The 62093-nt window shown below is 39.3% G+C and overlaps 1 long non-coding RNA gene across 1 annotated transcript; it reads right to left on the bottom strand.

Annotated features, from left to right (window-relative positions):
* Window positions 1-23845: 23845 nt before the first annotated feature.
* Window positions 23846-38556, bottom strand: LOC146768689 (uncharacterized). The gene is made up of 2 exons (XR_014954424.1): window positions 37873-38556; window positions 23846-27062 (listed from the first exon to the last, which is right to left on the bottom strand). It is a non-coding gene; the product is annotated as an uncharacterized LOC146768689 (long non-coding RNA).
* Window positions 38557-62093: the final 23537 nt, after the last annotated feature.

Genomic DNA, 62093 nt, shown 5'->3' with positions numbered 1-62093 from the left:
AAGTGCCAAGGCAGTAAGGGCAGATAATGTCTTCTTGTAAATAACACATATTCATTTAATAATGAACAAATAGTAAAAAAGGTTTATGGACACAACACTGTCTGTTTCAGGTTTTTCAGAACATTCGGTGGAGGTTAAATTTTTTTTTTTTTGGTTCCTTTATAGTAATGTGCACAGCTTAGCTCTTTAAAACAAATTGATCTAACCCGGATAGATGCATGTTTATTCTTCTTGCTTATGATTTTGGGAACAAACATGAAGTATAAGTAATAATAACAACAACTACAACACAATTACTGCACTAATTCCAACTCTTTCTTTTTTGCCTTCCTTCATTTCCTGGCTCTCTTAATACCAGAGTTTAACACAATTTGGCTTTTCTTTTCAAATCTCCTAGGCATAGCCTTCCTGGACCCCAAAGGGGAATAGCTTTGACTAGTTGCCCAGTCCTTGTCAGGTACTGTTGGAAGAAAGGTTTTTAAAGTAGACTAGCAAGTGCCAGAACACTGGCAATTTATCTGCAGAATGTAATAGATTGTAGATCTAGCATCACCTAAAGGGAACACACAGAGGTGACAGAATGACAGTGGAGTCTGCAGAAGCCAGAATCCCACATAGCAATGAAACATTTAATGTTCCCAAAAGCAGTGAACTCCAGCGAGATGAAAATTAACCTCAGACTTCTTGTAAATTTAGGTCACAAGCAAGAAAAACACAAAACTTATAAATAACTGGAGTGTTGCTGTTGGTTTGATGTTATGAATGGTGATGTTTCCCTATATATACCTGGCCACAGGCAGTTTGTTAGTCATGTAAGAACTCTAGGGCAGCTGTAGTAGTCCTCTCTTACCCCTGCCACAATGGAAGAACTTCTCTTTCCTTGACAAAAAAGTATCAGGTGGAATTCTCTGGTTTCCCCTCTGGTAGAGGTCAGCCTAAATATTTGACATATTTTTATTTGACCTGAATCTCAATGGAATCTATGAAAAGTAAGCAGACATCTTCTCTGATTAGTTTGTTCCATCTCTCCAAGATTAAATGCACACCTGCAGGTCATGGTGGGAACTATTATAGCATTGGGGCATTCATTACCCATTTAGTGACTTCCAATTTTTGCAGTTTAATAGTAAAGTAAGAAGAGGAAAGATAATTATGTTCTCCTCGTAGTTTGGTCATAAACTGAATCTTTCTTAGACAGTAGACACTGGAAATTATAGTGATCCAGCTACTTTTACCTCCAGGAATGATGGAATAATTTGCTTTATTAGTTAGTCTCAGCTGTGAGGTCAGCTGAGGTAAGTGACATGGTCATCACACAGGTGGAAAACTCAGTGCAATTGTTAGGACAATATTAACTACCAGTTCTGTATAGTGAGTGGGACATCAGTGTCTGTATCCACACCACTTTGACAGATGTGGTCTTGGAAGAATTTCATTCTGATTTTTCCCTTTTACAAGGACTATGCAGCTGTCCAAATATGCTGAGTGGTGTAGTGACCCAGAATTTCTCCTGCCATTCTGAACCAAGGCTTGCAGACTTGGTGTTAAAAAGGTAGATGAACTTGATCCTGTGTCTACTCTGACTGCATCTTTCTGATCAGTAAAATGGGATTCAGCTCCAGATAGAGATGCTTGAATGTAGGTGTCTAAATGAAGGTGTTTACTGTAATCTTTCTAAAGCCCTATTGCAGATTTTCATCATTACCTGAGTCACTTTCTAGGCCCTGCTGAAGGCACTGACTGGCAACTGAATTCTGATGCCCGCACATGGGCTCTGTGATGTTTTAGTTTCCCTGAGATACTGTCGCTGTCGAGGCAGGACGGGAATAAGGAGACTGATCGGAAGGCTGCTGAGAGTAAAACTCTGATTTATTCAAAATGCACTGCTCTTTTATACAGAGCTCCACAAGGACCAAATCCACTGGTTCTGAAGTGAAAACAACCCACTACCATTGGTGCAGAGTGCTTGACGCACAGTGATAAAACTTAACTATAAACAATGTGAAAAACAAGAGAGATGAAGAATTATTTACATTATTTCCCAGCACTTTCCCAGGCTTTTTGCCTGGCTAGAAACTCTCAGTTCTTTCTTTGACTGAATCTGAGACCCACAAGATACCCTCCCTGGTTTTCACTTACTGCTATGGAAAGTTTTACCTTGTTGTAGGCCTGCTGTCATATCCTCCTCACAGGAGTGTCTTCCACATTATAGCGTACCTTAAATTTAATTCCAAGTGTATCTGTGTAAATCAGACTTAAGTCAGGATCTGCATTGACTATAATGGGAATTGTACAGGTCACAGGTAAACATCTGAGCTAAACAAGAGAGTCTCCTGCTGTTATGAATGGATGTGGGGGTTTAGAAAAGTCCTTGCCTTTTGCCCAGGCCTCTGGCAGCAGGCAGTAGCTTTATTGAGGTGGCCACCCCAAAACCCATTCTCATTCACAAGTTCTTTGATAATGGCTGATTTGGTCTATTATAGAATGAATTATTTATTTAATAGACAGAAAACTAACAGACATAAGACTTGAAACAAACTAATACTACACAGGACAAAGGAGAAACTGCCAGCAGATATATACATTGTGAGGCTAAAGGTACCTTCTAATGTTACAGCTAGCAAAGAAATAATATAACCAAGAATATAACCCTGGATTCAAGGTATTTTACCATCCAATTGTTGGTGCAGCACACATTAAGATCCTTTCCCTCAACCCCAGAGAAGTGACCACAGAACCTGTGTCGAGGTCTCCCACTCTTTCAGGGTGTGTGTGGAGAAGGCTTCTGTGATAGTGCCTGTGCAGAGTGCCTCTGTGATAACTCAGGTGTCTTTTATAGTTTGTAAAACAGTGTCTCCTAGTAAAGAATATTTCCTTTATCTCTTTCCACATCAGCCTCCAGACTAAGATGTTGATTCTTGGCAGGGGTCTGAGCCCTTTTGGCACCAGAGATGACCTCTTGCTGAGCCTTTCAGCCTGGTTGTCTCTTTATGCACCAGCTATTCGTGGTAGAGAGGAGGGGGGTAGATGTCCTGCCACACCTGCCACCAAAAGTGCCTTGGGATGCTCTACCTGACTGTCCTAGATACTGAAGATTACTTGATATGGCACATCATGGTTTGGTTTAGTCAGCTGAATACTGCTCCTAAATTTAGAGTTCTTAGGCCGAGTATTTCCCCAGGGAAATCATACAGGTGCCTGAAACAGTTTTTTTTTGTTTGCTTGTTTGTTTTTGTTTTTCTCTGTATTAGATACATGAATGCACCTCTTACATCTGCAGAGGTATAAGAGATATACTGCTGGGTTTATAGGCTTGAGTGGTGTTGGAGTGGCAGCTGGAGAGGTACCCTCAAAGTTTCGTGGAGAATAAGGACAGTGTTGCCCTGCTGGGTACAGCCACGACAGCTTCCACACAGGCTGGGTAAGATGTTCACCCTGCACATAACCCAGGCAGGGCCAGGGTGGTTGGAGCAGCATGACCCTCTGCCAATGAAGACTGTGTAGGTACATGTGTCTGTGTGTGTACAGGTGTTTTATCTGCTCCTCTTCAAAGGGAATATTCTGCTTCTTAGACTCTGGAAGGTCAGATGTGTCTCATTCCCTTCAGAGACTTAGCTGCTCCACCAGGTGAGACTGTGAGCCATCAAGGATACCAGCACTGCTAATGGAAGTGCTGCTTTGGTTTTTATTTTTTTGAAGAATTTCATGTTTCCTGACCCCAGCTGACTAGGATTAACAGATTAGGCAAGAAATGGTTATGTAAGTATCAGGAAAGCTGGATAATGTTGGTGTCTAAATTGTCTGTTGGAGTAATTTTTTTCCTATTTACTAAGTGGTCATCAGTTAAATGCCATACTTGACTTGTCACTCTGTGTCCATTTCCAGACAAAACTTGTATCTCATTGTGAATTTTGAAATCTATTTGGACAGAGGACTGAAATACTTTTTTTCTTTGACAAGGAGCTTGTCACACTTACTCATGTCTTTGTCGTTCCAAGTAAGATTTCTGCAACATGTTCTGCTTTAAAAGGATTTATAAATATCTGCTAGAAATAGAAGTGGGCTGGTCACTAAATACCATTGCAATATTGCTCTCCCTGCATTCTACTATCGCTTCCAGTTTGCTGCCAGGTGAAACTCAGTCCGCTATGACCTTGAAAACCCCTTGGATACAACAGCTTGAGTGACAAGACTTTTTGTTGTAGAAAATCCTGATGGAATGGAAAGTTGTAACTGAGAACATGTTTATTTGTGAGGAGGAAAATTAAGGGTTTTGGTTTTGTTCTCCTGATGGAAACTTGTGTGTAAGACAGATGTTTTCCCATTGAGACAGTTTTTGTCCAGTGAAGACATCCTGCCTATGTACAAATGCTAGATCTGACTGATGATGGGAATTAGCCATGCAGCTAAAAAATACTTATTGGGGATATGGTTTTGTTCTCTGATATGCTTTTCTTCATCTAACAGACTGAAATCCATGGTTTGTAATAGGAAAAATTTTTGCATCTAGTGTATGAATATCAACAGAACTCCAGCAACCTCGAATGGCTGCCAGTAAAGGTAGAGTGTCATTGGACAAAGCAATGTTTCAATTTTGCACTTCTAGGAGAGTTAACCAAGTGATGGATTAATTTGTAGGAAGTGGTTTTAACCTGGTGAAATTTAGGGGGAAACTTCTCAACAAAGTTGAAGTCAGAAGGACTGACAGACAAAAAGAAAGCCTATGAATGGATAGAGGGAGTGGGGAGTAATACTTCATAGCAAAGGTGTCAAGGAAGAAGAAATTTCATTGTGGGAGTGGACGTGTGACTCTGAGAAACTCTACCTATGAGAGAGAAAAGCAATTATGAACAGATGAAGTTGAACAAAGACCAGGACTGGTCAGACAGGAAAATACATAGAGATAGGTGTTCTTCTGTTTATAACTATTTGACACACCTTTTTCCTTCAGAAAATCATGTTGATATGAAATTTTCAAGTAGCTCTGCCTGATTAACACAGAGGAACATTGACACCTTCTGTGCCTGTTATTATGCCCAGTCTCCAATCACTTTAGGTAGTGATGCCAGAGATGTCTGCTCAGAAATATGTGAACTGGTTTCCTCCCTACATCTTGACTATGACTGATGCATTTGGAGTGGCTTTCCCTGGGACATCTCTGGCAGAAATCACACAGACATTATCTGCCCTGTCCAGGGTGCTATGCAAAAGATGTGTGTATAGAAGTATTTGTTCTTTAATGAACTGTGCTGAAAATTGTCACTCTCCATAAAATATTTCATATGCTACTCCATTGCAGCAATATTTCATTCAGATACCATGGTGATGAGTGTCAAATTAAAACATACAAACAAACAAATTAATTATCCTGGGTTATTAGGAAATTCTGCCTTTAGTCTTCCACTGGGGGAAAAAAAGTTCACAGAATTCTGTCCAAAGTGAAAAAAATTACAGTTTAGGTACATTTTATTTGAAAACATGTTCCATCTTCAAAACACTTAAAAAAATCAACACTTGCATTAAACCTGACTTAAGGTTTATAGCATATGGCAGTCTTTAAAAGAGGAATATATCTGGAGGTTTTCATGACTTCATAAAACTACCTAAGCTACACATGCTGAAAGTGCTGCACATTAGATACTCTTGTCTTGGAATGTAATTGCCTTAGAGGTATAAAGGAGGCTGAGGCTAATAATTCCCGTAGCGTGACTATTCTCCATTTCTGTTCCATAGAGGAAGATAGAAGGATGTGGTATCATCAAAGAAGCATGTGTTGGGAGAAGGACGAACTAATCCTTATATAGTTGTGCCCTGCATCTCAACTAAGGAATGAAAACCTTGTGAAAGGATTTCCTGAAATCCTACACACAGTATATCCCTTAACCTATTAAATGCTATAATTTTTGCACTAAGATAAGAGATGCTTCCAAAGTAATCCATTTTGGGTGGCCCTAGGTAATAAACTATTTATTAATATCCCAGAGTTGTGCCATGCAGTGATAGTGATGGAAATTTGGCAAACCAACTCTGCTTCTGTCAGATGAGTGAAAGAACCACTTCACTCAAGGCTGGATGACAGATAGATGTAGAGATCATTTTATGAAGAAAATCTGAAGAGATGGCTTATGATTAGGGTGGTGACTGAGAGAGATGACAAGAAAAAGAGAGGAGGGTGGTGAGTACTTTCTCATCCAGACAGTTTTACAGACATAAGTTTGAACCCTTTCTCTCTCAAAATATGTATTGACAATATAAATTGGCTGCAAAATTCTGTTAATTTAGATTATTAACCTTTGGCACTTGTTTTGAGCTTGTGCAACTGATTTTGTGTGGTGGAATGGTTTTAAAGTATCTCTGTAATCTGTTTTACATGGACTGGTATGATTTTCCATAATTTAAGTAGAACAAGTAGAAAACTTACTATCAGAGGGTGAAAAACTACGGCTTAAACAGGAGAAGCCATATGTTATTAGAAATGAAGTGTTTGGTTCTCATTATGTGCTACACAGCCCCCAAGCAGACACACATACTCCCTCCTCTGTGTGTGAGGGAGGCAAAATTCCTTGGGCTGGAATCCAAACCTACCCATGGACTGACTGAGAAGGGGAACATCCAAACCCTACCCATGGACTGACTGAGAAGGGGAACACAGCAAGAAAGAGATGAATGAACCCCTGCCCTTCCCCATGCTCTTGCAGCAGTTCTGCAGATTCCAGGGGATTACCCTGTGCTCCCTTTGCAATGCACTGAGCTGGAATCCCTGCAGCTGTAAAAATGTTATTCTTGTGTTGGGAGAAAGAACCCTCAAACCCACAGTCAAAAGAGGCAATATCTCTGCCAGTTTTTGGCATAATAATGCAGTGGGTTAGAGCACTCACTTTGGAAAAAAGGTTTTTTTCAGGGTTCTCCTTAGCACAACAGAATCCTACTCACATCTTCCATCATTCTGAAGAGTGTAACCTGAGCTACCAATTGTGATGAATTGTTTTCAATAATGTTTATGAATTCACAGTTAGGGAATAAACACCATTTAGACACATCCTGAGTGTGAATGAAGAAGGACATAGTCCTGAGAGCCCAAGGCTCAGACTGAACACAGGTGAGCTATGTACTAGCTGGGTTACTAAGTTCATATCTCACCTTCTTCTCTCTTCCTCTCCTCAACCTTCCATGAAGATTTCATTCCTTTCTGAATGCAGCAGGGTGAAAAGGTTCCACTCCCTGGGATGCATACCCATCATTCTGACAAGCCTGTGTTCTGGAGCTTGGACATTTTAAGGATGATAGGAGATGTAGCCTTGACATTAATGAGTAAGGCTATGCTGAATTCTTTGCCTGTATGAAATTCCCAAAGTAAGTTGACTCCAAGCAGTTTGGAAGCAATGCCCACTCAGGTACTAGGGATAACACCAGAGTACCACGGAGAAGACAGCTGGAACATGCTACAGGATTCATCTGTTTCCTTGCCCTCCATCCCATTAAGTGTGGGTCTCACTAGAGAGATGAGGGGGGTGTGAGCAGATTACCAGCCTTGGAGGAGAAGGGGAGACAAATCCTCATTCACAGTTGCTTCTGTTGTGGCTGCCCACTAGCAAGAGAAGGTCTTTGTCTTTCCTCTCCCTTCCTGCAGGCTCACCTCTTACTCAGTGTTGGTGAGTGCACACCTGGCTGCCTCTGGGGCCAGGCAGGGTTCTGCTGTGGATGCTAGTGATAAAATGAGACTATGATAAGAGTGATGGCCCCCAGGAGCTGGATGCAGTTGTTATCTAACTCTAGGCCCTTGATACATATAAATGGACAATTTTGGTTATTATTCTCATTACAGTTTTCATATAGATAACCTGTATGTGCTTAAGAAATTATTTGCAACCAGCCCATAATGAAATATTTTCTGCTTTTCCAGAAAGTAGGAATGGAGCAGGGGAGGATTAATGTGAGTAACTTTGAACAAAGGCAAGGTTCTTGGTACTGCCATAGATGGGGAGAAAGAAAAATCCATTAGAGCTACTATTTGCTGTGCAGCTTCTGCTGTCATCTGCCTTTTTTTTTTTTTTTTTTTTCTTTTCTTTTCTACTGGCTCCTGCTGGTTCTTCTGTACTTTAGACACTTGGGGATCCCATGACAACCAAGGCTTTTTAGAGAAAAACCTGTTTGAAGCTTGATATTTCCTGCAGATACCATGAGGCCTCTGGCACAGCTTGGCTTAGTACTGAAAGGGTAAGACAGGTTCCTTTTTTTAGGGCACCTAGGAAGCATAGGTCTGTCTGCTCTTCATGGAGAAGCACACAGCACACATCCAAAGACTCAAGCATGACTCACCTTCCCATACAAATAATTGCTTCATTATATGTTGTGTCATGTGTTCTCCTCACAATCCTTTTCCCTGCTATTATTGTGTAATCTTGTTTATTCATTTAACCCTGTGCTCAGCTTGCACTAAAATGCCAATCATTACCAGCACCATGTGTTCAGTTCAAATTATATTTCCTGGAGCTCTTTATTTGTTTGTTTTCTGGTCCTTATACACTATTTGCACAGTGCCACATATGTTTTGTGGAGCCCTGAGATGAAACTTAGACATGCTGCTCATTAGGCTACTGTCTAGCTGCTAAATAGTACCAACTATCAGATGCCCTTTGGTGACAGAGTTACAATAATTGGACTTCAGGTGTGTATAGTCTAAGACTTCACCCTTCAATGACACTGGCCCATGGCCTGCTGAGGGAATCTGAACCACTGAATGATAAATACAGTGGGGTGGCAATAGGGTGTTTAAACTGTAGTCTTCAATAAAGGTCTTATGAATTGACTGGTATTTCCTGAGCACACAGTGTTCTAATGAATATAACCAAATATTTGGAGGAGACAAGTAATTAGATGTGAGTGAATTAAAGAGCCTATTAAACCATCTGGACAGTTCAAAGAATTGGTAATTTTCAGATAAAACATTGAGAAGTAAGGGCACCAGTTAAAATCTGACCTTGTTAATGGTGATTAGGCATTACTATCACCTGATGACCAGCTGGGAGACATAGTGAGATAAGTCAGGGATTGCTTTTGTGCTTATGACTAATTTTGGAGAAAAGATTTTCATATTCTTGTAATCTTTCCAATAGTTCCCCAGCAGGAAGATGAAATTTGAGATTATTTTTGTCTCCATCAGTGTTCATTTAAATTTAAATTGGGATGTTAGATGTGGGAAAGCTTGTGTTTCTATGACAAATTAAATGTGTGCTCTGACGATTAAAAAAGAAGCTGAAATTCCCAAATGGATGATTTTCAGGGAAAGGTGGAAAATTCTATGGAAAAAGAGACTGAAATCTACAAAAATCTTTTATTTGGAGCACAGGCAGACACAGAAGTTCGAAAAAAAGGACAGCTAGCTGAAACCTATATTTGTCAGCAAAAGAAAATCACTTGAAATATTTCAATCCTCCACATTAAGAAACTAAGCCCTCAAACGAGTAAGAAACTGTGAAGGAGGCATTACATAAATAAGTTTTATTTGAATTAGAAAGAAGTTAAATTAAAGTGGGTGGAGGTTGACTCTCACTTTGCATAACTGGTGTTTACCACTGTCATAGCTGAGAACAAATTTAAAAGGCAAAGACAGCTGCATTCATCTACAGCCAGTCTAACAAGCTGCTAATCTCTCCCAATTAAAAAGCTGCTTGTGTGACCCAGTACTATGCTTAGCAGGAAGTCACCTTAGTCAAGAGACTCTAAATGTTTTGGGGTGGTGTTATTCTCTCCTCCTTTTGATACTGCTATGATTAGGCAGGGTTGTGATTAAGCATGGGAGGAAAGAAGCACAGAGATGCTCAAACTATTTTGGTTCTTTGTCTAAAAAAAGTAGAGCTGTGTGTTTCAGCCTCAAGCTTCTGTCCACACTCCGAGGCTATTTAACTCACCAAGTGCTTGCTTGTTAAACACCTCATGGAGAAAGAGGTGAATGCTGATCTGTGAGTGCTGAGCTGCTTGGGGCAGATGTCTTTGTGCCTTATACAGTGCCGTAACACCATGGGAAGGATTGCCCTATTTTAAGGTCCTTATGAACTAAGCTAGGCTTAGGTCCTCCACTGGTACTTACTTTAGATTTAAAATTAAAGGCTTACAGTCTTATATGCTGGGCACTTGTAGGGGACATGCAGGGAACTGGATGTTCCAAAAGAGTCTGAAGAAGACAAGGAAGTCTGCTGAGGAGCTTCCTGAGCAGGCCACGGAGAGTTGCCTTCAGCTAAAGGAAAGACAGCTTTTAATTTCTTCACTTAGTGGTAAGCCACCTCCTGTAGTTAAGGGTGTTACCCACAGTAATCTTCTGTTGGAACAGCAAGCAGCAGTCTGATATGTGATCTTGAACCTTCTGAAGGCCTAGGGACAGTCTCTGCCCATTTGGGAAGGTCACAACCCTTCTGATGGCCGCTATAACCAGGAATTTGCAAGTACCAGATTAGCGTGTCATTTTGGAGTGTTCTGTTTGATACATGCTATTTAAGTATTCATAGGAGCACATACTGTGTTGGAGGTCTCTCCCAGGTGAGTCTTCCAAACATCAAGCATCTTTCTCTCTTTCTCTCTCTGGCCTAATGAATATTTAAGATATGATAGTGATGACAGCCATAGAAAAGCCCATGAGAAAATTCCATCTTCATAGCAGGGTTTCAAGAGTGTGCTGTAAGCAAAGCATTACTTTACTTACAGGGCCACACTGAATATGGAGGATAAAAGAAAAGGTTGAGCTGCTTACTCATTGAGCACTATCAAGCATGAGTACAGAATGAGGCAAGGGCTACGTGGAAAAAATAGTATGTCATCAAGTAATTAATGAGTGTGGCACAATGTGTATGTATAAGGGACTGAATTAATGTTTTCAGGAAATCTTATTTTTGGCATTTACTGACCCCGGAATGCTGACTTTACAATATGAGCAATATGCATTCAGAGTATCTTTTTGTGTAGATAAGCCTGACATAAAGAGAAAGTGAGGGAGCCTTACAAAGTCTTAAAAAACATACTTTTTTCCTCCACCCCAATCACCTCTGAATACAAAATTAAGGTAGCTGGTTGAGATTCATAATCAAACGGTAAAAACTTAGTGTACTTGATAATTATTGCCACTGCATTTCCTCTGTAGTAATCATTTTCCTATTTTAATTCCAAGCATTCTCTACCTCATCACTTTGCAAACTAACATGTAATGAATGCTATCAACAGGAGGTTTTTACAAAAGCCTCTACTGCTGCAGTTGGAGTTAAAGAGGGAGGGAGCAGGGGCATTATAAAGAGTGAGGTTTCGAAGAGACTTTAGAATAGATGGCTAAATAATAAAAAGTAATGAAGGTAGAATATTTTGCCTGCTGTTCTGCTGATGAATTTGCTCATGAGCAGATTGCAATATTTTAAAAACATATTCGTTTTTCAAAATCATTTTTCAAGGGTCAAATACTTTCCTGGTTACTCATATTGAAACAAGAAAAACCTGTCTGTGGAACAAGCTGCTTCTTTGTGGGAATAGACATGAGGAAATCTGTTCCAAATTAATTTATGGAAATAATTCTCCATTTCATAAGTGACTCTTTGTGTGTATTTGTTATTCAGAATGTGGATGGTTTTGACTGATCTTATAAGTAATGTGGCATGTTACAATGTGTCACAATACCCTGAACTCAGTTAATAGTAAAAATATTTAGTTATCTTTTGTTGTAAGTTAAGTGCTCTGTTTTCTGATATTCATAGATAGTTTCCCTTCTCAATAGTTCTCCCCCTTCCTCTAGGAACATTTTCCTAAAACAATGGAAGAAAATAAACACAATAGGGACTGAAGTGAATTAATTTTGCCATCTACAAAGATGTTTATGATTTTTATTTGGGAAGAGGTCAGTATTTGCCTAGCACTAATGATTAATGACTGATGAAAGGCTTATTTTTAGTAATACACATGAGAATAGTCAGACATGAAAATACACACATGATGTTTCTAAATTCTCTAGTGCTTTTATAGTGAAAATATAATGGACATAAAAAAGATTGTGTCTCGTGGATAGCTAAAGCAATTATTATTCTCTATAAAACACTTCTTATATTGATTTGTCAGAAGCCTTTTATGTTTCAGTAGCTTGCCAAAGAGTCATTATGGCATAATATCTCTCCTAGTCTGTAATACACATTTGTTTCCACTTAAGCAAAAGCACTTCTATATGTCACATTTGGGTGAATTGGGACGCACAAGCAAATATCATTAAGATTTTTTGCAGTCCTGGAGATGTTCTGAGAGTCTTTGGAGTATTTTTGAAGTGGAAAACAATAGAGGTTGAAACTGGGTACTTTTATCATCTCACTCACACTGAAATGACTAACTCTGGAAGAGCAGAGGTGTGCTCACAGCCTGCCCAAAGCATCCATACAAAGAACCCATAGAAGAATTTTGTTTATTAGCTGACTGCTAAGTTTCTCCTCCTTTCTTTCTAGACTGAGTTTTTAAATAGGGGATGTGACTCAGTCACAACTAGAAGAGAATTGTTGAAACCCAGTTTTTGCAGTTCCAGATCTACTTGGGGGTAGCACTTATGCTGGCTACATTAGGATGATTTCTTCATCGAAGAATAGGATGAGTTTTAGTTATTTTGGGACTTCAGGCTGTATGCTGTATGCTTGGGTTTACCACTAGTATGGTAAAAGGCAGGCCTTTGCTGCCAGACTCTCAGGACAGACTCAGAGGTGTGGACTTTGGATGCTTTTGATGTGCATATCAGGATGTAGCTGCCAACTGCAGCTACAGGTGGTTAATTTTGGGCTCTTCAGGGCAGCCTGTACTGCACTTAGGAACCAGTATACATTACTAAAACACAATGCAGTCACATTTAACCTCTCAAATGTCATATCCTGGGCATCTTACAGGGATTTATTTATGATAATTATGTCTTTTCAGTGGAAAGCTTTTTCTCTCTATATAGCTGGCAAATTAAGCTTGGCATGACTGAAGTGGAAGATTGATCCTCTGAAATTGGCATTTTGTTCAGTTTTGTTCAGTTGGATCCAACTGGTTTAATTTAGAATATTCTTTGCATCAAGTTGGTGACTGTCCTGTTTTAACTGGGAATACAGACACAGCTTTTTCACCCAAGGAGTTAATTTATGACTGTGACCTTCCTGTATTTCTATTTGTGTATATTGCCTTTTTTCTGTCACTGGGCATCATTGAGAACAATCTGGCTGCATCTTTTTTGCACTCTCAGTTCTTCATATTCCTTGATAGGATCTTCCCAAGATTTCTCTTCTCTGGGCTAAAGAGTTCCTCTCTCACCTTCTCCTTGTACATGAGGTTCCTTAATCATCCCCATGGCCCTTTGTTGGACTCTCCATCAGTATGCCCATGTCTCTCTGGTACAAAATAGTCCAGACTGGATAGAGTATTCCAAGTGTGGACACATCAGTGTTGGATAGGGGGTAAGGATTAGCTCTCTCCACCTGCTAACAGTCTTTTGTGTAATGCACCCTAGGATACCATTGGCCTTCGTTGCAAATGGCACACTGTTGGCCCATACTCAACCTGGTGTCCATTTGAATTTGCTTTCCAGCTGAATGGACCCCCAGGATGTGCTCCTGCCTGGGGTTTTTCCTCCCCAGATGTAAGATTTTGCATTTCTTGTGGAACTTCATGAGGCTCCTGTTAACTCATTTCTCCAGCTTGTTGAAGTTCCTTGGTATGTCAGCTTGACCCTCTGGTGTATCAGCCACTCCTCATGTTGTATTATTGGGAAGTATGCCGAGAGTACATCTTGCCCTGTCATCCTGATTATTGATGAAGATATTGAACAGGATTGGAACCTGTATCCCAGGGTGACAGGCTGGGGTACCTTGCTAATTAATGCCTGGACTGACTAGACTTTGTGCTGCTGATTGCCACCTCCGGGCCCAGCCATGCAACCAGTTTTCAATGCACTTCACAGTCTGCTCATCCAGCCTATACTTCATCAGCTTCTCTAGGAGGATCTTAAGTGAGACACTGTTAAAAGCCTTACTAAGATCCAGGTACACAATATCTGCTGCTCTTCCTGCATCTACCAGTTATTTCATCATAGAAGCCTATCAGGTTGGTCAAGCATGGCTTCCTTTTGATGGATCCATGCTGACTATTCCTGATGGTTTTCCTGTCCTCTCTGTGCCTGGATGTAGTTTCCAGGTTTAGCGGCTCCATCATCTTCCCAGGGATCAACGTGACTGGGCTATAGTTCCCTGGATCACCTCTCTTGCCCTTTTTGAAGACAAGAATTATATTTACTTTCCTTCCTTCCTCAGGTACCTGTTGCCATGATCATTTAAAGGTAATTAAAAGTACTGACACCGGACAGAACCCTCAACACCTGTAGGCACATCCCATCTGTGCTCTGGTCTAATTGATAAGATAGTGATCAGTCAAAGGCTGGACTTAATGTCAGAGGTCTTTTACAACCTGAATGATTCTGTGATTCTGTAATTGTTCCCATCCATGCAGCTAAAATTATCCCCAAACTCAGGCTCTCTGTGGTCAAGTATCTGTTGTGAATGGCCTCAGAGTGGTGCTAAATTTTTAATAGTGCTGTGAAAAGAAAGCTGCAGAGCAGCCAGAAGTGTGCCAGATAAACGATGTGCAAATTAATATACTTGGGCCCATGCCTTGGTGCTTTTTCTTTTATTTGTATTGATGCATCCATGTAGTCTGAGCAGTTGCTTTCTCCTGGGAAGAGTTTCACATGATTTACTGCTACTTGAATTTGTCTTTTTTGCCTCTGGCTTTCTAAAAGTACCTAGAACTTACAGCATGGAACAGGAGTTCACCAGCCCAGAAAGCCATAGTTTGAAATTTTCTTGTTCCACTGTCCTCAAGTCTGTAAAATCAGGAAGATTGTCTAGGAATGGAGATTGATGATATTTTTTTAATAGAACAAGAACAACTGTATTTAATTTTTAATTTATAAAAGAATTGAGTGTTTGTACAGGAAGGGATTTGAAGCCTTTTATGTGGTATTTTTTAAAATTTATTTTATTTTAGATAAAGGCAACCCAATCTGTTGTTCTTAAGCACAGTAGTTCTACAAGCACGTTCTCATAGGAGTGAAAAGTTACTCCCCAATGCTTAAGAATTATTCTGTATAATTATGGATATTTTTTCCTTCCAAAAATATTTTTTTTTTTGAGAAGCTGACATTTCAAAGGCTTTCAATTCTGTGTGTCACTATCAAATAATCTTTTTTGTACTTGGCTGTTTATTATTGGATTGCAACAACGATAAAGCTCTAGGGGTTTTGTCTCCTTTGGTATGTTAATTAGCTATTTTCCCTTTGATCTTTTTCCTTACTGAAAAGAGTGAAAAACTATCTCGGTAGGGAATCTTACTGATGTACATTCATCCCCTCATCTCCATAATCTGAGGATCAGAGGGAGACAACAAATTTCACTGCTGAGTGAGGTTGCTATAGGCCTTGGTTATAATGTACTTGGTTTCTAAATAATCCCACCACCATTTATATTTGGAATACTGAAGAGGAACCTTTGAGAAAAAGAAATGCAAAAATAATTAATTTTAAACTGTGAACTACCTTCATTAATTTAAATTTTTCTTGAAGTTTTTTGCTCATGCATATGCCACAAGCTCTTTCTTGTATGCCTCTACACATTTTTTTTCCTTTTTTTCTGCTTCTATTTTACTGCTGGCTTTTAATACATTTCCAGTTCTCACAGAAATAAAATATAGGCTAAGCCCAGAGTAACTATCAAGTGAACTTTTAAAGTAATAAATGTTAGAATAACTTTCCTATGGAAATTATGAAACTCCTGTAACTTTGGACTGTCGAAAAAGATTGGGCAAAACTGTGGAGTGATGGGGAAAAAGCTTATACATATCACATACAGATTATATGTATTTCTGTCTTTCAAAGTCCTTTCTCAAAAACTGTCAGCCTCATATTCTTGAAAAAATTGAAGTAAAAGCATTTCAGTGAGAGGCAGAGGCAGGCTCTGTTTCATAGGGCAGTCCAGCAGTGGACAAAATGTAGGCAAGATTCCAAACAGTTTCTTTGAACCAGTTTATCAATTTCCCCAGGAGATGGACAAAGCATGAGGTAACCTTGCTGCTGAGATTCTTGTATCCTGCAATAGGGGATGTTTCCAGATCTTGATATTCACAGTAGAGGCAATTATATCTGAAATGGTCATGTAGTCTGTCTTGGCAGTCAGGGAAGGGAAGCTGGCACTTGCAGAGCAAGAATGATGCTATGCCAAAGAAAATGTCAGGTGAACTCTTCCCTAATAGCATCTATTTCTCTCCAATGCCCAGTTCATATCTGTATCAAAGTGATAGAGGTGCTTTCTGAAACAAGATGGGACAAACCATCTTCCAGGTTACCTTGCATGTGGAAAGGTGAAGAGTCTTGCTGCTGTCCAACCATTGCTGCTGTTGCAGCTCATCATTATTGTCTCAGCTGTGTGCATGCATGGGAGGAGGTGCAGGACTGTTTTTGTAGTACAGATGTATCAACTGCTGAGGCATGTTTTGGTATTCTCCTGCTGTGAGCCCTTGAAATAGCTTGAAAACCATACAATTAGCTTGCAAGAAGTTCAATTCAGTCATTAAAATACAGTGTTTAAGTCAATCTAAGGCACCTGATGGAATCTTAGACACCCATATGGATCTGACTTATGAAAGAGACACCACTAACAAAAGTTGCAAGTTCTCCTGGAGGAGCTGGAAGTCTTATGGCATCTTTTATTACATTTAGACAACTCTAATGGTGGATGCATATTGAGGCACTGAAATTTTTGTGTGCAAGTGAAGTGTTTAAGCTTCCATCACAATGGATGGAGGCAGTCAATGCAGTAGAGTCTTGAGAGCTAATAATCTCAGTCTAAAAGAAATACCTTCATGTGACCAGCTGATTTCAAATATCTCATGTGTTTCTTTATTCTGGACCTGAATTCCATCCCTGCTATGTACAAATCCAGTTCAATGTGTCTACATTATTGTGGCACCTACTGCAGTTTAAGACACTCCCGCTTGGCTACTAACTCCTATGCCAGGAGGACATAGGTCCTTTGTATATTTGACAACCCCTTTGGATACTGCAGTCCATCTAGGATGCCTGAAATGACACTAGGTACCTAGATATGTGCAACGGACTTGAGCATCAGATGTCTGCTTTTCTGCAAGATCAGAAGTTCCCCAGAAAATATCTCCTTTTCTCCACTGAGTACAGAAGGTGCCTAGTTCAGATGTTGAGACATCTGTGGTAGATCTCTAGATGTGATCAAGTGAATTCCAAATCAAGTTTCTGGTTTTCTGGGCACGTGCATCTCAAAGACACCCAGGATTCCTACTTTTTCCAAGGTGGCAGTACATTTGTCATTTCTCTGGAGCATGATATAGTCTCTGCACAGGTGTTTCTGACCCAGAATCAAAAATGAATGAAAATCATGTTGAATTTGTTCATGAGTGATTTTAATAAATTTGCTTTCCTTTTGCCACTCAACAACCATGGGATGCAAGTTGTTGCTATGATAAAGAGAGCCAGGTATATTTTTTCTTGCCATAGTGAAATCTCTGGTGTTAATTTTTGAAATATGCTGCTTGCACAGCATCTTTCCTCAAGTTTTTCCCCACTATCTCTAAGACTTAATATATTAGAACAGTGTCTGTCAACCAAAGGTAATGAAATAAAGCAGACAAGAGAATTTAGGTCCTGTAATAGTCATGCAATAAAAACCCTTTTTCCCACAAGGATCAGCTGTTCTCAGCAAGACTCAGGTGGGATTCCCACTGATCTGTGTAATTACAGGTGGAAGGATTCTTGCTTTCTGCTCCCAGTTAGGCAACCAAGTTTGAGCTAGACACATGACCTTCCCTTCACTGAAATTGAAGAGAGAAATTGAAATCTCCAGAGAAGATTTGCATTTAAGACTGCTCTAATAAACCACTCTCTGGATGTGCTTATTTCTGTCTACTGACTATAAAAGGAGACTCAAATCATGAACTCACCCAAACACAGACATTTATAAAGTCAATGAAATAAAAATGTCTTATATGGACCTGATACCAGTGGAGGATTTTTCTCCTGATCCTCAAAATTAAATGTTCTGCCATGAGTGTGAATACAGGAAGTTGAATATACAAGACCATTGTTTTTATGAGACATTTACTATTATGCTACTTTGTAAATATTCAAAAAGTGACTTTCAGATGAAAGTCATCAGTGTTTTCAGGAAAATGTGATTAAGTCTGCTTGGTGATCGTGTCTATACTTAAGCCATCATGACAGACAAAATATGCACTGAGTTAATGCTACTGAATCAGGTGTGGTACAAAGCCCCCTGGGCATGGTCACAGGATTCTATTTGTTCTGTCTGACTATCTCTCTGAACACATGTTCTGTTTCTTTATTTCTGACCTCTTCATTCAAATGTTTGGCTGTTGTTCCCTCTCTTCTTTTTCTTTTTTCTGTCCTCCTTTTTTCCTGTTTTTCTTTTTTTTGCTTGTCATTTGATTGTCAGGCAGTTCCTCAGTTCTCCAAGCTGTGGATCATCTACAGGGGATGCTCAGCATTCCTTGAACTGTGTGGTCTTCCTTTGTACTACCACATCTTCAGTGAAGTTTATCAGTTCTGCTCTGTCCTAACCTGTCTAACATGTTTATGGGAAAGTTTCAAACTGGTGAACCAAAACCACTGCAATCAGTGCAGGTGATGAACTCATCAAGCTTGAATGGGAGGCACCTGCCAATACACTCAAGGGCAGAGCTGCCAGAGAGAGACACAGGGGCAGGCTGGTGGACTGGGCTGACAGAAGCCTTATGAAATGAGGACCTGACAGACAGCAGGCTGCACATGAGCCCTGTTGCACGGAAGGCAAAAGCCTCCTTGACTTATGACCAGGAGTGGGGACAGAAAACTGAGGGAAGTGATCTTCTACCCCTATTCAGCGCTCATTAGATCACATCTAGGTATAGCAACATCTTTTGGGGTCCCAGTACAGGCAAGTCTGGAGCAAGTTCAGCAGGGCTGCTATAATGGTCAGGGGTTGAAGCATGAGCCCTGTGAGGAGAGGCCAGGGGAGCCTGACTCGTTCAGTCTGGAGATGATGTGGATGTGGGGGGGATCTTGCAGAACCCTCAGCACCTATGAGAAGCACAGATAAGACAAATCCAAGCTCTTCATAGTGGTGTATGTGGATAGGATGAGAGAAAATAGACTTGTGGTGAAAAAATATGGATTCAGAATACACGTAAAGAGAATCTATAAGTACAGTCCAGTAGTGGAAGAGGTTTCCTGGGAGACTGTACAGTTTCCATCCCTGTACATTTTCAAGATCTGACTGGATGAAGTCCCAAGCAACTTTCTCTGACACCAGAGCTGGCAGTGCTTGGAGCAGGAGTTCAGACTGACAACCTCCTGAGGTTGCTCCCAGACAGAATTATCCTGTGATCCTGTGATTTAAACTCAGTCATTGTCCTATATCCTTGCTTTAGCTAAACTGCAGTCTCTAATTTTGCTGATGCTGACCTTACTTTGCTGACTTGACTTCCTGGCTTGACCTTCAAAATTATGGGCTTGATGTGCAGTGACCCACAAACTTATGGTGCAGTTGATTACTGAAGCCAGCTCACCTCTACCTGGCAATCCCAGCTAGTAGAAACCTCAGTCTTTCTAAGTCTGCAAAGACCCACTGTCATCATAAAAACTTCTGAAATTTCAGATTTCACACTTATATTTTACAATTTCTCCTTGCTCTTTCATCTTGTTGGGAATCGTATCTAAATCAGCCTGTCATCATTGTGGGCTGAAGAACAAGCGAGAGGCAGTAGCATAATGGCTGCAGTAGAAGTGTGCATTTTTATTATTAACATCCTGAAAATGACAGAGAAATTGCAGCATCACTTCTGTGTATAGTAAAGCCACCATTATATCTTCATCTGCTTTAAGGAAAAAAAATAGTCTACCTTGGGGCACTGTTGAAGAAATATGGGGAAAGAGACATTTCTGAGGAAACACACTGTGGGAAGAGAGAAGGCATATGGAATTTGCAAAGAAGGTGTAGTTATAAGTGCTAAGATAATTTTTTGGGTTTTGAGATAGAAAGGGAGAAAGATCTGGTTTATTTTCTCTTGTGATTTATGTAAACAGTGATGTACAGCTATTAAATTTTAACTCCATCGTAGTTTGAAGACATGTTGCAGGATTATCCATATTCTCAAAATACTGCTAGAGCCAGGAGGCATATAGTCTCAGTGTTCTTCTCACCTTAGCCAGGGAGGATCTGCCTATATAAATACTAAAATATGATTCTTTTTCTGTGGTTCAAGGTCAGCATCCTAACAAGAATGCTCATCCGTGAGTATGTTGTGCCAAATAAGACCAACATATCCACAGTTTGTTGATTGCAGAATTAGAAGTTACAGATTGTGGGTGGTGGTAGAAAAGAATTTATGAGGGAAATGGAGGCTTTATATGTGACAAAATATTTTGGTATGGCTGTGCTGGACTTGCTCCATGTGGTATTTGGGATGCTGCTCTGAAATTCTGTGGTGAAAGTTAACAGTGGATTTTGTAATCAGAAAAGCTATCCCAAACTCTCATACATACTCTCCCAGTGACTAGCTGACAAGCTGCAACTACTCCTCTGATTAACACTCCATTCTCTGAGCATTATGGGGAAGCTGTCCACGTATGTTGTTCTTCAAGTTTCTGACAGCACAGACTTCTCACAAATTGCATTGCTTAAAACTTATTTTGTTCCCTATTTTCTACCTTCTACTGTCTGCTTGTCCTTGTTAAACAGATATATCCATCTCATTTCCCTGCAGAACCATAGCTTCTCAGTTTTACGTGGGCTTGGCAGAAAAATGGGCTAGTGTTGTTTCTGACATCTTCCGAGGATTTGGAGACATTCATTAGGAATTTCTCCTCCTCACACTGATGCTGCGTAGGTGATAGATGCATTATTTTAGTGATGAGTTTGAATTGTGTGGAATTCTGTTTTTAAGTGTACTGTGGAACAAGGGGTGGGTAGTGTCACAAGTGAAACTTTCTGCTAAATTAATCAAGATCAGCTAAACAAAGCTTACAGGAAGATGACAAAATGTTAGAAACATCTGATTGCAAAGGTACTCAAAAATCACTTGCCACTATCTGCAGTAAGGCAGGATTAGGTGTACCTAAATCTTTGGTGACAGTGTTGTCCTCTCAACTGTTACAAACCCTCCATTGCCTGGGTATTATGAATCCTAGATTTCACAACTGCCCCTTATAGCAAACTCTGATGTGCAGTTACTTGGATGTGCAGCTACTTTTTCATTTGCAATGCCTTCTTAAATGTAAAATTAGTTTTTGCTACAAATGAAAGGTCTTTCTTTTTATATTCTCCTTGGTGAAGAAAGGAGTGAAGTTAGTTGCTATAATGAGCAGCAGAAAGACTGGACCATTGGAACAGGACAATCTGCTTACAGAGGCTTTGATTGTGTAGGGCATGCTACATCTTTTGCATCTTCCTGGCCTGAAAGACAACACTGTGCAGACCAAGATCTCTGCTGCCCATCTTCAGTGTCTGACAAAAAGCACCAGCAGAGTAAAGGGAATTTTCCCAGTGTTAAAATGAGCTCAAACCAAATTTTTTTTGAGGGTCAGAAATGGCAAAATTGTAAAATCAAATGTCTGGCATTGCAGACAGTGTCCAGAGCATGGTAGCATAGGAGCCTGGGTGCTGCTGAGAGGAGTGGATTATGACTGCTGTATTCACAGAGATTCCCGTGTCTGGTCCAGGGTCATCATAGGAGCTGAGCTGGTGGGGTGGAGAAAGGCAGCTTTGAACCTTTGTATGAAGGTGGGAATGCAGACACCTCCCCAGCTGCTCCCCGTCTGCTCCACTCACACCAAATGTCCTTCCATTTGCTCAGAGTCAAACAGGCAGGAGGAAGCCAAATGCTGCACAAGCTTCATGAGGTTGCTAATTATGATGGCTGCCCGGAGTTGATGTGCTAAATAGAAATACCACAGCTGAGTCCAAATGGACATGCTGGTGTTTGTTTTTACAGAAGCAAACTGAACGTGAGGGCTTGATAAGATCTGATCCAAGTCCTTGGAGCATACCTCAGCATATGGTACCCTGTGCGACAAGGGACATGTCAGATGGACCATTTGGACAAAGAAAGTGACCCAAACTATCGTGCAGGCCACATTTAGGAGACTTTGAATCTATACATTGATAAATAACACAGCTGAGCAGCTATATATCACATAGCTGCTGGTGACCTTGTATTTCCAGTCTGTCCCAAAAGGTACTTATTGCAGAAAAGTGGTGAATGCATTTATGTAAATATAGAAAGTGATCCTGTCTGTGTTCAACATACAGATTTAATGAACAATAAGATTGCAAAGTCAGTATTTAGGAATAAATAGAGTTGTTATTAAACTTATTTATGCAATATCACATATGACCATTTGCATATATATGGCATTTATAGCCATATTTACTCCTAGTTACAGCCATTATTGACATCTGAGAAAATATAGCATTTTCTGTGGCAATGGAAGACTGCTTCTTTAAAGTGCTAGAAGGTTACAGAAGGAATTTTAGAGCTGGCATTTTCTAAATTTACACAGTAATTTCTTCTTATACAGACTTATTTTCTACTCTTTTTTTCATGTATGTCTGCAAGATATATATGCACTTAATTCTGTATATATTAATGTCCACATCCACTTATTTTTTATTTCTTTCCATTATAAAAAAAACATAGTAAAGACTACATTTCATTTTTAGTATATCTGTGCTACAGTGCAAGAAAATCAATTAGCTTTAGCCATCTCAGTTTCTTTTCTGTAAAACTGGGATTAGGAATTCTTTGCAGTAATCCCATGGACAAGCTCTGCTGACTAGCACCTGGACGTTGTTACTATTGCCATGTACTCCCTGTGATCTGTTTAAGGGGTTAGAATGTTTTTTGCCCATCATTTTCAAGCTGGAACCATGGAAGCCAGCTTAAGTGCAGAGGCTTATTGCCTCTCGTATGGCACTGTGAATGTGTGGCAGCAAATACATGGAGGATCCACGTGGCCTTTGGCTTTTGACCTCCACTGGTAAACTTCGTGGAAACTGGAACCACTGCAGGCACATCAGCAGGGCACTAGCATCTAATCTGCCACATGGCACTGTGAGGTGCATTGCTGTCTTTGGGATGGAATCAGCTGAGATGGGGACTTTAGGCAGGAACAGAGATGCCTCTAACCCCTCTCATAGTGCTGCAGTACCCAACTGATATTCCCCAGTGGTGTCTGTACTGTGGCAGATGTACATTGCTGTTCTAAAATGGCAAACAGCAAAGCTGTAGCATTCTGCACTGTTTTCTTAATGAAATGGAGCTGTCTGCATGCTGGGCTCTGTCACTGGAGACTGCTTGTTCTGTGGTCAGTGCACAGAAACCATTTAATGTAGGTCACAATATGCTGCAATGCAAGTAAAGCAAAATCTGGAGTGACTGCACTCAAACATATGTACTCTTACATGCTGTCTTAAGCCATGGCTCAGAGACTGTTTATTTGAAGGAATAATTTCCTCTCTGAGTGTTTGCAAGGAAAATGGCTTCTGTGCTCGTTCAGTGCTGCAGAAGGCTCTAAAATGACAACCTCTCTTCCCTTTTGGGTTTCACAGACTCCATTTTTATTTGGTGCCTGACTGTGAAGTACACCCTACCTTTTTTTTTTTTCTTTTTAATTACCCCCTTCAGTATCCCCCCTCTGACTATCAAGGAAAAGCCTTTCATCAGTGCCTTGCTGAAGTCTAGGTGTGGTTTCTTTTCTCCTTTTCTAGTTTTTTTTTATTCCTGATGATGAGCATTTTGAAAAGAAGCATAGAATCTGAATCCATGAGCAAATCTATTTGGGCACCTGCTTCTTGAAAGAGAGGAAGACAGAGAAGTGGATAAATGGCAGAGGCACTGCATGATTGCTGGAAACAGCTCTTTTCACATCCATGTTTTTTCAGAGCATTCTTCTTCTTTTCTCGTAGTATCAATGGCTTTTTATTTTTCACTGCTCCTTCTTCAAAATTCCCCTTTACAAGTGGAAATGAGTTAAAACTTGTTGCAGTCTTGTGAGAGAAGTAATATGTTATGGTGCAATTTAGCACTGTAGATCTGTAGCTACAAATGTACCCACCAGTAAAATCTTTATATTTACATTCTGTGCCAGAAAATGGTATGTAAAGAAGGGTTTGGGGTCCAGCCAGGAGACTTATGGTGTACGTTGCATGAACTTAGATTTTTCTTCTTGCAGAACTTCCCCTTGGTGAGGTATCTTACGGCATTTTTACCTTTCTTAGTTTCTGTATTTTTTTCTCCTACCCGTGTCTGCGTGTCAGTGAAAGGTAAGGATACCATGAAGCTGCAGAGGAACCTAAACAAACCCACCTGTGAGATGACTCCAGTCTTTGGCAGATCTCCTGGAAGCCAAATGGCTGTGATGGCGGAGAGTGGATCATACTGATTCTTCAGAGATGGGGAGGCCAGTTCTGATGTATTCTCCCAAATGAATTTAAAGAAAAACATCATGTCTTCCCTCTCTCATCTGTTCTATGTTACTAGTTTTTCTGTGGGAATGGTTAAATTTATTCATGGCAGTAGTAGAACGTGGCTGCTACTTCAAATGTCCATTATTATCTTGTCTAGGCTGTCTTGAAGTTTAGGTAGAACAAATATGCTCCTAACTGTCCTGCTGCCTTGGTATTTAGTTCTAGCTCTGCACTGCCATGACAGCAGTTTTTACAAAGTCCTTTACAAAGGAATGATATTACCTACTTCCCTACGCAATATATTTAGACTTCTGTCACAAACAGCCACAACTAAAATAAAAGTGTTATTAAAAAATTGTAGCAGTCATAATAAATAAAAGCACTGTAACAAGCTGAAACTGTAAAAAGAATTTATGTAGTGCTGCAATTATCTTATTTGTGAATTGAACAGGATACTGCTGGTAGCAATTTTAATGTACAGTGTTGTAGGGTTTTTAAATGACCTTAAGTAGTCAGGGCATTTGCTCTGAGTATATTGTGCAAGTTGGAATAAATGGCGGAATGATTTGGGCTTTTAAAACTAGGCTGAATAAAATGCCACAAGATATCCTGCATGGGTGGGCTCCCTCTGACAGGCAGATGCATTCAGGAACATAACATGTCTTGTATGGCTCTGATTTATATGGCTCTGTGAAGGTGCCTAAGGGCTGGTTTACACACAAGCTCTCACTGTTTTAATTAAACCTGTTTTCAGTCAAAGATTTCAGTTCAGAATAAAAGTTACTGTCATCAAGGCAGCTAAAAATTGTCAAGCTCTGCTTTATGGATCCCACTGTAGGTGTCTAAGTGAAATGACACAGCTCTGCAGGTACTGTGCATATGGAAAACAGGTAGGCACTGCCAGAACTAATGCCCCTGTTCTCTTGGGAAGGGGTTTAATTCTGACTCCAGGGCATCAGGAGATAAACTCCATACCTTAGAAAACTGCAATGAGGCATCCAGAGATGATGTAGTATTTCCTCTCATTTCTGCAGTTTATACCAAAATTGTCATTGTTGGATGGAAATCAGAACCACAAATGCAAATATTCTAGAAAAGACATGAAGAATAGCCTGGATAAAAAATAAGGTCTAATAATAACTCATTAATATATATTTAGAGAAGTTGAAGAAAAAGTGGGAAAAAGAAATAAAAGAAAAATGTTCAGATGAAGACTTCAGAAAGATGAGACTGGAGTTTCTGTGAATGGAATATAGAGGGTTTTGTGACCATATTTGTTGGCTGAGCATGAGTTTTAAGAGAAGTGAGAGGGAATAAGTCAGAAAACTTAATGGGGTTTTGGCACTAATTTTCATTTAGAAATCTTGCCTTAAATAGCCAAATGAGAAAGTTTATTCTATTAAACCCACATGTGTATATGTGTACATATATACCTGTACATGTATATGTACCATATGTACATAAATATAAAATGTATATTTAATAGATTTATGTGCACAGTAAATGGGTACACATATATAGACAGACTACCTCCCTCCCTTTTATATAAGTACAAGCCTAAATTCATTAGAGTTTTTATTAAAAAAAATAAATGGTTGTCACTGCTTGCCACTTGTACTTTAAGCACTGAGCGCTTAACAAAGGGATTCAATCTCTGAGTTTGTTTAGATCTCTAAGAAGTTGCAAGCACCTGTTTTCCTCCATGGTTTAAATTCTGCTTGTACAGATGCCCAGAGGCTGTGGGTCTCAGTCTGTCTGTGACTTGTAAAGATAGTTGCATGCTCATGTCAGTCTGTCAGACATGATCTGAGACACCCAGCTGGCAGTATGGACTTTGCACAAAATACAGAGCTCAGAGAGGTAGAAATAACCTTGAGACTGGAGCACTAATCTGGGAGTCAATAGACTTGGATTCAGTCTTCTGTTTCAGAGACTCACATCTAGGTTGCCTCATAGGAAAAAAAAAAAAAACAAAACAGTAGCAGGTGCTCCTGGAAGGCCCTTTCTGCTCCTGATCTGATAACACAACAGCATTCTCATGCAGGAGTGCTTGCAGTCATGGCCAAAGTCAATGTCCTGCACTCATAGTGTTCAGTGCCAAGCCCTCTGTGCTGGCCTTCAGGCTCTTCTGGACTCATTGTAGCTCTAGTATTTTAAGCATCTGAAATAAAAAACTGGAGTTAGCTGGTACTAAAACACCAGAGGAGGACTGAACTTGATGCAGTTTCACCTGTGCCACTGCTGAGGTCTTAACCAGGAGAGTTAAGAGTAGGAAGAAAATTTAGTAGCAAGTAAGTTGCTTCACTCCAATGGAGGATCCCAAGCAAACTGTAAGTAAACAGACAGGGAAATGGAGAGAAGTGAAGAGGTAAATCTGTTGGCATTTAAACCATTTGTGTCTAACAGCTGGATGAGAAGTGAGAGCAGAAAGAGTACCTGAATTTGCAGCTGGATGAGCAGGGCTCTTGATTGTGAGGATTCAGTTACAGATCATTTACAGTTCTTCCTCATGCATAATGTTCATCATCACCCCTGGACAAAAAAGAAAAAAAAAAAAAAAAAGGTAGAAAATATACCCAGGCACAATCAGTAGTAATTCAAAGTCTGGCACAGCTATTTTGTAGAAGGAAATACTGCAGTCTGGGGAGGGACCTACTGGGGAAAAGGGCAGAGAAAAAAAGTGGAATCAATGGAAAAAGTGAATAGACAATAATAAATGTAACACACACTGAAGTTGCCTGGGAAACTTAAAACAAGCAAATTCTGTATTTTCACATTATTGTACTATGAAAATCATCCATAGAGATACTGGGAGATCCCAGAACTAAACACTAATGGGCAGAGGGCAGATCTGGGGGGGAAATATTTATATCAGCCTACTTGAGTTGTAATATAAAGTCAAACATGAGCCTCTGATATAATTTGTGGCTGAAGAAGACCCTAAGCTGTTGAACAGGGACAGTTTGCTATTGACTTGTTTTTTCTTTCTTTCCTAATGTCTTCTTGATGCCTTTGCTATTGGTTGCTGTCAAAACCAAGAACTGGGTTAAACATGCCTTTGGTCTAACTCAGTGATGCACTCCTTATGTTCTTGTAAAAGAAATTACAGATTATCCTGAGAACTGTTACTTTTAAAGCTGGAAAAGGAATATTTCACTTTTTTTTTTGTTGCCTCAATAGCTCAGCATACTGCTGCCATCCATGAAGTGTGCCAATAATCCCATTTTAACTCCCCTTATTCCACGGAGGATTCAAATTCAAGATAACAGCTCCAGCACTAAAAATATCATGTAGGAAGACCAAATAGAGGACAGTGATCACAGAAAACTCCCTCTAAGCTGCTTGGACTTGATTGAAAAGTTCCTGCTTATATGCCAGAATGTCACTGATATTTTGGAGCAGACTCCCTTGGTGTCTGCTTCTTAGGATGGAGTTCTGGTGGTTATAATTGCTCATTTGTATTAAATAATGCGACACAGGCAGTTTAAGCCAGTCTGTGTGCCACAAAGAGAAGCCTTTTCCTACTTGTTCCCCCTTCTATCATGCGCACATGGACCCATGAAATGTGAGTTTGAGCACAGGCACTTCTGTGGCTGCACACAGTCAGCTAGATCAGCAAGATGACAACCATATGGCCACCTGCATGCTAAAAAGCAGACATGTGGAGCACAGGTTGAAATCAGTCTTTTGGGAGAATAAGGCTTTATATTGGCTTAAAGCACTTGTGGAAGTATGTATATCCTCTGTCATAAGATCTAATTATTAAGTTTGCTGGGTCCAAGATTAAGTTATTTGGATGACGCTGACCTCAGTTAAGAACTTGTGGAATTTATTGTACAAATGATGATTAACTCCACCAAATGTGGGGCATATGGTCAGGAAGTAGATGACTAAGGATTTAAATTAATGTTCACATTGTTCAGATTAAGATGAGAGATTGTACAACTGAGAAGGATATCCTTGCTGTAAATCAGGTATAATCTTAAGAAAATCCCCTACATCCTTCCTCTCTAAAGCAGGTGTGAAAAATATAGAGAGTCAGAAAAGGTGAGACAGAGCATATATCCAGTTTAGATATTAGGTGCTTCATCAGGGGAAGAAAAAGCCTTTCTTTTCCTGGATGACCTTTTCCCTTCAGTACCAATGTAGGGTAGAATGAGCACACAGCATCCTGTAAGCACATCTGGGTACACAGTTGTTTTTATTCCCAGGTACAGAATTGAGCTCTTCTGCTGTTCTTCCTTTGAGTGCCATGAATTCTGCATGCCTGGCTGCAAAAATGCAGTTTAAACAGATGTGGAGGCATCTTTCTACCCAGGTGAGCCTGCAAATTCATGTACCCTCCAGTACTTCTGGGAGGTATAAATTCAAACCTTGTTAGCCTGAGGATGACACTGAACTCAGCTTTACCATTCCAGAATAAGATGTGCAGAAAAGAGCTGCTGTGGAGATCTCTGCAAGGCAAATCCAAAGTTTAAGCCAGGATCAAGTTTCTGTGTCTGAATTGCACGCTGGCAGCTGTCAGAGTGCTCTAGTCTTAGCCAAGTGAGCCAAGTTTCAGGCTCACTGTCCCCTTCGTCCTGGCAGGCTGCAGTGTAGGAGCCAAGCCGCCTGGCCGTACTCAAAGGGAAGCCCTGCAGCATCCAAAGGGAGGAGGCACCCGGTGAACGCCACAGCCTCGCCTTGCCCCGTGACAGCGCCAGAGCCCATGTGGGCTGCCCACATTGGCTCCATGCTCACACAGGAGCACGGAAAAGCCTTGAATCAACCACATTCCACTCACTGCAACACACAAATCCAGGCTGCAATTGGGTCTTGGGTGTGTCCCTTTGAGCGCTGAAGGCTACAGCCTGCTCAGTAAAGCCCTGTGACAGCCGCTCACATAGAAAGACCTTGACTGTATTAGTACATGGGGCAAGTTTTCCCATTAACTGAATGGGCCTGTGAGTAAACCTCCAAAGACATTTATTTGCATCTAGGGCTACCATTTACTCAGAAAATAGGCATAAAGGCAAAGAAATTTGAAAAGAGCAATGTATTTTTATGCTAGGAATAAAGCCAAATTCAGCGGTGTAGTGATGATATTCCTGTAACTCATTTAGAGGAATTAAAAAAAAAGGGGATGTTATTTTCTGAATATTTATATATATATTTTAAAATAATGATAATTAAAACAGTAAGAAAAGAGGTAGGAGGACATCATATATCTCCTCCTATTCCTTGGATGCAATTCACAAGCTTCAATTACTATCATCTAAGATAAAAGGCTTGTTGTGTTGGCAATTTTACAGTCACTTTTCAAGCCTGTCAGATAGTCATGCTATGGCATCAGCCATTGTTCTTCTGGAGGCTTCCTTCTTCATTGACTTGATGGGAAAAAATATGTCATCTTTTAAATTATATTCCCTTCCCAAAATTAAAAGGAGGGCAAGAATTGGCAGATCCCTCTTTAGGTGAGAGAAACCATCTATTATTTATATATCTCTTTTAACCCTGCCGCTGTTACATCTGATTGCAGAAAAAGCCAACAAGCTGCCACTCACCATAAAAAAATTACAAATAACATTGAAACCTTTGCTTTGATTGAATTCAAATATTGGAAATGCAAAGCTCTACCTTGATGTTGGGATCAAGGGAGATACATTTGTGTTGCTGCTGCAGTCATAAGACAGAACCCATTATTTTCAAAGTAATTGGCTGCCTGCTGTCAGAAGTCCTGAGGAATGTTTGGCATGTTTCTCAGAGCTGCATTGTCATGCTGTTTTTATTTAGAATAGGATACTGCCTATAGCTGGACCTCTTCAATCAGCAGTGAATGTCTACCTACAATGCAGGTGCTGAGTTTTGAGAATGTACAAGTGTGTTTGCTTGTACTGTGCAATATATTTTTTTGGTTTTGTTCCTTTAAACTGCTTTGGTAGGGAAGTCAACTCCTCTGTGAATCCAGAGCAAACTGAATTCTAAGAGATTTCCTCTTCAGCCTTTACAACAGAGACTTCTGGAATTCTTGTTTAGAAGAATTTAGAATTTAGAATATTTTTGGAGAAAAGACGTGGCCTCAGAACAGTTCAAATGCTTTGTCCCTGTCTAAAAGCTCAGAAATAATTCTCACACACCAACTGGCAGGGAGAAGTTGCAGACTCAGATGCAGAAATGAGACAATGACCAAGTGTTTCCCAGCCAAATACCAATGGATATTTGCCCCTTCACACCCTGAGAGCTCAGACTACTCAGTGAGACCCTTTGCCCCAGTACCAAAGTGTGGCTATCCAAGATGTAAGCTTTCAAGGAAAGCTACCACTAGCTGTACAAAACCCACCAAGCCCCACAGCAAACCAGTTGGCTAGTTCCAGTAAAACTTCATATGATGAACAATACAGACTAGAGCAGAATTTTGCATGAAATCACAAAGCAATTAGAATCAAAAGGAGCTTGAAGAGATATTATATGAGATCCTGGCATTCCCCTGGGATAAAATAATCCTGCAGGGCCCTTCCTGACTCATGAGTCTGTACTAAATTGAAGGAGGAAAGTAGGACATATCAGCTGATAGAACAGATAAAGAAGTAATAAATTCTTAGTATTATGGACCAACCCACCTCCAGTTGTAAATGTGTTCCATGTATTGAAGAGGCATATTCTGCCCTCATCTCCATCCTGAATCACTGTGGATTTTTGAAATTTAGCCTGAAAGTAAAATGAAAACCAAAGGCTATGTCTGAAATTGTTAGCATCCTACTAATATCCAGTGTTTCATGGTAAGACAAGGAGGATATCAGTATTTCTCTTGTTTTATATATATGCTTTTTTCTTGGATTTTTTTTTTTTCGTAGTAGGAAAATAATTTCTTATTTTTGAGGTCTAGAAATTCAGGAAAAAGCATTTATCCAACTTCTGTATATGACAAAATTTCCCTCATCAACCAGGTACTCTGTACCTTTCTCTAATTTAAGGTTTCTAATCTAGAAACAAATAGTCTAACTCTGGGCTAGTAATCTTGATACTTCCTCTGTTTAATGGAGACAAATAGGCAACTCCAAAATATGACATATCTACCTAATATGGCTGGGTGAGTAATTTTCTGTCATGCACATCCTGATATAGTTACTTTTTAGGAATTTGATGGAGATTACTAGGCACTGAAGGCTGCAAAGCAGACATAATAATTTTGGTTCCAAATTCACATCACCACTATGAAACTGGTCTAAATCCAATTAGTGACCTGCTATAGAGGTGAAAGCCTGAATAGCCCATTGGTAATTCTCTGAATTATTTGGTGTCCCAAAGCAATTTTATTTAGCTTGAAGCCTGTTCTTCCAAACTGCTGATTTATATTTTAGCTGAGTACAAGCAGGATTTTAATCATTAAATGTAATAACAGCATTTGTTCTTATAGGGTCAAATCTGCTCAATCCATATCCAGTAAAGTAGTTTGAGTAATTGAAATAGAAACACGCTACTCTATCCCTTCAGGCATGTAGCAATAATAGCTAATAGTAAAAGATGATGTATTTCATTCCCTTAGAAACACTAGAGTAATTTGTAGGCCAAGAAAAAGATCTGCTGTAGCAGCTATTCAAAGAAGCCAAGATGTTTTCTTTCTATTTGTATCTCTTGATTTATACTTTGGATAGTATTACTAATCACTATGCTGGAGGTAGCTTTGAACAGGATATCTCTAACTAGAAAAATTACACAGACACACTCACAGATTCTCACTTGTGCCCACACTCACATACTTTTCTTCTCTTGAAGCTCATACTGGAAAATGATTTTTTTTTGTGATAATAATTTCAACTTTATAGAACAGAACATGTCAGAGGAATGATGTTTGTTTTAAATGCCTGAATGTCAAGATATCACATCACTTTTTCACTTTTGCAGTGGTAAATGTATCAAAACAAATGGGTTTGGGCTCAAAAGGAAAAAAAATATCACAAACCTGGTAACTACTGCTGTCAGAATCTATCTGCTGCTTCCATGGTGAAAAAAAATGGAACCAATGTCTTAAGAGAAATTTGTCACTAGCTACCTAGATGGTAACAGCCCCCTCTATACACAAATAAACATTACTGAACATATCTGGAAGGTGGGACACAGCTTTCTTGTTTCAGGCTCTGATTGACTCTTTGGGTGATTATCCCATTCATGCTTCTGAAGGTTTCTGAAGAGTGATGGATACTCACAGGGCAGAGGTAGATGACCCCGAAGGTTTTGGGGTTAGAACAGTTCCAGCAAACCAAGCTTCCTGCTCTTGGGAAAGCAGTTTTCTTCCTCAAGAGGTCTTAACTGTCATCTATTTCTCTCTAGTGAATATAAAAGCTTCTTACAGAAAAACTTCTTTACCTGGCAATTTAAATATGAGTACAAGTAAAGCATCCAAGTTAGCTGGATTAGATCACTCTCTTTTTTAAAAGCAAAATACTCAGGTGAGTTCTTGACTTGCTGTTGTAAGGATCCTGACAAGCAAAAGTTCTTTCTTTTGCCCAATTATGTTGTGTAAGCTTTTGGGGACTCCTTTTCTAATTCAGAGACGTGCACCATGTATCATGTAGTACATCATTACCCATGCTCTTAGCTAATAGCTTTATTAGTTTTGTAAGAGACTACATAAACAGCTTGTTTCCATAGTACCTTGTTATACCAGGATGGGAAGGGAAATGGGCTCAGTCTGCATGTGAATAGAGGAAAAAAAATGACTCTCAGAATGCTGGCATATAGGCAAGAAAAAGAAAACATGAAAAAAGACTGATCCCTTTGGAGAAAAGTAAAAAACTTGTGTAATCAATGAATTTAGATGCTTGAACTTCGGTGCAGATGAATGCAAAAAAATCACATTATTTTCAAAATACTTGAAAATACAGAGATAGAATGCTTTTTTGGGGGCACATAAAAATGCAAGACTATGAGTGAGTTTCACGTCACTATTCTGGAGGCTGGCTACTAATCCAGATTAGGCTATTTAAGATTAGGTTTGTAAATATGTCCTTCACATGTAGGTGAGGTTTCCTGAGATTCATTACAGGCAATGAAGGTTTCTTCTGCCAATCAACTGCCCCTGTGCTATCTTCTACATTCCACTTGAGAAGCCTAAGGTATTGCGGCTGGTCTTCAGCCCCTCTCCAACTGGCAATGAGCTCTCCACAGGCTAACAATCTAAGAATCTCAGATTGTCACAGATGATGCCTTAATATAGATAACTGAATCCTGCTCAAAGAGTATTTAATACTGGTGGACCAAATATACTGAAGCAATAGGCAGTGCAGTCTGCATGGAGTCCATCTATCACCCTATGACTACAAGAGAAAGATGAAGTGGCAAAAAGAGCAATTAAATAATTAAGAGAGAAAAGAAAAATCTATCAAAACCTTCTGAAGTGGGAGTACTATTAGGGTTACAGAACAGCATTGCTAAATTCCGTCGGCACCTGGCGCTTTAAAACTTTGATAGCATAAGGCAACTCATTTGCATTGTAGATAGTTTCTATAAAGGCCTTCTGCTCCCCCCTCTGATAACTGTATTTGTCCAAATTATTTATTGCAAATGAAATATGAGATGAATTCAACTATTTTTCCCTGTTTATAAATCATATTCAAGCTCATCTTAGATTGTATAGAAGTATTCATTGCACATAAGTATTTGCCAACTAGTTTATGAGGACAAATTACAGATGACAACTTGTTCGTGAACACTTATTTCAACTCTTTATTACTCTTGAGTTGTGATTAGTCATCCATTTCACATGGTATTGAACTGACTGTTACTTTTTAATCAAGAAAACAATGATTAATGATGGCAATTAACTGATAATGAGAAACAAGAATAATGTAAAGTTCAGGACTTGCAAACATTTTTAAATAAACCAACAAGCATTCAAAGACACACAGGCAACGAATACCATTTTCCTGTGAGTACGAAAATGATTAACTTAATAAGTTTATTGATGAAACATGCACCTCCTCCAGGTTTTCTTCCTAAAAATTCATGATGCCATTGTTATATGCAAAAATAATTTTGGGATAGCACTGAAGTAGTTTGGTGATCCACGTTGTATTTGATCTCTTTCCAGCTGAAGGATTTTATTAGTAATACATTTTCTCCTGTGACCTGCAGCACTTTTAGATGTAGTCATTTGAGGACCTCCTAAAGTCCAGTCCTGCACAATTTGTGGTAATCCCCAGTTTTGGTCCTGACTGGAGCTATACCAAAAAAGAAAAATAAAATGAACAAAAAAAGACAAGAAGCATCTGTGTGGATTGCAGACAAATACTTGTAATTTTGAATTTACTTGGTTGAACTATCTGTTGGGAACCCTGGAAGAATCTTGTTCTAGGCTATAGGGAGCAGAAGGTGCCACTGTTGAAAGGGTGAGTGATGCTTCATGGTTGTGACAGAAGCAGCTCCAAGCACTGTTATTTGAGTACTGCACTAGCAAATATGTGGTAGAAGTAAATTTGCCTTGGCAGCAAAATAGATGAGAGTATTTAGAGTATCTTTTAGGATCTCTTCCTCTGATTTCAAAAAGAAACTATATATAAAACAATTAAATCTGTGATATTTTTGTAAACAATCCCTCTCTTGATGAAGACAGCTTTGACCATTTTAAAATTGTTGGGTGGAAAGTGGAGCTGAATATCCATTTACAATTTCTAGAATTTCTCTTTACAAATACATAATCTCCTTTGATCAGCCAAGCTATGAAAAAATCCAACCTGATCACTCTTTCTAGATGGCAAAAATCCAGAAGAATAGGGAGCCACCAAAAAAGCAGTGAAGTGATTGGCACTGCAGCCTTTCCCCTGTTTCCAAACTGTCCTTTCAGTCCCTATTTATAGTAAAAATGCAATGTTTCTGGATTTCTTCTTGACTTTCAGATATAGATGTATCTGGCAAATGGATTTGGAAGGAACTGGGAAGGGCTAAAAGAACTCTGTTGTGTTCCTCCTCAAAAAACAAACAAAAAAAAGAGCATAAACCAAATAAAAGCATAAAGACTAAAATCATGGTAAGTTTATATGCATTTTCATAGGCAAGTAGTATTGTGGGAGCATAATGATAAAAATAATTGGTTTAATTACATAAAAAAAGAGATACACCCATTTTCTTAATGTAGATATATCAACATTTCAGTTTGGCTGTGCATTTGTCATCACCCCAGGCAGACAAAACAGCCTTAAACACAAGGAAAAAAACACAGTAATTAGAATAAACCTAAATCCTCCAAAACAGAATATGAAGCCTGGTTGTAGAGGAGGTATAACTGAAGCATCTCTCCATACAGCTACGAAGGAGTTGAGTTACAATGGCTCACGAGCTGCCAGCCAGGTGAGGGAGGAGGTGTTGGTAGCCACCTCTGAGCTGTGCCAAGAGCATACACCTGGTGTACTGTGCCACAGCTCTGCCTGGCTGGCCAAACTGGCAGTGTTAATCAATGGTGTTCTGATGGCAGGAGCCTAGGGAAGGTTAGGATTGGGATGAATGTGTAACTAATATTCCTGAATGAATCTACTCCAATAAGGCTCCAATAAGTCAAAGTACCAAGGCTTCCTTCACTGAAGATGCGAGTGCTGAATTTAACAGCTCTTGATAGGTTTTTTTACCTCATCAATTTTGCCTGTTAGTTTTTTAAGCTTGCTAAACTTTTAGCATCTGTACTATGAAGCGATAGGGACAGGTCTTCAGTTTACTTATGTATGGTGCAAAGGAATATTTGCCAGTGCATCATCAGAACTTCTTCACTGGCCCTGGCTTGAATATCCTTAGATTTGCTTAATCTCTGTAAGCCTGTCTGGTAGTCACTGGGCTCTGAGATGACCCTGGCTTCCCTAGAGCCACTCTGCTTGGGTACCAAGGGATGGGACCATCTTTCTACCAGTGAGGACACTGCCTCTGCCTGTCTTGCTATTACCCTCACTTTCAGCTTCCCTCCTGCTGTGAGGCAGTCCTGGCTGCACCCTGGCAGTGATTCACTTGCCAGGGTGCAGCTCCCACTCCCATTTTGTTTTGAATCTCTTGTATGCCAGTTTCCCTGAATGCCATTGAGTTTTGGAAAGGAGAATGACCAAGTAATTTCCCTCACAGGAATCTTCAATCAAATATTCACAGGATATTACAGAATTAATTTTAATCTGTACCTTAGTTTCCCAATATAAAATTTAGTAACAAAGTTGATGTTTTCCTCTGTGAAATCATTTATAATCTAAAGGTGAAAAGTGTTATGTAGAAGCTACCTAGGCGTAGACCTTGAAGTATCTTCCACTGAAACCTGTAGGAGCAGACACATACCTGTGCGAACATGGGTCCTACTAGAGCTAAGAGAGGAGAGTTAATTTTTCCCTAGCTTCAATAGTCTAAATAATGGGCATTTAATATAAATTAGTCAACAGAGATACACAAGTAGTTTCAGCCCACTTTAAAATCCCCATGGTGTCCACAAAGAGAACCTAAATTAATTGCTCGGATGGCTAGACTTAACTGGCTGTTTTATGCTAGGTGTCAGAAAGTTAATGGCTAATTTACTTGCGTCTGGACTGATGGATCCAGTATTAGCCTTTGCTAATAAGTGAAGTATTTGGTTATAAATCATTGGAATAGCAATACTGTCCTGCTGCAGCCTTATAATACTGCCAGTTTAGCATGTCTGAAAAGGCCCTTTGGGTAAAAAGGGCTTAAAAGATTAGAGATAAGATGGAGGTGATGTAATTCACAAAATCGTCTTCTGCATCTGGTCCAGATACCAATTAATTCTGATTCTTCCTTAATTTCCACCAAGTTAAAGAAAAGATGGCTTTGAATTGATAAAGATGATTTGTTCCTGCTGTGCTGTGCTTTATTAATCTCAACTATATTTTAACTTGCCATGACGGTACTGAATATAAAGCATATTTAGCTCTGTGTGAACCTGAATTATCCTTTGGAATACACTTTATTAAGGAGATGAGTACTTTTACTGATATCTTTCTTTTTTAGCAAGCTGAACCCTCTGGTCCTAATCACAAAAGAATGTAATATTGAAGATTTTAATAAGAATATGAGGTAATACGACATTGAGACATACCTCATTTGTATGCTTTTGGTTTAGATTATTAACCCAGGTTCTGTTTCAAGGAATGATTATAAAATTAAAACAAAGCTCCACAAACTCTATCCCTCATATTTATTTCTCACACATATCTCCTTCTTCGTCCGGTTTCCATTCCCGGTGTTTAAATCTTGACGCTATTGCACGTGATAACATGCTGCCATAAAAGTTACAAAATGTGCAGACAGATGAGCAATGCAAATCGTATTCAGGTTTTACGGGAATCCGCACCAGGGATAAAAGCAGACAGAAATTGTTTACCTCACAGGGAAAACAAAGGAGCAGAAGTTTCCAGCGTATTGCAGAAGTTTACGCTTCCATTAAGACCAGCCATCTCACCGCTCACTGCGTTACGTTCCGGGAGCCTGAAGCAGCCCCCCCGCGGTTTCGTTTGCTCGCAAACCACGCTAAGAACATTGTAATGATTAGAGCTGGCAGTGTGCAGGATGAGAGCGGGACCCAGCGGGCGGCCAGATCCGCGGTGTAGAACGCTGGTAGCCCAGCTCTGTGCCCCGCTCTCCCTGGCGGGGGCAGCGGAGCGCCCGAGGCCGCGCCGGACGCGGCTCCGAGCCAGCCCGCGGCTCTCCGCTCTCCAAAGCACAGCCCCGGGCTCCCTCTGTAGTTCAAATGGGGAATTCTGTGCACCTCCAGGAGCTGATTCGTCCTAAAAACGAGTCCTTTGTTCATGCTGGGACAAGCGGGACAACGGCCTAGGAACAGGGGGGCGCGGGTGTGTGAAGGGAGATTCCGCCCCACCCGCCTGGGGACGCATCGGGTCTTGTCTTCTCCCGGTCTCTGACCGCTCTGAGGGGCAGATCCCGCCCGGGCACCCCAGCAGGCCTGCTGAGCACTCCATGGACCTGTTGGGCAATTCATAGGAGGGCCACGAGCATGAGGAGCAGCCTGGACCACCCTCCCCTATGCAGGCAGGCTGAGAGAGTTGAGGCTGCTCAGCCTGCAGAAGAGAAAGATCTGGGGAGGACCTATAGCAGCTACCTGAAGATGGCTACAAGAGAGCCATAGAGGGACTTTTTACAAGGGATAAGTGATAGCATAAAGGGAAAGGGTTTTAAACTAAAATAGTGTTGATTCAGACTAGATGTAAGGAAGACATTTTTTACATTTAGGGTGGTGAAACATTGGCACAGGTAACCCAAAGAGGCGGTGGATGCCCCATTCCTGGAAACATTCAAGGTCAGGTTGGATGGGTCTCTGAGCAACCTGATTTAAAGAAAGATGTCCCTTATCATTGCAGAGGGGTGTCACTAGATGACATTTAAAGGTCCTTTCTGACCCATACTATTCTGTGATTCTATGATTAAGCTGTAGAGTGTGTGATCCACATCAGATCAATGCTTGATGCCCCAGGGGACATATCTACAGTGACTGCTCTAACCTGCCTGTCACTTCACGGGTGTAGCATTGATCTTGCCTCAGAAAATGTCTTTTTATAAACTGCAGATGTCCTTCATTAGCACACTGTGCTTTGTTTGGAAATGGCTGGTTACAGCACACGCAGGAAAATAACAGGATGACCATGCACCCATGTTAGTCAGCCTGCAGGGCAATGAAGCTGAGAGCAAGTGTGATCCCAAGGAGAAGCAAGTCCCCAAAAAGCTAACAGAAAACATTGTCACTGCAGGCTTGATTATGAAAAAGTAAGACTAAGAGATAAGTCATGCAGTGTTGGCCCTTAATTGCTAAAACACTGTTGTCAAAAGCATATCTTGAAATGCTACAGTAGCTGTCAGCCCTGGTGGGCTAAAAGGAACCTCCTGCCTTTATCAAGTAAAAAAGACATATTGGTAAATAAAATCATTCACAGATGGGAGATTTTTCTGTACAGAGATTATAGGATAAAGAAATATTCATGATTCCTATAAAAAGACCTTGTTCAAAGATAATTTTGCCACTGTTGCTAGGACCAGAGGCCAACAAATAGAGCAGAGTAATTGCTTCCCACTAAGTGCACTACTGCATAAAATGACACAAACTCAGATACAGCCAGACAAATGCAGAGGGGCTACACATCTCCCTTTGGCATCACTTCATGAAACGAGGTTTCTGCCTCTTTCTAGCTGTAACCAATGTCTTCAGTCCCAGTGGCCATTGTGTACAAGCAGAAAAGTCCTCTCTGAATCAGAGTAGGCTAAAGCTTCTCTGCAGTTTTTTTGCCTTTTCTACGGAAGACGTGTTGCTCCTCTCCCTGATGCTTGACTTGAATGTTTCTGACTCTGAGAAGATCTCCAGAGACTGGGCTACTCAGTGCCCAAATGACTGATTCCTATGTCCTTCAGATTCTTTATCTTAAAGAAAGAAAACCAGATTTGTTCATGGTGTAAATATGTAGGTTATACTACAGCTAAGTATTATACAGAAGTTTGTGCTGCACTTACATTACTATTGAACTTTCCTTTAGTTCTTGCACTTCAGTAATTTTTAATCTGAAACATGTTTGTGCCACATTGATATTTAAATATATGCAAAGAAATAAGCAAGATTTTTTCCCTTTAGGACAGAAAAAATCTACTTCCAATTTAAGGTAAATTTGTCTATTTTGCCAAATTAATAGTTGAAACTACTGTACTTCCTTTTCTTGTGGTGCCTGGAAAAGAAAATTATAATAGTTTCCCTATGTTTTTAGCACCCATTCAGGTCCAGATCAATTGAGTGTGAAGGACAGTAGGAGAGGAGACAGTGAATTTAATGGCAGTCATTTTGTTATCAGTGGAGGAAGGCTAAAGAAGCCACCTTCAGAGATGATGGGAAATTAGGTTGGAAAATAAAAAATTTAACATCTCAGTTTTGGAGTGCATGATATAAACGAAGGCAATCAACTGAAACAAACCTTGTAATTCTCCTTTATAAAGGCCCTGGATGAAGGTTGTCAGGGACAGATTGAAAAGTGGAGATGTCTGACCCCTAGTCACCAGTGTCCCTGACTCACCCGTGCAACACCTCAGTGATGTTGCACACACACCAGGTAAACATGGATGAGGCTCAGTCCCATGACACTGTCAAACCCCAACATGACTGGTTTGGGCACTCAGTTTGGCACGCCACAGAGAGGCTTGAGAGTGAGCATATGCTGAGCATTTCTTCATTAATACTTCTTGAACCTGAGTAGCAGAAAATGCAGATGTTAAAGTATTTCATGTATTCCTGAAACATTTGGTCCATGTCAATCCGTGTGTGTTGCAAAGCGCATGTCGTATGTATGCACACTATAAAAAAAAGAAATGAGATATATGAACAATTGAACTGCTGAGTGTTGAAACCCCTATATTACATAGGTATATGCTTATTTAAATATATTTATTATCACTACACCCAGGTGCTTCTAGTATACTAGCATAACATATAGTATCCTAGTGTAATTTCAGGACATATCTCCTGCAAAATCAGCACAAAGAAATGTAGGTATACTTATCTGTAAATATAATAAATGGCTTTGTTTTGCTAGAGTAGAAACCTAAGATTTACCTATTGTAAGTCTGATATTGTTGTCCCAAGGATAAGACTGTTAAAAATCAGCCATTGCAATGATAATAAGTGGTTTGGGATTTAGTAAAACATACTAGATTGTTTAATTGTAGAAAAATACTTTGTATTAATTTTAAGGACTTCAAAATATTTCTTCCTTTCCAGGTACTGTATCCTCTGCAAAGGCAAACAATTATGGGGGCACAAAGAGCTATCACAGCTCTTACTCCTAACAGCTGAAAACAAGGGAAACACTTTCTCTCCATTATGAAAATGATCACAAATTCTACAATGCCAATTTATTAGCACATATGGCAGTGTGGAAACTCTAAGTTTCATCCCCAACAGCCAAAGCTGAAAAAATGTTGCTATCAAGTAAGTATTCCTAAACACTAAAGACTGGAGAGTGTATATGAAAGATTTCTAAATGATAGTCAGAGCAGCCCAGGTACTGGCCTGTTAAGCACAGAAGATTAAATCAGCCTTCATAGAACACTTTACCCTAAGTGCCTCTGAAATAGGAGCATCATTCTGAAAGAGCAATAGCAACATACCAGACTATCATAAAACTGTTCCAGGTACTTTTGTCTGTGTTTATGAGAAAGCATTGTCAACAGAGATGTGTAAGTAAAATCCCAGGAAGATGAAACATTACTTTAAATTATGGCAAAATCAATCAGTGTCTAGATAAATCTTCTTCTTAAAATAATGTATTTTATCAATGAATCTAAGTGAAAACCATGTGAAAGCATGCAATTACTGCTGCTAGGAGTGAAACAGTAAATGAAACCAAGCCTTGTCTTTATTCTGAAATACTTAAGTAGATAAAGAAAAAGATATAAGTATATATCTACAGTCAAACATCCTGAAGTATTGAGGGTGGCCTATTTATAATTTTTTTTCTATTAAAAATAGCATCAAACTGGCCTTAGGTCTACATCTCTTACAGTGCAGGTAGATTTTTATACCCACATGGCTGGGTGACTTCTGTGCTCCTGTATGAGCAAAAACATTAGGTCACTAAGAAAATAATGAAAATAGCTGTTCTTGAGGGATGAGGAATGTCTGTTGTTTAGGAAACTATGGGACACAACCATAATTAAGTACATGTCTCTGTATATGTACAAAAACCTTTAAGTATTTCTTCTCATGATTGTAAGGGGTCTGGCTGGGATGCAGTTAACATTCTTCATAGGAGCCCTTATGGTTCCAAGTTTTGGATTTGTGGATAAATCCATAATTTATTATTGTTAATAATACAGCAATGCTTTATCTACTAATGAACAATGCTTGCACATCCTCAAAGCTTTCTATTTTTTTTACTTTATCCCCAAAGTGATTGAGAAAGTGGTGTGCAAGAATTTGGGAGCAGACATAGCCAGGACAGTTGATTCAAGCTCTCCAAAGGGAATTCCCGATGATAAATTCCATACCATCTCAAAATGTTTGCTCTCAGAAAATGCTGAAGAACTAATTTAGTACCTGTTTCTGTTCATTTCAGATAAGGCTAACTCAATTCTCAATGAAAAATATAATCTTAGAGCAGTTTAATAGTGATTTTAGTTAAAGAAGATTAATTAAAATTGAGTAATGAATAACAAACTGATGTTATTAGGCCAACTGACCCAGATGAAGATAATTTGAGAACAGGCTTTGGGATCTCTACCTTCAAGCTAAATAAAGAAGAAATAAAGATTTCCTATTTGGAAATGCACATTATCCTGTTAGCTTCCTGGATCATTTTATAATGAGTTACTTTTCACAGCAGAAAGACATAACTCAAGCACTTCACAACATCAAAAAAATGCAAAAAATATGCAAAGTATAATATAAATGTTAGATGTCTCAGGACCGGTAATCTATTTTATTGGATGAGTTAGGACACTCTTCACACACCACTTGAATAGCTTAAAGCACTCCAAGACATAGTTGCATTTTTAGATGCATATTCTTCTAAAAGATGCTTTTGTTTAGCTTTTCATTACATTGTGTACTTACTTAGGAAATCTATATATGCTTTTTTGAAAACTGAGGTGATTCTTGAATTAAAACCATGGAGTTAAATGATGGCTCTTAACTTCAGATGTGCTTAGAAATGTGATAATATCTGAATCTTAGTCTAGGGTCAGAAGGTTGATCCATGTGCCCCAATAAACATATTTGTGTAAGTTACATTAAAAATGATATTGCTGTTAAATGTGATCTTTTTTTTTTTTTTCAGTGTTTTCAGTCTAAGTGTGAGTATATGAACCTTCCTAGATAGGTTATATGAATGCCAGCAGCCTGTATGTACAACAGAAACCAGGGCAAGGACAATGTGGCTTGGTTGTTGTATATGTTCTACCACAATCTCATTATTAAATAAGACTTGATTGTCACAGGTGCCAGCCTAGTTTATTAAGGGAAGCCCTTTTACCTGAACAAAGCTGTGAAGTATGACAGCATAGCTGCTGTCTCATTTGCAGTTGCAATGTCCCAGCTGAGACATTTATGTGTTGACAGAGGGGTGGGATAAGTAACTAGGATTAAGAGTCACTAGAGTCATCCCAGGGGAAGCAGCTGTCACTCTGGAACAGAACCGTTGGGTTGTTTGAAGTGTATATATATAACATTTATTTTAGGCTGCTGTGGTGATTTATCTTAGCTACAGTTTAGAGTCCAAAGGCAATAAGTAAGGCAGGCAATTTCCACATACAGCCAATGACAAGAAGTAGGATCCTCCAGGGGACAATTCAGACCATGCAAGTTAGATGCTAAAGTAGCTGAAAATGGATGATGTGCTTGCTTCCTTCTGAACTTCATTTTCATCATCCATTAAGGGGGAGCAAAAGTATTTGTTTTTATTTTTCCTTTCTCCCCACTCTTTCATTACATATTAATTGTTTTTCAGGTACAGCTTCCCCCAGTGGCACAAAGGCAATTTAAAATCCTGTACTTCCCATATGTACTTTGTGTTCCAGGAGCAAACATATCCTGCAAGTAGTGAATACCAGGAAGGAATACTGCTCTAATATGCGTATTTTCTGCTGTCTTGGTATTGCTAATGGGGAATAGAAAATAGCTTTCTAGAGCCTATTTTATTGCTACATTGACTATCCTGTTTGACCTTTGATGGTTGAACTGAATTGCTCTTGCTTGAGGAAGAGTTAATTTCTGAGATTTGTGGACATGCATGCATACATTACTAAGCCACAAAGACCTAAAAGAAGACACTGTGGTTCAAATTCAGTCTGCAAGGCCTTATCACTGAGCTCAGGATACAGGTGAAGGAATTCATTCTTAACCAACATAACCAGCACATGCAGGCTCAGAGCTGGCATGCAAGGTACTATGGCAACAATATAGTAAAAATGGAGAATCAGCTGCTGTCTAGCCTGTGGTTTGAATAAAAGACATTAATTGCTAAGTGTCTGTGCTTTCACCAGATGCTCAAGGGCTCATTAACCTCAGCAGAATAGCAGACTCATTAACAGGCTTGTCTGTGGATTAACCATTCAAGACTGATAGAGATTGCATTTGCCCAGGGTAGGTTACATTAACTCCATATATTCACATTATTTTTATCTTTTACAGAAGCTGAAGGATCTTTGGAAATACATTTCTATAATTTTCTTCTATCAGAGCTCAACTAGGTTTTAGAAGCTAAGAAGGGATTTTACTTTGACTTAATTAGTGTGTCAAAACTGTCATCAAAATGGATTTTTTTTCTCTAAAAAAAGTCAGGATTGCAGTTTTGGTGATTTTGCTCTTTTATCCATCTACCTTAAATATTGGTGGAAGGTCCAATGACAGTCTAGAAACATGTCAAAGATGATTGTTCTGACATTCCTCAGATCAAAAACTGAGTCCTGGCTATTAGTCTAGAGCCAGCCCTGGACCATCTTTGTCTTTGAGACACTTATAAAAGAAGATTAAAAATGGTGATAACTCTACTTCACCTAGCTGTTTTGATTGCTTTCCTCCCAAAGGAACCCAAGATGACCAAGAGTATCTTTCTTGAAGGTAAGAATAACCTTGTGCTCTATGGGCTGAGGAAGAAAATTCTGGTTTATTAGCAGATGTAGACTTAAAGCTGAATCTAAATCACTTTTCTACATCACTGAACTTGATGTAACTGAGAAATGAGCAGTTGGTTAATTAATTCTCTTTATGAGGTTTCTTAATGTGATTACTTGAAAAATAAATTGGCATATCATAGATTCATAGAATGGTTTGGATTGGAATGGACTTTAAAGGCCATCTAGTTCCACATGATTGGCCATGGGCAAGGACACCTTCCACTGGACAAGGTGGAAGCTCCAAGCTCTATCCAATCTGGCCTTGAAAAACTGCAGGGGTGAGACATCCACAGCTTCTCTGGGCAACCTGTTCCAGTGCCTCACCACCCTTTCAATGAAGAATTGCTTCTTAATATCCAATCAAAACCTACCCTATTTCAGTCTAAACCAAGCTTAGTCCCCCTTGTCCTATCAGTATATGCCCACGTAAAATGGGCTTTGCTTTAGTGCACAGGACAGCATTGATCCCAATGTGACCCACAATCTTGTGCTTTGAATTTCAGAGCCTTCAGCTTTAGGGCTTGATTGATTTCTACTCCTGAACTGGTGTGCAAACAAAGCATTAACTTTAAACTCCCTCTGGTGCTCTCCTCTGATTTGAGTGGACATTTTCAGTAAAGAAATCACAAGCTAACTAAAGCCACAGGCAGAAGTTTTGGAAGGAACAACCAGAACTAGATTTTTAAACTTTGGTGTTGCTTACAAGCAAAACCATCACCTGTGAATTGCAGTGAGTCAACTGTCTTCTTACAAGTTCTGGACAACACCTGACAATGTTTTTCTTTTGGAAAAAAGAACTTATGTGTTTCTTACATTTGGATATTTGTTTTGTGTTAGGAAAACTAACAAGGGGCTTCTTTCTAATCCTTGTGCACAAAAAAATATGTGTAGGCAGGATTGTTTGTGAATGATACCACCTTCATTCTGTAAGGCATGTCTTAGAAAATGGCTCTGAAAAGTTCTCAAAAGTGTAAACCATGACTGTGCTCTACCCATCTAAGGAGATGACTTCTGTCAAGCCTTTGATTTTTCTCAGCCCTATGAATGATGGCTTGAGAGTTTTTGCTGTGCTGTAATTAGCCAAGGAAGGAGCAAATCACTTTTAAAGTTAGCCAATACAGGCATTTGCTGTTTGTAATATGCATGAAAATTAATTACACTTCGAATTTACTCAACACAAAGAGAAGCTAGTGAATCACAATTTGCAGTTCATTGAATAACTGTCAGGTATTGATTTCTGTGGTTCAGTACTAGTGAGGTAATGTCATGTTTGCTACTCATTAGAGGTGACACAGCACAATATACCATAAAATGTAATTAGGGGAATATCAATCATTTAAAATATACAGCTAAGAGTGAATGTATTGTAGTGCACAGAGAAACAAAAGGGCTCATTAGCAGCGTAGTGTAATGTGACAGCAAGAGAGAGCCTGATTTTCATAAAAAGGAATCTTTCAGTGTGTTGAAGATCATGACAAGCCTCTTCTTCATATTTTAATTAAGATTTTAATCTGATTTTGCTTCTGCTGCTAGAACAAATGAACTTTCATGCATGCCATTTTGTCAAAAATATTTATGATAATGTGCATTAAATGTTGATTAATTAAACTTCTGATTAAGGTTCTTTTAAAGCTGGTCTTTTTGAATGGGGCTTTCAGCTCATCTTTGCTGAGATCTAAAATGTTTAATCATAACTTACACCAATAAATCTTTATGATTTTTTGATATCTCACTTGAAGAGAGAGAAAGAGAACCAGAACAATAAAAAGCAGGGAGGGAGGAAAAAAAAAATCAAATATTTATCTTTCTGTGAGAGAATTTCTGCAAGGAGCTAGTGGGCAAAAGAAAAAAGCAGAGGAAAAGCTAGCATCCTAGCACCCTTCCTAACACTCTTTTCTTTAGCAATCCTAGTAGAATTTCAGTAAGGGTGGTTCTTACAGCTCTGTAAAGCATGATTTGAGTTTGTGAGTTGTTAGAAATGCTTGAAAAGTTGAAGGCCTGTAGAATAGGCTAAATTTAGCTCCCTCTGCAGTGAAGGAATCCAATTCTTGTGAATGGTAGAAAATGATCCTTTTACCCTTGCCTGTAGAGTCCCTCATCTGTTCTCTCATAGTCTGTTCTTTCATCTGGGGCTGTCAGGTTGAAGCAACAGCAGAGAAGTCTCCTAGGAGGAGAGACACTACCAAACAGCCTTGCTAATTCTGACACTTGAAAAGCTTTAAAATTTTCCTTACCTGAAAGAGCAATAGATTTTACAAGTAATCTAGTTTTAGGATATGTGGCTCTGTGAGCAAGGGCCTTATTATGCCGTGTGCTAGATAGGAGGCAAAGATCTTCTTTAGCAGAGAATTTTTTAAATGATCCTTAGATATTCAGATCCTGAACATTATCCTGATATGAAGCAAACTACAACAGCATTTCCATTCACATTGGTAGTTGTTAGTTCTCAGATATCCTTCCTTGTTCTCTCTCTTTCTACTTTTATCAAAAATATTGAAAAAAATTGGCCACAATGGAATGGCTAAAACATGAATTTTATTTGCAAATATATTCCTTCTCTTTTTCTCTGTTACTTTTCTCAGGGCTATATCTTTGCTGGCAGCTTAACTCATTACTGAACTCTGAAAAGTTTCTTAAAAAGACTTAGTCAATGCTCACATGCCCCAGTCCCTGCCCCCAGACACTTCTGCTTAGTTAAAATTTAAAGCCAGAGCCAGGAGTCCTGGCACCAAGCCTGTCAGAGTTAATGGAGCATCTAGAGGATGCTCTTAGTCATGTGATTATCTTTAGATAGTCATGTGAGGAGCAGGGAGCTGGGCTCTCTCCTTATGGGTCCCTTCCAACATGAAATATTCTATAATTCTGATTCCATGACCTTGGCCCTCTGGGAACTCTTGGGTTGGTGTCAAGCCTTGAATTAATCCCTCTGACAGACTTTTTCTGTAGATGTGAAAACCTTCAGGGCTTCAGTCCTAAACCATCTCATCTGTAGGTCATATTTTATTTACATGAAATTCAATCCCAGTACCCATAGCTGAGCAAAAATACTCTTTTACCTGTACCACCATGCCCTTTCTCCACCCTTTAGAATGAGCTGTGCTCCCTCATTTTCTAGAATAAGTTTTTCAGAAATTTGCTGGTTCGTGTTGACGTGCCCATGTCTCTGAAAAGGAGACGATACTGAAGTGGGAAGAAAGCAGACTGTAGGCCTAAAGGAAGTAGGTTGTAGTGCTGTAGGTATACAGGCTCTTCCCATTCCATGCAGCACCATTGAGAAATGGTCTTCTCTTGGCTTACAGACTCTCTTGACTATATTGATCACTGCCATCTGGCTTTATAGAAATCTGTCTTTTAGGCAGATATTTAATAGAAGTTTACATACCTACCATGCTGGTAGATGCCCAGCTGGAGGAGGCATGGGTTGATCTAGCTGCCTGAAGATTGGTCTGTAATCAGGCAGGTAAGGCACCCTGTTTGACTTCCAGCTGCCACTTCAGCTGCATAAACTTGTCACTATTGCAGCCTTGGTAGGGCTGATGAGTTTTTCTCATCCTCCCTTTTGCTTCTGGCCAGAATTTAATCCTGTGGTGTACCCAAGTTGCCTAACAGACAGATTTTAGTTGAAAGCATAGGATGAGCATTGGCTGCCTGTGAGTTCAGCGGCTCCTCTGTTAAGAGGAAATGGAAGCCACATGTCCCACCACCCAGTAAGATGCTTCTGATTCAAATAACCCCTCCTAAATTTCAAGCATTTAGTAATCATTAAAGAGGGATCATTCATTGTTCAATAAAAGGGTATAAGACAGATAAGATATACTCTCAGAGTTAGTGGTCTTGAGAACAAGTTGATAAGGATTTTTTTTTTTAACAAGAGGCATATATGGGGCTTGACTTATGTATAAGGTTATTCAAGGGAGGACAAGTTCCAGTGTGTTCATGCAGAACAAAGCAGGAGTGAGAAATTCCACTGTTCCTGTTCACAAGGGAGAGACTTGGGTTTTGTAATGCACTTTGGAGCACTGGTTGTTACTGAGGTCTCAATGTACTTTTGCCCTGGCATCAAAATTGTCCACATTTAAAGGGCTATTGAGAAAGAAAGTTACAGAAATTTAAATATATTGGATGTAAACTAGGATTACATTAGCATCCTAGTGAGTCTTGCAAGAGTCTTTCTCAGGACTACAATAAAGCCACAACCATCCCATTTTTCACTATTTTGTTTTTTAAGCTAATTCTTTTTTTTTTTTTAGATATTCTGGAATATTTGATGCTAAGACAGTAGACAAAATTTTAAACAAAAATTTCCAGGTTGAGTGAAGTAAGTTTTAATGTTCAAAAGTTTTGCTGAAGCAGGAAATTCTGCAAGATCTGCCTTTATCTATAATATTATTTTGCATCCATGTGTAACATATATCTGCATATTGGTCAATAATGGTGCAGAAAGAACTAAGTAAATTGATTGCTTATACAAATTCAGGCCCAAGACAGTAATTGCATAATTAATGTGTATTACACAGCTTTAGCTGAAAAATTACAAAACTTATCTACTTAGCAATATGCATTGAAATAATGTTTCAGAAGTCCAGGAAGACACTATACACTACAGCATGTGAATAAAAAAGTATTAATCCATGCCTAGCTGAGTTGAAAGCACAGCCAGACTTTATGAATTTATTTAAAGCAATCGACAAATGTGCCCCAGCACTTTCTTACAAAGTTAGCCATGTAGAGAACCTTTGTTAGCTTCCTTTTTATCTTTATTTTCAAGCGAAGGGAAAAAATAAAGAAAGCATTTAACTAAATAAAGAAGAGAAGGCAAGGTAAAAAAAAAAAAGTCAGCCAGTCTTTCTGTACCATTCAAGAAGCAGCAGATGGAAATTGGCATCTAGCCACCTTTCTCCATAGGTGAAGGCAAGAGTATGAGCTCTACTGAGCAATGATTTTTCCTAATGCATCTAAATTACAGTTGCATCTATGCTAAATAACTTCATCTTGGAAGCATGTGGAGGCTTTAAATGTGTTATTACCTCCCACAACTGTTCATTTTGTGAGGGAGTCTTCTGGTTACATACAGTACATACAGTTTTAAAGACATAGTTTGATTTTTGCAAGGTTTAGTAATTCTGAATGTCCCTCTCTCTATTGATAAATAGATGAATTTTAAAGCGTTCATTCAACTGCTAAGCATAAAACCAAAAAAAGAGCGGTGTCAAGGACAGAGGATTTTCTAAAATGTGATGTTGACTGTGGTTTAGGGCAAGAGATCGGATTCTGCCAGTGTCAGGAAAGAATAGGATCACAGTGTAATTCAGCTTTGCAGACACCTCTGGACATCTCTAGTTCATCATACTGTTGTTGGTGAGACTGTATTGTCCAGTGTTGCACAAGTTTTGATAGGAAAAACTGGATATGAGAGAATTTGATAGGTACTGGGCAAATTTTCTGAAATATAGAGGGGTTAATCTCAGATGACATTCGGCCCCTTATAATTACCTTAATTTTAGCTAGTCACTCATGTTCCCTTTCAAACGAGTAGAGATTCTTCAATAAAACAGTACATGAATATTGAAGACAGATTAGATGTATCTTCCAGATTCTCAACTGATGAAACTTAGGCAGCTACCTGAAACTGGCTGCCTAAATTTTAGATAGACAAAGCCAGGTGAAATGAGTCCCATATGTGATATTAACCTCCAGTAGCATAAAGGAACAGAGGCTTTCTGTGTCAGCCTGTTTGGCTGGAAAGGAATTAGATTAATTAATAAATAAAAAAGAATTATTGACTTTAAGGTCGATGGTGTTTGATTATTTAGAGTCTGATACACTAACATCTATTTCTTGTTTACAGTATAGAAACTTTTTGGAGGTTGCTGTTCTGCTGGGTATTAATTTGAGAATTTGATTCACATGATGACTAGATATTACCCAAGGATGTTCAAATTTAATTGCCATTATTCTCACACAGGAGCAAAGCAAAGAGTAGCCAGGCGGGTTAGGATGTTGAAATGCAGGACTGAATGAAAGAACACTATTTTCCTTGTCATCAGGTTTTAGAACAGCAAGAGGAGATGAGAGACAAATCAATGTCTTACAATTGCAGTCTACAGTCCCCCTCCTATCCTATTCCTTCAAATGGATTTTGCACTAGATATACAAGCCTGAAATGTGCTAAAAAAAGACCATGGTGACTGGAAATGGTAATCTGTGTGCTTTCTCAATTTTTAAGGGCACCAGTGCAAAGCAATATTTCATCTGAGATGGAAGTGAAGATAGAAACTTACAAGCTTACATGATCTTGTGTCAAATTTGCTGAATCCCCTGCTGAGAAGTGGACAGCTTTCTCTGTTATGTGATGGAACACAGAGGGCCAGAAGCAGAGAGAGCTTAGACCTTTCTCATTGATATCTTGCAATCTGAGCTCCGTGACAGCCAAGCAATATTTTGCATAGCTTCTTTCTCAGCATGTGGATTTTCTTTTCTTCTTTTTTTTTTCTTTTTTTCCTCCTGTGTTTGCTGTTAGTGTAAATTTCCCCTCCCACTTATCAACAATTGCCAAAAACATATTGCTTAATTTAAACTGAGAATTTGCTCTTAGAGCTGTGCTATTACCAGCCTCAAAAAGTTATAAAGAGTAATTTGCAAGTCTGCCTTCAAATGCCACAAGAATTTGTTAAGATAAGAACCTTTCATTGTATTCTTATTGCATTTTGTTGCATTGTATTATATTATTTTATTGACTTGTGATTTATTTTTAATGCTCAGAATATCATCCAGTCTTCTATATTTTTGGACAAAGGTCAATCTCCAACTTCCAGCTTGAGTTTGCTTACTCTCTCATGCTCACATTCACCTCTCCCAGTAATGGGAATTCTGTCCCTATGTCCCCTGCCTCACATTCTGTCTGCTGGGAGTCATATGCCCAGACATAAAATTGTTCAATGCCTCTATTCTCTCTTGTCTCCCTGCCACTGAATTCATTGTGTTGCCAGGATTGTACTCCAACTTGAAGCCCCATATTCAGCCCTGGATTTTCTGATCATCTAGTTTGGGATTTGTCTAACCAGCTGTTGCCATCTGCAAAGTACATGTGAATTCTGGAGCTAGACAGTGTCTGCAGATTTCAAAAAATTAGGGAGAAATACAAACTGCATCTTTTCTTAAATCTGGCAGAAAAAAAAGGTCAGATGAATCTTGTTTTGCAAAGTTTTCTTGGAATAGCCTACTAAGAAAGCCCAGAGTGACAGGCTCAAATGAACAGGTCTGTATTGCAGAAATCAAAGGAAAGACAATATGGACTTTACCTTTGTAACTTGTAGCACTTCTCATTAATTTGTTTTTCTCTTTTAGCATTGGATGTAGAGGGAAGGCATGAGTCTAATTCAATTTTTATGAAGGAGGTAAGAGGAAAAACCCATACAGATGTGATGATTCTTCTGAGGAAAATAATTAGTTAAAGCAAATTCCGAATAGATATGGAAACAAAGGACTGGCTCCCTTGAAACCAGAGAGTCAGGTAGAAGATACACATAGAAGTCTGCTGGTTGGCTTGCTGAGAAAGGAGTCCTTCATGATTTGTCTGGAAATGCTGCATCTCAAAGATACTATAACTTATCAACATTTTTTTCTTAGAGCTGCAGGAAGAAGAAACTACAGTGATTTATTTTTGTAACACACTTTGCTTTTTTTCTGATTAGCCACTCAAATGTAGGGGAATTTTAATATGTTTTTCTTGACCTTACATGTGAGCCCTAGATGCAGAGATTCCCAAACATACAGATACTGTGTGCAAGACAAGGTGTTTTTTTATTCTACTTGGCAAAACAAATCATAAGGAAGTCAAGTGATTAGTTGTATAAACCTGTGAAACTCAAGAACCAAAGCCCCGGACTCTTACTCTCTTTGACCATGGTGGCTGTTAGTTAAATAAAAAGCTGTGCTTATGTTTGAGAGGCACCACAGAAATATTTAAAAGAGTTAAAATTCTTTATGAGACAGGCAAAGATGAGAATGTGCAATCAGTGTGTCTCAACCATGCTGAAAATGCCAGAGCAGAAAAATATCCTAGAAAACCTATATCAGCTACTCTTCTGAGGCCTGTCTCTCATGCATGCAATTATTTAGGGTTTTGTTTAAAATAGCTGGAAAAGTTATAAACATGGCTCCCAGTGTGAACCTGGTAGGTACACTCAGCAGCCAGAAGGAGGAATGTTAAATAGCATCTAGCCAAATTCCTAACTCCTGTGAAATTCAAGTGCTGAGGAGAAAATCAGGAGCTTGATGATTAAACATAGAGAGCTGTCACTGCTGCATTATATTAAAATAACTTGCCTCTAGCAAGCCGCTACTATTTCTTCCTTTAAATCTGTCACTTTTGAGGAGCCTGTTACTCCAGCTGGCTGCATCAGTAGCTTTGGAGCTATGTAAGTTTTACAGTGAAGAGGGCACTTACAGAGAAGCTTTTCATGAACAGTAGGGGACCCGTTAACCACTGAATAACCACCACAATGTGCAAGTCATATTTTCCTGTGAATTAATAGGACTCATCACAATCAGAAACTTAAAGCAGAAATGATTCTCAGATGTGTTTTTAAGACACAGCAAGTCTCCAGGCAAAATGCAACTTATTTGTTTATGGATTACTGTCATTAATAAACAGATAGGAGACTTATTACTGCCTCAACCCACAGCACTTTTAATGATGTCCAGAGCAGATTGCTATAAAAGCTGTGAATGAACCTGGCCTGAATGAGCAGAAGGAAGAGGAATAGCACATCAATGGCAAAGTCCCTTACTCTTGGAGAATGAGCAGAAGTTTCTCATTATAAAGACTGCTCTTTCTTTGTAGCCTTTGTCTCTCTGAAGCAGAGTCCAGTGTCTTCCAATAGATCTCCATTAACTTCATGTGTTTTTTCTTGAAGCTAGAGGCATATTCTCTTCTACTTGACCTCTGGGATTTTTCTTTCCTATGCAAAGGGAAGATTTAATTCATCTTTGTGAGAAGGGATTTTCCTGTCATAAAATTTTGTGCCTTAAAAACCAACCAGAACTCTCTTTTCTTTCTGCAGTGATTTTTTTTTTTTTAATTTTAAGCATAAGTGTTTTTCACATCCCAACTCTGTGACTAGATTGACTGAACTATGAGACTATTAGGCAGTTTGGGGATAAGTATCTACAATTCCTTTTTAATTTTTTTTTTTTTTTATACAGGTCTGTGACTTAAGCATGTCTTGTTTCCTCAGGGACAGGGCTAAAAATTATAAGAATAGTTAGCTTTTTTTTTTAGTAGACCAGAGAAGTGGATTCAGTTGCCATGTTAATTTAGGAATCTGGATGACTCAGGTTCAAGGTTCTCATCCATTGAATATTTGGACTCTGTTATGTGGTATGAAGAACAAGGTAAGTGCCCCATGTGCAGACTCTCTCTTTTTCCTGTGTTTTCTTGCATCTCATCCTCAGAAACAGCCTATCCCCAGACATTAGTGTCCTACTTCTTTTCTCTGCTTATGTTTCCTGTTGAATTGGTGGGTGTACAAGAAGCACATCCTCCTTCCAAGCGTGCAGATTTCCTCACAGCCTGGAGCTTGCTGAATGGCCCTGAAAACTGTGCAGATAAAATTTAGTCAATGTAGAAATTATTTGCATGCATTTTGAGGGCATTTACATGCTTGATGTATATTTATGCTTGTGTGAATGTTTGTCGCATGGATAGGCATGTCATGTTCATTCAAACAGCACTTCTGTTGAAGGTGGCTGTTAAATTAAGGGCCCTAAGAGTTCACTAGACTGGCTAGAGATAGGCTAGACAGGGTATGTGCAGGAAAAAGAGGACCTGAATCGAATATGTCGTGGTTTAGGAATGGTGTTCTTCAGTTTAGTACTCCTGCAAAAGCATGTGGTGCTCCTCCTCCTGCTTTCAACTGAAGGCACAAAAAGCAAAGGTTGAGGTAAGAACAATTTACTGGAAACACCAATGAGATGATTAAAATGAACTGTAGCAGCAACAATGTTAACAACAAAAGTGTACGAAAGAGAGAGTGATTCCTATGCAAAACTCTCACCAAGCCTGACCTGAGGAGAACCACAGCCCGGGGCCATCTGACTCCAACTAGTCCTTCAGCCAGGCTTGCTCAGTGCCTGAAGCCTTTCTCCAGGAAATGAGAATCCCTTCTCCCTGCCTCCAGGAATGAGTAACAGACCAGCTCCCTGTCTTAGCTATGCCCCCTCCTAGCTACTGCAAAAATTAACCCTGTCCCGGCCAGAAGAAGATCAGGGGAAAAAGAAAAAAGAGAAGGATCATGTCTCTAAAACATGCAGGTTTATATGGTAATGAATAAAGCTTATGAACTTTGTGAAGGGCAAGGGAGTCAGGGGGTGAAGGGCCAAGGGGTAGGGTGAGAGAATCTGTGATTTTTCTTTCATAACAGAAATGATTTGAAGGCACCAGTGAAGAAGAAGCTGCAGCTCCTCTTTATGGCCTCCCCAGGTGAGAGAGTGCACAGATAAGACATGGAGCCACAGGAAAGTCTGAAACATAGGCCAGCTTTCTTTTCTCCAGAAACCCTTGTGAGTGTGTCATCCCTGAAAGGTGACTAACATGCCCAAAAAGGGTAAAGTGGAAAATACAATTACTGAGGACATGGTGAAAAGGGGTTATCCTGTGGCTAGTTTTTTTGCCTTCAGTGAGAGTCTCTGCTTCTTGTTAAGGTGCTGTTTCTTCCATTGCCAAGAAAGAGCCATTGCAGGTACCTTATTCCTTCACACTGACATCAGGGGACTTTGCTTTAGGACTTTTCTAAAGGCTGTGAAGGACTATGAGTTGTCTCATAAAGAAAAATGAAGCAAGAGCTAGAAGAGGTGTGAGATACCAATTCACTCCTCATTTGTGCTCTAAATGGAGCTCACTGGACCTGTTTAAAAATTCTGAATGTTATTTTTTATGAATGCCAGTGTTTATAAAAATGTTTATATCAATTAAATTCCTTCTAAAATATCACCATTAAAGTTAAATGAAGTGGAATTGAAAAGAAAACATCCCATAAAATGCTAAAGGATGGTTATCGTACTGCTTGTCTTATAATCAAGAATATATGTGGAAAATAGATGGTGTTTCCTCTAAGCCCTGAAAAATAATAACAGCTTGTGACTTTTCTTGTTACTTTTGATCTTATTAACTGTTTAAGAATGTTTCAGTCATCTACTGCAAACACAAAATTATATCTTTACACAGTACACGCCTTAGTCCATGTCACCTAGCTTGTTAGGAGATGGTGGTGGTAGTTTGTAACTAATTAATGAGTCTGTGTTGTATTTGCTCTAAAATCATATCCATCTGTGTAGATGATTTCAGTGAATTTTAACAGGGTCTCTATAAGATGTTATTACTTCTGTCATACAGAGACAACTATATAACAATTTGCATAATTGTAGATGGAGGAAAATGTTAGCCTGCATATTTAAAACTGTTATATACATTTCCACCTCATTAAAGAAAATCACTGGAGCTAGGTAGCATACTCAAGTTGGAGATCAGGTGGCAAGGCATATACATTACACAATCTAATTTTCTACTGTTAAAGAGTTCCAGCTGAACAAAACCAATGAAACTGACCTTGCTCACTGAAAAAGTTAGAAAACTCATTTAAAGAGTTCTTCTGTGAAAACACACACGTTCCTCTCTGTCATTGTAACTCTGACCTTGGGGATCAGTCACATTGGATGTGCTAAAGAGATGCTTTCATGAATAAGTGATGATAGGCTTTAATATAATTAGGGATCTTAATAGGCAGAGAGGGAAGAAGGTTACTGTATTTGCAATGTGAAAGCAGAGGGACAGATTCACAGAGGGGATGCATGTACTCAAATCTGTAGTTTAAATTTTTCTTCTCCTTAATCTGGTATTGTGTAAATTTTTGCTGGTGAGCTTTTGTGGAAGTGCTCAAGTCTTGACAGCTCTGAATGTCTCAGCACATACTACATGCCATAACCTTGGCAAGACCTACAAGGAGGCAGATTCTGCTAATATCACACTTGAGATTTAGCCCTGATCTTGTGGCTGCTTCAAAACACTTCTGAACAATGTCCTACATATGAACAAATACATGTACTCCTGGCATGGTTTTTGTAATCCAACGAGTGGGAATACAGCTTGACCCTCATATTAATTTGGATAAGATGCCTATTCTTTTTCCATCTTTCCTTGATAAAAGAACAGTTTTTGGAGGTGGCACAGAAAAGAATGCCTGGAAACTAATTAGGGAATTGAACCTTGATTACCCACATTTATTAGGTTTTTCCCTGGCTCTGTCTGAGAGTGCTCCTGTCAGTTCTCTGAAGGACTATTGTGTAAGAACCTAATCAAAAACATTGTGAACTTCATCCTTGATCTTGGGGTCAGGAGTGTTTCCTGTTCTTTTTAGATGGTTATTACAGATGTAATTTAGAGTTCTTACTAAAATCTTCCAGAGAAAGGATTCTTACAGGCACTAGTAGGAATTTCACCTGGTAAAGTGGTGTGCAGGGGCTCCCTGCCAGGTAGCAGAGTTTGAGCTCTGTAAGGCCCTACAAGGTGTCCTTAGCAATTTCTTGATATAGACAGAATTATCCAAATTTTGCATGGAGCTTTCCTAGTTCTCTCCCCAGTTTTAGCACTGGATTAGGAAGATACAAAAATGCTTAGAAGTAGAAATCTCCAGGATAATTTCAAATGGCCTTGGGTACCTGAAGATTTGGCATCAGTGCTGGAGAGAGATGCAGGCTCAAAACTCAGAAACTATACATCCCTCTCAGGGTTGATAGACTCTATGGGCTTTCAGTTGCATGTACCATATAAATTAGGAGAAGTCAATCAGTGGCAGATGAAAGCATTGACTTTATGTCTGGGGCCTCCATCATCTGCTCACTGCACCACACCTGCCCCACAGGGATGTGAGAAAGCAATTAACAAATAACAGCAGTTGCAGCTTCTGAAGATGACATAGAACCTGAGTGAAGATGTCTAATAAAAGCATGTCCAAGTCCATCATCTCAACTTCTGGTATAAAAGACGTTCTTCAGTATCTTCACTACTAATTTTGCACTGAGATTGAAAAATATAACAGGGAGTCCATATTTTTTATGAACTGTATATTATAATCCAGATTTAAAGGAATGACACTTTGACTATGCTATGATTTAACTGGAAATGTTAAAGACATGATTTTAATCAAGAAATGCTTAAAAAATACTATCAGTGGGTAGTTTTTTCATCAGGGAAAGCAGAAGAAATAAATTTCATGCTCCTCTTATGGTGCAAAATGTGTCTGGAATGAAAAGTTTTGAATTAAGCTCCATTGTATATCTTTGCCTATTGTAAAATTAGGCAAAATTAAAATTCAACATTCCTTAAAATATTATTTTGTGATCACTAGTTCTCATAAGTATTTTTATTAGGCTGCCATGATCTTCTTACAGTCCTACTCACATCAGGTGAACTTGGTGAAAAATGAATATGGGAAAAGATATTTTTGAAGGTTGCAGGTTTTGTTGCAGGGGTGGAACTGGTACTGAAATAAGCAGTGCTGGGCAAATGCACATTATATAAGCTCAGTGAATCATGGAAAGTGATTAATGCTATAACACCTAACTCATTGCACCAGGAGAAAAAAATAATCTGTTAAAAACATTTGACATGCCAAATTTCTTTCAAAACACCCAGTTGCATTTACTATACTTTTAACACATTTCATACATGCATCAGCCAAGTATTCCCTTATGCACTAACATGTTTTTGAAATAAGAAAGCTGAAAAAGGAAAGGTTTTTAATTACTATTAACACAGGCAAAGTAGCAACAGTGCAACATTTTGACACTGGATACAAAAGATTAATCATAGTCCCTTTTGTTTGCCAATAGTGCTTTTCCTTGTGATTTTAGCAAATGTGTATGAAAAAATACAAAGGCACTGCAAGGCAGTGGTAGTTTTGTAACTGATTCAGTACCATTACATTTTCTCTGTGATACTTATCATTAGATAAAAGCACTGAGTTGGGGCAAACTGATTGATCAAGGTCACCGTAGAAGTATTTTTTGAAATACAGGCAGCAATGTCCTGAAATGGCAAGCAAGTTCTAGTTCTGTCATTTAGATGCATGAGCAAAGCTTCAATAAACAGGAGGAACAGTGAACATTTATAAAACTCCTGCCTATTGGTGGTAGTTTCATTTTTCAATACAGGGCCCTGAAAACTCAATGCTAAGATGCTTCTAAATGAATTTTGATTCTGCAAGGAGCTGCTCACCAAAGGAATGATTTGTCTTTACTCTGACTTGCTCAGCTTTGTAATGCTTCACCTTTTTATTTTGTAAGCTGTCTCCAAACAAAATTGTGTGGAGTCTGTTGCCAATACTCTCTCTCTCAGGCAAAAGCACTTTGAAGACAAGAGAGGTGATAACATCAGTTTTTGGAAGAAGACTATCTACATCTTTGGTTCTGTGCCAACTTTCTTTTCCTCTTGGAGTCTCCAACAGATATGGAGGAGCTAGATATTTCCATAACGTCCAGAATGACAATTTTATATCTATAGATTCATCAAATACTCTCGGGAGTTCTGTTCAGGGACATGAATTCACACATGCTGCCTGCAATACAAGCACAGAGCAGAAAGACAGCCCTTTCCCAAATACTATTCTGTATAAAAAGAAGTGATTAAAGTCAAGTGGGAAGTACAAAGGGACAATATGGTAAGACTGAGGGAACCTTGAAAATGAACTGCAAAGAGGTCTTCCTAAAATTTATGAGGATCATTTCACAGTCATGGGGGAGGCACATATGAAAGTATGGCAGCTGTTACTTGAAAATGAAGCAAAACCGGCTCTGAGACTGAGCATCAGACAGGATAGGATGATGGTGGTGGCTGGTAAGAAAGGAAGTAAGGGATGCAAAACTGTTTACCTCAGATTATGCCTCCTCTTAGATGAGGCTCAGAGTCTTCTGTGCTTGTTCTCCTTCTGGTCCAAAGACTTGCATTCTTACCCATCCAGTGGTGCAACTTCAACAGTGAGGGAGACCAGTCCCTTGTGCTCACTACTGGGTAGTCCACAGTGCTTGGAATGCCCTCTAAGTTTAAGATTCCTCAGGCTGAGGCTGTTTTCCCTTCAAAGTTGTGCTGCTGTTGGTACAATGGGTTAAAACAAATTTCCAGTCCCAGAGGGTCACTGAAGAGAGGCTGGACGCTAGCTGCATTGTCTTGGCTACCTGAAAAGGTCTATCAGATAGGTGTCTTATTGCAGCAGGTTGGGAAGGGCTGGAGGGCTGGATTTGGGAAGGGCTGGAGCTCTGGTCAGATTTTCTGTATATGCCAGGTCTAAGCACTTGATATTGGATACAATCATAACACACTCCAATGTCTTACTTAGTGGTGTGTACTCTGCACAACAATGTTTCTGATGGAACATTGTGTGAATTATGGCTGTGTCCAATGTCAGGTGCTTAGCCCTGGCTTAGCCCTCTGAGTGTGCAGATTGGCTTCTTTCCGTCCCACTTTTGCTAATATTGTTACATATAAAAACACCCCTCCTCCTTGAACTATTGATGGCTGATGCAATTCACCTCTATATTTCTTGATCAGGGTGCTCCACCAGTTCATTCTGAACAGTCTGTGCCTTTGTGAGATCACATTTTAAATGGCATTGACACTGGTGTCACCAGTGCCAGCAAATGCATGACAATTTCCTAGAGAGTGTCTACTACAGAGTGAAAGCATTTCTTAGGATGAGTTGCGATGGATGAAAAGAGCCCTCATCCCCATACTGCAGCTGTATTAATTTGCTCAGTCTAGAATTGTTTTCTTGGATTCTGCAAATGCTGATGAACTTTCCATGGGAGTGAAGACCCATGGCCACATAATCTCTTGCTCCACATATCCCCATCTGTGTTACTGAGGCATCACACTTTTTAAAAGGACATAGTTTTATCAGTTTCTGAGAGCTTGTGAAGTGTTTTTGATGCTGGAATTAAAGATGCATTTTTGCTTTATATTGCATGAGGGATATTTTAAATGTTAATATATAATGCCTTTTTGGTTTTTTTTATTTGCCTCTTTGACTTTCCTGGTGACCTCTGAGGGACATTCAATGTGTTGGGTGATTCCTACTAAGAGGCCTCTCATGTTTTAAACTTTCTGTATCCAAATAAACTGGTTATCAAAATAAAGACTCCAGCTTTTCTGTCTAGCATCTAGCTGGAGTGTCCCTCATGTACAACACCAAAAGATTTTGGAAAATGTGCAACTAGCCCAGGCTAATGATGAGAACTTTAGATGATGAGAACTTTGAGAGCAAGACTATTATCATTATTTCCTGAGAAGAATTAAGTCTATGCCCAGTTCTATCCAGAAACAGAGTTTTACCTTATCAGTTGTGATTGTCTGGAGCTGTATACCTCTGAGTATTACTTCTACACTCTTTTGTACTTGAGAGGAGGTAGAATGGGCCTTTGTGGCTCAATTCACTTTGACAGGAAGGAGAGGCTATCTAAATTTTAGAAGAAAAATGCATCAAAATCACCCATTTATTTTCTTAACCATTAGAAGAACCCTCAGGCAGTTAGATGAGTTGTGAGCATCTGGTAATCTTTGCAAGCTGGAAGCTAAATAAAGCTAACCCAGAGAAGGAGGGTAGTTTCTTTTCTTGAATATAGAATAGAGCTCACACCACTCTTTTGTGAGCAGTGAGCTTCTTTTTCTGATCAGAGGCACACTTGGGAGCACTGTGAAATCTTCATCTGCCTCTAAGTCAACACATGCATAGAAGGCTGCCTGCACATTGGATTCCATAAGGAATCATTACCAAAGTACATTTAGAAGATCCGTATCATCAGACCTGAATCTGAATTTGTTCGCCCTTAGGCAAGATAGCCTAAATGTTGAAAGCAATTTTGAAGGTAAGTATCTGAAAATCCCAGTGA

The sequence above is a fragment of the Lonchura striata genome, chromosome 1, assembly GCF_050655825.1.
Source record: "Lonchura striata isolate lonStrDom1 chromosome 1, ASM5065582v1, whole genome shotgun sequence".
Classification (NCBI taxonomy): domain Eukaryota; kingdom Metazoa; phylum Chordata; class Aves; order Passeriformes; family Estrildidae; genus Lonchura; species Lonchura striata.
The sequence above is the reverse complement of the archived record's forward strand: the minus strand, read 5'-3'. Positions and strand labels throughout refer to the sequence as shown.